Source organism: Microcebus murinus, chromosome 10, assembly GCF_040939455.1.
Source record: "Microcebus murinus isolate Inina chromosome 10, M.murinus_Inina_mat1.0, whole genome shotgun sequence".
NCBI classification, from domain to species: Eukaryota; Metazoa; Chordata; class Mammalia; order Primates; family Cheirogaleidae; genus Microcebus; species Microcebus murinus.
Window position 1 is genome coordinate 64570097 of NC_134113.1, and position 72089 is coordinate 64642185.

Sequence of the window (72089 nt, forward strand, 5' to 3'; positions counted from 1 at the left end):
CCTCACATGCTGTCATGACTGGGAACTCATTTTAAAGCTTCTCTGGAGTCCCTTTAGACAAGGGGGGATTGTTCCGTCAGTGGGAGTTTAGGAATTTATTTTAGTTTAATAAATAAGCCACCTGATAAGCCATACTATTGTCATATCTTGTTTCTTATTCTCTAGAGGGGCTACTTTTAATTTGTTTTTAATGTCCCCAAGTCTCTTATTTTTCCTTCAGATTTTCAATACTTCAAACTCTGCCCTGTTATGGATAATATGCACAAGTTTTTCTTTTAGCTTCTTTATTTTCCTTTCTTTTTGATATTGGGAAGTAAATATCTGCTTGTAATTTTTAACTATGTCTTATTTTGTTCCATTTTTTTTCAATTTCTTCAGGATTCTAAGTACTATAACATATATAGGCATTTTATAGACTCTGTTTCATAATTACCTTATCTGAGGTTCTTGAAAATCTTACCTCTCTACTTTTAGTGTCTGATGGTATTCATTTACAATATCTACAATATCTAAAATCCCAGTTTCTTATTTACTAAGACTATCACATCTCTTTGGACAACAGCTCTTTCTTCTTTGATTTTCACTCCATACTTTATTTTGATTTCCAAAGCGCTTTATTTTATTCAACTAAATTTATTAAAAATAAAATTTTATGCTGTATCCACATATTATCATGTTTCAGTGGGGATACGTTTTGCTTTAAATAGTTTTTTATAACTTCTAAGAATAATTATCCAAATTATTTTTTCTTAAATTATAAAAAAAAATTCTTGGTATATTTTCACATCGAAAGATATAATTCTATAAATTTTCTTTGAAAACTATATTGGTTTTCATTTTTAGTATATTTTGTCACTAGTTTTCAAGTCACTCATTCTACATTTTTAAAAAATTTCTTCTTAAAATATTGTAAGAAATACCATCTATATGTCTTTATGGGACTGAAATTTTTGCATTTTTATGAATCTGTAAAAATGGGATTTCTGAATTAAAAAGGAATGGATATTTTAAGTTTAAAACACTAAATAATTAAATGTATATTATTTTGTTTTTTCTTGGTTTCAGTTTTATGATTGTTTTTGATAACTACTTCCTTTCAGAAAGAGTGTACCAATACATTCATAAACATAGATATAGAAAAATATACTATGGATGGCAGAGCTTACTGAATCATCTATGCTGTTCTAGAAGAAAAGAAAAGAAAAGAAAAGAAAAGAAAAGAAAAGAAAAGAAAAGAAAAACAGGGCAAAATCAATTCCAGCAATTTTAAATAGAACAGAGATTTGTAAAACTTTGTATTTGTCAATGAATTTAGAGGTATGACCCCAAAACATGACAAACAAAAGAAAGAATAGATAAATTATATTTCAATGATTAAAAAAAAAATTCTGTGAATCAATAGACACTATCACAAAACTGAATAAGCAATCTATAGAATGGGAGAGATGTTTGAATATTATATACATGATGAAGGTCTAGTGTCCATACTACATGAAGAATACTTACAAATTAATACAAAAAACATGAACACCCAATTTAAAAATGTTCAAAGAACCTGAGTAGGTATTTCTTCAAGGAATATATGCAAATACCAATGACCACATGAAAAGATTCTCAACATTATTAGTTATTAGGAAAATGTAAATGAAAATCCAGAATGAGATACAAACTCATATTTAATAAGATGGTTACAATGACAATATTTTTTAAAAATTGATAACAATTGTTTACAATGAATTGGAGAAATTGTAACTATCACATGTTGCTGTTGGGAAAATATAATGCTGTATTCACTGTGGAAACAGTTTGGTGGTTCCTTAGGAAGATAAACATAGATTAACATGTAACTCAGAAATTCCACTCCATGCAAATTTTCTTGACTCTGATCTATAGATACAATTTTACTCAAATTACCAACAGATTTTTTGTAGAAATTCTCAAACTGATTCTAAAATTAATATGGCAAACTAAAGGACATAGAATAAACTAAACAACTTTTAAAAGGAAAAGCAAAGATAGAGGACTAGTATACCTAAATTCAAGATTTATTATAAAGCTACAATATTTAAGACAGTGTGATGTTGATACTAATATAGATATAGATAAATGGAACATAATCATATCATATATATATGGCCAACTGATTTTAAGGAAAGGTATAGAGAGAATTCAATGAAGAATAGTCTTTAAAAATAGATTGCTAAAAATATAGATCTATATGATAATTACATATGAAAAAGGAAAGACATTTAACCTATGCTTGATAACGTATATAAAATATAACTCAAAATCAATTTTGGACCTAAATGACAAATCTAAAATTATAAGAGAAAAATAAAAGCATACATCCATATAAAGACTTTATATCAATGTTCATAGCCAAAAACTGATAACATCCCATGTTCATCAATAGGTGCATAGATAAGTAGACCATCAGCACATATGCAATAGAATGCTGTTCACTAGCAAGAATGAAATATGGATTTCATGTAGTTTACAAACTACAACATGGATTAGTTGTAAAATAATTCTGTTAATTGAAAGAAACAAGACAAGAGAGTACATACTGTATGATTCTATTTAAATAAATTATTATAAAATGTAAAATAATCTATATTGATGGAAAGTAAATCAAAGTTGCCTGGGAATGGTGTGGTGTAAGATTGTGGGGACATAAGGACAGAGGGATTACAAAGGTTCATGAGGAAACTTTGGGATGATAGATGTATTCATTATCTTGTGGTGATATTTTCATGAGTAAGTATATATGTCAATACTTATTATGTTTTATACTTTAAATATGTGTAATTTATGTAGATTATACCTCAATAAAGGTATTACAACTAGAACACATTTGATGTTTGGAGCATAACACTTTGAACTTTGCATTTTTATATGTAAAGAGAAATAATAAATTTATCTTTACAGGAAGGAGAATGACACATGAAACATGCCTGAATATTGCTTACCAAATTTGATACAGTAAGGAAAATTCTGCTTTAACATATACTACTTCTAAATAATCAATTTGTCAGTAATAATAAAGGTAACAGATGTGGTTTTATAGGGTAGAGATTTATCAATTTAGATAGAGATAGGTGATGATGAATGGATGGATAGATACTAGGTAAATGGTACATAGCCAGTATCTTAGTTCATTTAGTGTTGCTATAACAGAATTCTCTCACCTTGGTAATTATAAAGAAAAGAAGTTTATTTGGCTCATGATTCTGTTAGCTGGAAAGTTTAAGATTGAGGAGCTGGGTCTGGTGAGAGCCTCATCATGCTGTTACCACTGATGGTGGAAAGTGGAAGGAGAGCAGGCATGTTCAAGGAGATCTCATAGCAAGAGAAGAAACAAAAGAGAGAAACTGAAGAAAACAGACTCTTTTTAACAACCAGCCCTGAAAAGAACAAATCCATTCTCTCAAGAGTGAGAACTTACTCAACCCCTTAGGGAGGGCTTTAATCTATTCATGAGGGATCTACCCTCATTAATCAAGCACCTCTCACTATGTTCCATCTCCTAACACTGCTACATTGAGGATCAGATATCCACATGAGTTTTGGGGGGGACAAATCACCTCCAAACCATAATAAGATAGATAGATGTAGAAATGGGAAAATAAATTATAGATAGATAAATAAATAAATCAGTAGATGTATTTGTTAGATTGACCTTGAAGTTTACATTTTTGGGGTGTTTATATAATCCAGGTTAAACCAAAATGCTTTTTCAAATTCCTTTGCTATGCCAACAGGAATAACCACCATATGCACGGATTGGATTTTTAAACACAGGGGAGTCTCATTTGCAACTGATAACCCACAAGAGAAATGAAAATGTGATTAAGCTAACCATGTACAACACTTCTGTTTTTATCTTTCTACACATTAACTTTCCTGCAAAAAAGAATATTTTTAAATGATGCTATTACTTTAATAGCTTCCATTTGCATTCTGAATTTTCACTGTGCCAGGTACCCGATTCCATTTATATGATGAAATTTGTGGGCCTCATGGCTATTTTAATGTGGTGCCTTTTATACTGTAATTGAGAGAAGTCTCCAATGAATAAAATAAATGGTTTCAGAGGGTTCTTAAGCCCTCAACAGACATCAGCTAAAATGTTAAGAGTGCCTCCAAATCCCATTGGTGCTATATTTTCTAACCATGAAAGAAATGTCATTATTGTAAATTCCCAGCTTTTGTCTGAAAATCTTGTACTAGATCCCTTGAGCGCCAGTTCAGTTAATTAATTCAAACAATTTCCTCTCTAATCTCTAAAACATTTTCATATTTAAGACAATAAATGAGGTACTTAAGAGGTTCATTCATTGTTGGTCATTAATATGCCAGAGAATTAGAAAAATTACTCCTACTCTTCAGTGACATGAATAATGTCTTTTTTTTTTTCTTCCAATAGTTCTGACCTGGACAAGGTTAAAAGCATGGCTTCCCTGAAACTGAATTTAAGAAAATCTTATTTTCCACTTGCTTTGGTTTTAACACATATATCCGAATACTCTTCCTTTTCTTTGAGCAGTAATTTAATATGTAGCTTGATAGGTTATGCCAATTTAAAGATTAAATTAGTTAATAATAACTTTGAAATTAGTGATTAGTTTAGAAGAAGAATAATTGCATTTTCCTTGAACCAGTACATAAGGTTAATGCAGTTGGGAGTGTGATGGCTCCAATAACTTTGACACTAATTGGCGATTGTGTTACATGTTAAGATAAGAAGTCAGCATGAACAAATTCTCATGAGGTTTGCAGGAAGACAAAGCTATTTGTTCGCAAACCTGCTTTTCTCCATTTGAAAGTTTGGTTTAATTTCATAAAAGGTTGGTCTGTGACCTTCAGAATAAAATTTCATAGTATTTCATGCCTTTGACTCTGGGTTATCAAATTTATACAAAGCACAGAAAACGACTTTTTCTATAAAGCAAAATCAGATGTGTATTTGTCAATATAAGTCTAGTTGTTGAATTTCCTAAAACTGACTATGTCTAGAGGGCAAAAAGTATGAGATGAAAAGAAAATCATGCTTATAATTGTTCATAATGCTTTGTGTTTTTATAGTCCTTACTCCAAAGTCTTCACATTTTGAACATGTGCACACACACCTCCCTGTAAGTGTGATTCTGCTGTGTTGAAGAAGAATCTGGAGATTTAGAAGCAGGATAACAGAATTATGCATAGTACATTGTCCACAAGACAATAGAGACAGAAAAGGAAAAAGAGTCAATTCCCATAAATTATAGTGCAGGAACATACCTATTATTGGATCAATCTTGTCTCTAACTATCAATCAAAAGCAGCAGTTTCAGCTTTATAGAAAGTTACTTTTTTATTTTTCTCATTTGTAATTTTTTAAAGGTTTAGTCATTTACAGTGCTAAAAGTTCAATGGTTTCCTTATCAAATGTTAAAATTTATATTTCTTTATCTGAAATATTTACTCTCCAGTATTATTGTCTTTCTAATGATCATTTTCATAATGAAGAACATGTTTATGTAAAACAGTAGTATAGTAGGTATTACAAAATATGTTGTTTAATCTGTTCTTAATTAGATTATTAGATTGCTTTACTTAGCAATATTATAAGTCACAATTTTCCTTAAGTTGTTTAAGATTAAAGTATGTATGCTTGATCTTGCTTATTCTCACCTATATGTTTTTATGACTTTCAGGGCTCAAACAAATATGATGATCTTGTTGATATTTTCTATTATCAAACAGGTTTTTCCATTCAATAATTATATGTTTTTACTTCATTTTACCACTAAAAATGAAGGCAAGTGCTAATATAATTTTAAAATAAAAAACAAGAAAATTGTCTTCCTAATAACTGAAAATAAATTGAATTCAGTCACGTGTCACTTGATGATCCTGTGAAATTCATTGTTAGGCAATTTTGTCATTGTCTGAACATCATAGAAGTGTCCTTACACAAACCTATTAATAGATGGCATAGCCTTCTACACACATATGCTATATGGTGTAGCCTATTGTTTCTAGGCTACAAATCTGTACAGCATGTTACTGTACAGAATACTGTAGGCTGTAGGCAATTGAAGCACAATGGTGAGTATTTGCATATCTAAATATATTTAAATGTAGAAAAGGCACAGTAAAAAATATGGAATAAAGAAAAATGGCTTACAGATATTGGGCAGCTCCATTATAATCTTATGGGACTACTGTCCTATATGCAGTCTGAAACATCTTTATGTGGCACATGACTGTACTTATAAGTTTAAACATGTAAGAAAGACATTGAGAGAGGTTATTTACAGTAAAAAGTAGAATAACTTAGAAAATAAAATATCTAATTATTTTCTGGTCAAGCTTCTGTCTAAATATTCATAAGTAAATATTTCCCCAAAGGTTATTTAAATATGTATGGCCCTAAGAATTCTGCATTTAGATAGATGTGCACTGGAATCACAATGTCAGGAAAGCTTAAAATGTTTTGTGTTGATTTAGAGAAGATAGAACACATTCAAATGATAAGGTGCCCATTTGCAGCAGTATTACTCAATCCAAGCAACCCATAACTTTTCATCTTATTTCTGCTTCTTCCTCCTCAGTTCATGGGTCGTTATATTCTAAAAATGGCAATGAAGAAGAAACATGGAATGTTCTAAGAGACTAACAACTTTTAAATAATATAAGAACTAAATAACAAAGATATATACAGAATCAAGATGACAGTATTTTCTAATGATTTTATTAATAAAAAAGATAATCAGAATTTAATATATTTTTCAATAGTAAATTAATAGTTTATTAAACTAATTTATTTCTTTAAATATTAAATTTTTATATTAGTAATTTTATATGTAATTCTCATTACTTTTAAATTTTAAGTTAATTCTTAATATCACTTGTCAAAAATATGTAAATATGTAAGAAGAAACATTAACTATCTCTCTATTACCTTCCTTAACACTCTAATCACCAATTTGTAGCTGGCTTTAACAGCTGCATAATATAGAGAACCAACCAATAGGATATACATGGAGCAATAGACATTTACTTTTAAAAATTGGCTCCTCACGCCTGTAATCCTAGCTCTTGGGAGGCCGAGGCGGGCGGATTGCTCAAGGTCAGGAGTTCAAAACCAGCCTGAGCAAGAGCGAGACCCCGTCTCTACTATAAATAGAAAGAAATTAATTGGCCAACTGATATATATATATAAAATTAGCCGGGCATGGTGGCGCATGCCTGTAGTCCCAGCTACTCGGGAGGCTGAGGCAGAAGGATCACTCAAGCCCAGGAGTTTGAGGTTGCTGTGAGCTAGGCTGACGCCACGGCACTCACTCTAGCCTGGACAACAAAGTGAGACTCTGTCGCAAAAAAAAAAAAAAAAATTGGCTCCTATGATTGATGGGGTCAAGCAAGTGCGAATCTATGAGGTCATGTAGGCCAGCAGAATGGAAAATTAGATATGAGTTGATGTTGTTGCCTTGAGTTCCAAACCTGTAGGGCAGGCCAGCAGGCTGAAACTCCTGCAGGATTTTGATGTTACAGTCTTGAAACAGGATTTCTTCTTCTCTGGGAAACCTCAGTTTTTGCTATCAAGGCCTTTAACTTATTGAATGAAGCCCACCTACATTATGGAGGGTAATCTGCTTTACTTACAGTAAACTGATCATAAGTGTTAATCACATGTACAAAATACCTTCACAGTAACATCTAGAATAGTGTTTGACCAAACAAAGCACATTAGACTAGCCAAGTTGACAGATTAAATTAACCATTATTGTATATACATAGATAAATATATACACACACAAATATGTGTTTATATATATATAAAATTATGTTTATATAAATGTTTATATATAAATGTTTATATATATTTATATATAAATGCTTATATATAAAACACATACATATATATGTTTATATATAATGTTTATATATATAAAACATGTATATGTTTATATATACATGTTTTATGTTTATACATGTTTATGTTTATATATATAAATGTTTATATATAAAACACATACATATATACACTATATATATGTTTGTTTATACATATATAAAACACACACACATATATGTATATATATATATACTCTTGAGAGAAAGGAGAATTTATACTCTGTTGGTGGGACTGCAAATCAGTACAACCTCTATGGATAATACAATGGAGATTCCTCAAAGAACTAAAAGTAGACCTCCCATTCAATCCAGAAATTCCACTGCTATTTACCCAGAGAAAAAGAGGTCATTTTATCAAAAAGACACCTGCATTCAAATGTTTATTATGGCATAATTCACAATTGCAAAGATGTGGAATCAACCCAAGTGCTCATCAATTCATGAGTAGATTAATGAAATGTGGTATATTTATAACATGGAGTACTACTCAGCCATAAAAATGATGAATTAATATCTTTTGAAACAATCTGGATGGAAATGGAAACAATTCTCCTAAGTTAAGTATTCCAAGAATGAAAAAAAAAAAAAGAAAGAAAACAGCACATGTACTCACTATTAAATTGGAACTAACCAATGAGCACACAAGTGCACAGAGGGAAGTAAAACTCAGTGGAAAGCAACCAGGGGCAGAAAGGATAAGGAAAGGGGAATAAACCAACCTAATGGGTACTATAAATACTATTTGGATGATGGGCACACCTATAACCAGGAATCAGGCATGACAAAATTGATTCATGTAACCTAAAACATTTGTACCCCCTTAATTTTTTGAATTAAAAAAAAGCTCTTAATTTATTCATTCTGACAGCTGTAAATAGTCCATTGATTGAATCTGCTAGTTTATTTGTCATCAATTCTTGAACATTTAGATTATTTTTTGCTTTTTGCTGCTGTGAAGAGTGCTTCTGTGGATATTGTTTTACATGTATTGTTTAGTAGCTGTTATATTTTCTTGGCTAACTAGCACACTTCTAAAAATGAAGAGTAAGCAGTTGGAGCTTATCCTACATGTCAAGCCCTATTGTGAAACTATTCTAATTAAAACAGTATAGTAAGGCACAGAGATAAATAAATCGATCCACAGAATAGAATAGAAAGCCCATGCATGTGTGGTTCTCTAAGGGCATGTCAACTAAATTGGGAATATAAAGACATATCAATAACTGGTAGCGGAAAAAATATTTTCCATTTGAAGAAAGATGAATTTATATTCTACTTTTTTACCTTAAGAAGAAACATACTAATGAAAATTAAAAATAGGTTACAACTGGAAATGGATTCTTATGATATACCTTTGGAAAAATATTATTATTAATATAGGTAAAAATACATTTTTCAAGTTAGTAAAAATAGCACAGACTACCTAAAAGTTCCAGAGAAAAGAGACATGATTAAGCATTTTACAGAAAAGGAAATATATGAAGGAATGATCAACATCATGTGATTTGTGAATTTTAAATTAAAATAACAAAACCATACACATATAAGTTCTATAATCATTAAATTATTCATTTTTATAATGTGGTATGCATTTATCACATCAATTTGTAGAAATTCACTACATATTACTGATGCTGTTCTTTACCTGATATAAGTCTTATATGTATTTTTTCAGTGTGTTATTGATGCTTTCCTTTTTATTGTATCTTATGCCATAGAATATTTTAAAATTTATATTTAAATTTTATATTTTAGGTGGCCCATATGATAGAGATTTTTTATATTTTATGTAGCCAACATGTCTATATTTTTCTCTCATTCATTGCTACAAAATAACCTGGATTATTCATTACAATAAAGAAAAGTAACTCAAAACCACCATGAAAGTATCATATTAAATGGTAAAATTTTAAAAATATATTTAATACAATCTGGCAAAAGTATGCAGAATGACAACTTTTGCTAATATTACTCAATGCTGACTTTATGTTCTAGCTAGTGAAGATATATGCAGAGTCGTAGGCAAAGCTAAGTTAACTTCTTATTGAATTTTTAGAAAATATCACTTGACAGATGTAATTATTATTGTAAGGCACTATTTTAATTATAGCTGTGTTTTGTCATTTTGGCTTTATTGTACAAAAATACTGTGACTCACTGTGATGAATCAGCTGGAAATTCCAAATGTATTGTGGATATCAGCTAGGCTGATTCTTTTAGCTAGAAGTAAAAATGTCCTTAAACTTTCATTACAGTGATATTGAAACATGCATTGCCCTCCACAGGATTTCTGAAAATTCCCAAGAGGCATATGTTCTTATAATCATAATGGTTCATAAATCCTGATTCTACTAAATTGGTCCAATTTAGCAATCATATGCCATTACATTTGGGCTATTTGCATTCTCTACCACATTTGCCCAACTATAAAATTTTGCCCTTTGATTTTTATGCACACACACACAAGCATATATATACTCATGCATACACACAACCATGCTTAAATGAATTGTGTATACAGTGTGTTCTAGTGAATGTTAGGAGACCAAAAAAAAAAAAAAAAACAAGATGCAGAGGTTTATAATCTCAATTTGAAACACCATGCCCTCTGTTCATTACCGTCTGTCTTCCAGATCATTTCCTCTAATAGTCTAACTCAAACAATCTTTGAAACAAATCTGGACCTTCTTCAATCATGATACCATATCATATCATGGTTGCACTGTCTATAACCTACTTGATATATTTACATCCTCCTCACCTGTCTTACATCACAAGGAAAATCATCATAATCACCCCCTCATATAAAGCCCTCAAATACTTTCTTACTTCATTGTACTCACTGGATGAAATAAATCAAAATCTTTGTTGAAACTAAAATCAACCCTCTCCTCCCATGTACTTACACAGCTGAACATAGATGAGAAAAACACATGGACTGCTTTCATATGAAATTCAAGGTAAATAACTCCAATTGGGCCTCTAAGTTGTTGGTGATTAAATTGCACTGAACTTGGGCATCTGTATTTACACTTTCCTAGTTGGGTATTTGGTTATGTCTCCTTTTTCATTAAAATCCCACACTTCGTTTGTCATTATCTCATAAAACTGATGACATTACTTCTTATTTCTCTGAGAAACTCTCCCATCACTACATCAGTCTAGTTTTGTTCCTTTTACTCTTTTTGAAGTATCCATTTTCATATTATAACAAACCACTTTACCTATACAATACATTTCAATATTTCTCATTTATTCAAAGTGTTTGCTACGGAAAACTTTCACTACCTCCTGCATTATTATTATTTATGACTTCACTGGATTATTTCTATATATATAAAAGCATGCTATTATTTTTCTATCTTAAAAATTTGTAAGCCAGTTATGACCACTATAGAATGGCTAGATTCATACTTATATTCTTACTGTCATTAATTGTAAAAAGATCAGAATAGTATAGAAACAATTGCTTACAGAAATTGAACACAATTAACCACTGTACACTCAATGGAGCAAAGGAACAAAAGGAGCAATTTCCTATATTAATCCAAGCTTCCTCCAAGGCAGCATTTTCCAAACAATCATGGAGCAGAAAATAAAAGTATGAGTAGGATGTTTGAATTATAATTTTCTTTCTGGGTAGAGGAAACAGAGATTGGAGAGCAGAGCTGCTTTGATCATTTGAACCCTCTCTGAGGTGAAGATCTATAGAGGAGAATTTGCAGAAAAGTAGCCCTTTAAATCTGTGCAAGAATTCCCAACAGTTCCTTGGCTAGCCCTGTGCTATGTATGCACAGTGTGAAATTCTAAGAGGCTTAGCAGAGAACAGCCAACAGTAAGTTTGGATTACCTACCAGAGATTTCAGATGTTATACAAGACACAAGAAATATTAAGGTTCACGTGCACCTAAAATAGATAAAACCCCTTCAAGTGCACATAGGGCATTTATGAAACTAGGTTGTATAGTGGCCATAAACATAGTTTTGACAATTCTCAAATAATTGAATTTATGCAGGATGTATTCTCTGACTGCTGTGGAGTTTAATTATGGCTCAATAATAGAAAATGTACTCGAATATATTTGAGAATTAAGAAAAAATTCCATATAATTTATATTTTTAAGAATACATCATAATAGAGATTAAAAATATTTAACAATAATGAAAATACAATGTGCCAAAATTCATGAGATGCAGTTGAAATGATGCTATGAGGGATTCCACAGTTTTAAATTATAGAGGAAAGAAAAATTGTTTTAAACTAACGATCTAAGCTTCCAACTCAAGGATCTAGAAAAATGTAAGGAATTAACCCCAAAATTCGAAGTTAGAAAATAATTATAACAACAATGACAAATCAATGAACAAACAATAAAAATTACAGAGGAATTTAATAAAATCAAATTTGTTCTTTGAAAATTTTATGAAAATTGACAAATAAGTCTTCAATAACATTAAGAATGATTGTTCATCAAAAGGTACAATCAAGGAAGTTAAAATAAAGGCAAACTACAGAGTAGAAAAAGATATTAGCAGTGTATACCAGGAGTTCTGACATCCAAGGATGGGAGAAATTGGATGCCCCAGCTAAAAAGAGAATGTAAATTAATTCTCCTTCTGCCTATTTGTTCTGTTTGGGCTCTCAATGGAAGGGATGATACCTGTGCACATTGGTGAGGATGAATTTTATTTCTTCAGTATATTGATTCAAATGTTACTCTCTTTCAGAAACACTCTCCCAAATCCACATTGAAATAATGTTTTACCAACTATCTGAGTATTCCTTAAGCAAGTCAAGTTGACCCATAAAATAAGCCATTACAATCTCCATGAAAAGATGTACAAGATTGTACATGGTAGTTTTACCTATAACAATTGCAACTGAAAGCAAACGAAACATTTATCAGTAGCAGAATGGGTGAGTAATTTGCGGTATAGTTACAAAATGTGATAATATACATTGTGATGCTATACAGTGAAAATGAATGATTAATTTCACAACAACATGTCTGAGTCTTTCCACATGGGTTTGAGTGAAAAAAGTAAAAAAAAAAAAAAAAGAAAAAGAAATCTAAAGAATATTTATTGTATCACTCCATTTTTGTAAAATTCAAAAGCAAGCAATGCTAACTTGTGGTCATAGAAGTCTTCCGATCAGTTGCTCTTGGCCAGAGTAATGACAGTGAGAGTGTACAAAGGAGGCTCTGTCTGTGTGTGCTTAATAATGTTCTTTTTCTGAGCAGTGGCTACATGGATGTATACATGTAAAAATGAATCGATCTGTACAATTAAGATTTGTGGCCTTACTCTATGTGAGTTATATCTCAATTGATTTGTTTTTCTTCAAACGACTGCTTCTGTAGCTAATGTCCCAATCTCTTCTCTTCAAAGCAAAATTCCAGGAAACAGTTATAATATTTGTTTCTAATTTCTCTATTCCCATTTCTATTAAATCTATCTCAATCAAGATCTCATGTCTGCTGCTTCAGCAAACTTTCTTATCAAGTTTAGCAATGACCATCACATTACTAAATTCAATGTCAATTCTGAATCTTATTATTTTAGCATTATTTCATATAGTTTCTTAATGGCTTCATTTGTATTTCTTCCCATATCATTGAATGGACTACTCCTCTGTTTTCGTACCAGTTCTTCACCTCCCCAATTTAATGTTTGAGTACTCCACAGCTTAGATGCTGGTATGCTTTCTCAGTAAAGTAACTTGGTCATCAAATATTATGGCTTGATAGCTGGTGATTTTATATCTATAGCTTTGACCTCTCCCTGGAAATCTATGTTCATATATCCAATTGCATACTCAACATTTTTTAGATGTCATATAAAACTTTATGCTTCCCAAATTGAACTAACATCCAATCTGCTTCTTTCTTAGCATTCTTCATCTCAGTTTACATAAAATTCATCATTCCAGTAGTCCAAGCCAAAATTTCTGAAACATCTTTGAGTTCTTTCTTTTTCTTATTTTCTGGATCTAAAGCATGATGGCTCTCTTTCAAAATTAGACAGTATATGACTGCCTTTTACAACCTCTATTTCCATCACTGTGGTTCAAGTTACTATCATATTTTACCTGAATTATTGCAAAATTCTTCTAACTCATCTTTTTACTTCTACCCTTTTTAAATCATAGTCTATTCTCAGCATGACACTAAGAGAGGTCCTCTTAAAATATGACTTACATTACTACACTCTTCCGCTCAAAACTTCTCAATAAATTTCTATCTCACTCATAATAAGAGGCAAGTCCTTACAATATACCAGCCCTATGTAATCCCGTCTACTCATTAATTCTTTGATATCATCTCTTACTACCACTCTTCTTGTTGTTCTCTCAGCTATAGCCACACAGTCCTTATAACATTTTTACTCTAGGCACTTAAACAACTCATAGCCTTTGCAATTATTCTTTCTTTCTCTGGAATACGTTTTTCCTTGACCACATCCACATAGAGTACTCCTTCATTTCTTTGTGCCAGATTCTCAGTGTGCCTTTGCTTAACACCAAACTTATAATTTTAAACTTTTTTTGTATATAAGCAATTATTATCCCTCTTCTCAGCTTTGATATTATTCCTTACACATACCATTATCTAAAATGCTACATATTTTACTTACATATTTATTAGCTTCCTATTGTACTAGAATGAAAGCTCTATAGTATAAAATTTTTATTCTGTTTTCCAGAAATATCTTCAGAATCCAAATCAGTACCTGACATCTACTAAGGCTTGATTAAGCATTTTAAATAAATATTTGAATGAATTTAAAATAAAATGCTAGATATACCTGTTCTTAATTTTTGAATCACTGTGCTTTGTTTCTGCACATCACATTATAGATTCCTACGAGTTTCCTCAGACTTGTCCTCATGCCTTCCCTCCTGAGGTGTTTGTTAGAACTTTGACTTCTTCCAAATCTAGCACACAGAAAAATTCAATTCTTTAACTCGTATCCAGGCCCACACTTTGTTATCTAAACCCAGGGATATTCTCAAGGGAAAAAAATGCTTTTGTCAATGACATCTACTTTTCTGAAAAGGCCATTGCCTAGTTGTTATATAACCATGGATTAATTCTGTTTCTACATATACATATATATCCCACCTATCCATGCCATCTGCTGGCATATGCACAGATTTTCTCAAGAATATTTGTTTGTTTTGTTTTAAACTAACATAATTGTGGAAACTTATGAGGAAAATCTTTTTACGTTTTGGGATGGAAAATACAATCAGGACAATATTTAAATGTATAATATTTGTTGCATAGACTGTGTAAAAGAGGAAATATTCTGTAGTTAGAAGATCAGTTAGGATACTAATTCACTTTTATAGGTTTATCTAGATTATCAATTAGGTAATAGAAAAAAAAAGGAAAGAATTGGTAGTTGCTATTAAGGAATAGGTGAATTCAAATGATGACTGGTTTCATAGAGGAAAATATAGTAAAAAAAATTTAAGAATTGTCAAGATGGGAGCAACAGGAAAGAATTAAACCATTCTTGTTATTTTGAGATCTTTCCTTCTCCAGAGATGTATTTGAACATTTAAACCTCTTAAGTCATATCCATACAGATAACATGCTTATGTTCGATGCCATATCAAAGTTATCTTTTCAGGCATATTCAGGGTACATTTTCATAAAACATCAAGTTAAGCTCTGTCAGTTACATCTGTTCCTGAGAGATTTCATCAGTCATTTTGTGTTAAATCACATGACTGTACATGAAATAATTGATAGCATACAGATAGAACATATCCAAATACATAGATTTCATTAGAAAACTGTAAAATGATCTCTGAGCATTTCATATAAGGTCTCAAATATTTAGTATTAATAGTTAGCATTGTTTTATTACACATACCAGGTTAAACTCACAGAGTTAAATTTTAAAATCTTAGCACATTAAAGGGTGAAAGTAAAAGGAGGATTTTTCTTTCTATAAAAAATAAAGCCTTATGGAATTTTCTTATTAATATAACAAAGTACCAATGTAGGATAGGATAGGATATTCAATTTTTAAAAAATTTAATGATAATATTTCAAGTGACTATAAACATATTATAAGGTTCAGAGCATTGTAACCAAAATCTGTTTAAAGAAGCCAACATCATTACAATAAAGAAGTCATATTGAATGGGACTTTGCTGAGAATATTCCTATAAAATTATTTTATTATTCCTTCAAATAAAATTCATGGAGACTGTCTCTCTAATTCCTTAACTATTTTCTCAATCCCCTGCTTTCCTTGTCTGATAAGATGCACATTGCCAGCGAGAAATACATTCAATCTTACTTAAGAATACACTTGAGTACATATTCAAATGCTCAACAACATGCTTGAATATACCCAGATTTATTTAGGAAAAAGAGGACTTAGTTTAAGAATATCAAATACATTTAAAAATTATATTTAATTTTACAGCTGCTGGACATACATATAATAAAATGTCTTTCAGTCTACTTTTTTTTCTTCTGAGGCTGCTCCATCACATCACCTTCTCTGCATACCACTCACCTTCTTCTAAGAGGTATAAATCTTTGGTTCTTCAAAAGTTTCTCTTTCACAACATTTTGGATTGTCATGAAGTAAACTCTTGTCTCAGAACTATATGACTATAGACCCAGTGTTCATCAAAGTTTGAAAGATTTAGATTCTGTCCTTTAATTTAATTTCCTAGAAAAAAATCTAATTGATAAAACTTTGTTCAAGAGGTCACCCCTAGGATAATTAACTCTAGGCATTTAATAAAACTCTATGTGGCATAGAGAGTTCCAGAGAAAGTTTTCTAAGAAATAGATAAGGTAGTACAAAAAGTGATGGTCATTTTTAATACTCAGCCCCCCAAAATGTTCGATCTTGGAACAGATCAAACAAGTCCTCTGGCTTAATTTTTCTATGCTTAGAATTTTTATCCATTTTATATATGCATCAGTTTAATTTATCAGATCATTCTTAATTTTGTGACTCTTTTCCTGAATGTTTATTAGAGTAGAATTGATTTTTAGATTCATTATTTTTATTCACTATCAACAATTATTGAGCATTATTTTAATTAGCAAATTAGTTACATATTAGATTTGTAACTATGATTTACTATTCTGATAATCACAGTTATATTTTGCCTCATAACTTCTCTCAAATATTCCTGTGGGAAAGTGTATTTTAGTGAGGTATTTTACTATAAATCAAATTTAAAAACTATTTTTTATTAACTGATTTTATTTTATGTCTAAATTTTTTCAGTCATTAATTTGAAAAGAGCAGTCAGATACCTGTTTTGTGTTTTTTTAAAAGATAGTCAGTCAGGTGTGGCCACAAGAGGAGATATAGGACAGGCTAAGGCAAAATCAAAGTTTATTATAATCACAGGCCTGTTAAAGAAATAATTACTCAGTGATACTTGTTAAAGCGTAGTAAGGAAGATTTTATTCAATGTAATCATGATAGGTATAGGCACTATGGCAATTGGATTTTACAGCAGGAGAGAGATATTGGGCAAATAGCATCGACAGTTGGAAATTTATAGACAAGGAGCAAGGAATGATCAGTAGATGAAAAATTACCATGAATAAACATCAGGGTAAGGAGGGTCAAAGTGACATGGCAGGATTCTTGCTGAAGACAGGCCAGCATGGTCAGATAGCATGGGTATAATAAGAAGAACTTGATCAGATATTGAGGGTGACCAGATTTTGAGGGTGGAGACTTCTTTTAACCTGACTTAGCAGGGTTCTTCACTAAATTGCATTTTATAAGGAAGTGCACAAATGAGACAAGAAGTTTCAGAAGCCTCACAAAAATTTGGTCATGCAGAGAATCTTTGTCAGGCCCAATACACGAGGCACAGCACACCACAGAGGATCACATGGGAAAACACAAGGCTGTAGTAGGCAGAAGACAAAAACAAAGGGTAAAACATTAGGTTACTGCTTTTATTAGGGCTTTTGTGGGAAAGGCAAGTCAGAGCAGGATGAAGAGTTTGGGATTGGATGGTTTGTATAATTTCTGCAGTGGAATATTTTCTTCTGGTGTGTATGGGCCAGATAGAGGAGGTGTCACTGTGGTTTGGTTATTTTGCATAACAAAGGCATGCTCTTGGCTGGGCCAATCTCTAAGAATATGATAACTTCAGTGGAGGCAGTCTCTCTCTAGCTGGATATCTTTCTAAGATATCAAAACATAGTATACAGAAAACAAAAAAATATGAAATACAGAACTCCAAATAAAATGTTAATATGTGATATAAATTGTGACTGGCACATCAGTTGCCAGTTATTTACAGTATTTTCATTTTAAAATCTATCAATTACCTTTCAGTTATATTTATTTTCATCATGCATTTGTCAATCATTCACATATTAATATATGAACTTGAGGTATCACTGGGTGACTCTAGGAATTTTAGTCTTATTTAGGAACATATAATGAGTTGAGAATGAGCCTATTAAAAGAGACCATGGAATTTGCATTATTGTTACAGCCCAAACAGGTTCATTTCCAGCTGCTCATAAGGAAGCCAGTACACTGAGACAGTGGGTGTTACAGTGGAGAAAGAGTTTAATATCACAGAGCAACAAGTGAGGAGATGAGAGGAATTTCTTAAATCCATCTCCATGAGAATTTGGGAGAAAGGATTTTTAAATATGGTTTCGTGGGCAAAGGGCTAAGCAATTGGATCTGCTGATTGGCTGGGTTTGGGGTGGAACAATAAGGGTGTATAAATTGTCATCTTGGGCTGACTCAGTTCCTGGGTGGAGCTGACAAGACCAGTTTAGTCAGTTCTTTGATATCAGCCATTGATGTAGGTCAGTCAACTGCTCCTCCAGAATGCAGAGCCTGGAAAATATCTCAAAAACTAGTCTTCGGTTTCACAAGGGTGATGTTATCTATGGGAGCATTGAAGAAAGCTAAGAAACTTTATGACCAATAGCAAAGTGACTCCTAAGTAGTTAGCAATTATACAAAAGCAAGCTAGGGAACAATGGCTTGTTTCATATTTTATATATGTGTATATATATACACACATATATGTGTGTATATGCATATATATATGTACATGTACACACAATTCCTATACCTTTGCAGAGGTATAGGCATGGTACTCTACTACAGTTTCTACCTGTGGCCCTTTATTAATTTTATAAGGGGTAGTTTCATTATAAGATGCCAGGCCCTGGTAAGAGTTATAAATATCTAGCCAGAAAAAGGAAGAACAAGAGATTTTAATAATAAAATTTTATCATTAAAGTACCCATAAAAAACCTAATATCTGAACATTACAACATAGACAGCCCTGATGGCAGAGCTAATAGCATTCTCAGTGTAGTACCATGTCCTTTTCCTTTGATTTTTCTTCTTCCCTTTGCCCAACAATAGAGGAGCCAGAAACTGCAGCTATTGAGTGAAGAAAAGAGGCAATGAGATTAAACCCACTACACTCCTCTTTTTCTCACTGCCCAACAACACTGAATCTGATCAGATAGTCAAAGCAAAGTCACATTGCAGTAAATGGGAAGGTATATTTTTTATTTGAATAATAATGGATAAGGCCTCCCTTTCATTTACGTATTCTCTCCTACTATGAATCACTGCAGAAGGAAACTGCAGATGATGTAAACAAATGGAAAAACATATCATGCTCATGGATTGGTAAAATCAACATTGTTGAAATGTCCATAATCCCCAAAGTGATTTATAGATTCAATCTCCATCAAAATATCAATATTATATTTCACAGATCTAGAAAAAAAATAATTCTATTCTTTGTTTGGAACTACAAAAGTGCCCAAATAGCCAAAGTAATCTTAAGCAAAAGGAACATATCTGGAAGTATCACATCACCAGACTTTAAACCATGCTACAAGGCTATAGTAACCAAAAGAGCTTGGTATTGGCACAAAAATAGAGACATAGAGCAATGGAACAGAACAAAAATCCAAACATAAAACCATCCACATACCATAATCTGATCTTTGACAGAACAGACAACATTATACACTGGGGGAAAGAATCCCCATTTAATAAATTGTGTTGGGACAACTGGATAGCCACTTGCAGAAGAATGAAACAGGATCCATATCTCTTACTATTCACAAAAATTAATTAAAGATCAATAAAGGACTTAAAGATAAGGCATGAAACCACAAGAACTCTAGAAGAAAATGCTGGAAACACTCCTTTAGATATTAGTATAGGCAAAGAATTTATGAAGAAAACACCAATGGCAATCACAGCAAACAGAAAAAAAAAATGGGACTTGATTAAATTAAAAAGCTTCTACACAGCAAGGAAATAAACACAGCAAATAGACAACCTACAGAATGAGAAAAAATACTCACAAGGTATACATTTGTTAAATGGCTAATAACCAAAATCTATAAAGAACTCAAGCAAATCAGCAAGAAAAAAAATCCCCTGGTGGAAACATTCCTTCCTTTGGAAGTAAAACCTATATGCAAGCAGAACATAGAGTTTTAGGAAGAGAAAGCAAAAATTTTGCCAGTGGGTTATTAGAAATAATAACCCAAAAATAACTAACTGAAGTGACTAGTGACACTCCCATTTCTACCCCTTAATTCCTGGATATGGAAGAAATAGGACTTATTGTGCACTAAATTTGTGTCCCCCCAAAATTCATGTGTTGAAATGTTAACCCCAAATGTGATGTATTAGGATGTGGGGTCTTTGGAAATAATTTGGTGATGAGGGTAAAAGCCTTCATAAATGGGATTAGTGTCCTTATAAAAGAGACCCCAGAAAGTCCACTAGATCTTTTTACCCACTTTGTCCAGAGACCTAACGAGCAATCCATCTTGTTATATCCCAATATAATTTGTGGTATTTTGGATATCTCCATTGTTAGATCATGATGTAGAACATCAATGGTCTCTTTACTACTGGAAATAGAGTCATTAGCATCTTTAATCTTAATCAAATTATATACTTACTTCCAGAAACCCCAGAACCAATTCAGAAAATTCCTTAAAGTTTTGTTCCTCTAGAACTGGTATTGGTGCCAAAACCTCCATGGTTCTCCAGAGAAACAGAACTAATAGGAGATATATATCTCTCATAAACACACACACACACACACACACACACACACACACACACACACACACACAGTTCTGAAGGCATTAATCTGTTTATAAAGGCAGAAACCTCATAACCTAAATACTTCCTAAAAGGACTCGCCTGAATTTCTACCTATAGTTTATATCTCTGTCTCTCTATCTATCTCTATCTCTATCTCCATCTCCAGTTTACTTTTGAACAATATGGATTTGAACTGTACAGGTCCATTTATACCACTTATCCATGAATTTTCTTCCACCTCTGCTACCCCTGAGACAGTAAGAGCAACCCTTTCTTTCTCCTCCTTCTCACCTAGTCAACATGAAGACGATGAGGACCAAGACTGTTATGATGATCCATTTCCACATAATGAATAGTAAACATATTTCCTTTTCTCTATGATTTTCATAATATTTTCTTCTCTCTAGCTTACTTTATTATAAAAACACACTATATAATGCAAGAGATCTATTTTATACATGTGTTAATCGACTATGTTATCACAAGAGCAATGATGTAGTTCCAGTCCAAAACTGGCGAGCTTAAGACCCAAGAAAAGCCAATTTTTCAAATGAATCTGAAGGCAGGGAAAAATACAATGTTTTAGTTCAGACAGTTAGAAAGTAGAAGTCCAGAAACACCCTAACAGACACACCCAGAATAATGTTTGACCAAATGTCTGGGTATCCTGGGGTGCAATCAAGTTGACACATAAAAATAATCATTATAATAAACCTAATCCAGGGGTCACAGTCTCATAAGCTTTCATAAATATGGCTGATAATTAATTTGTGCCAGTATATAACAGTGATTCAGACTAAATCTCAATTTTCAAGGAGTTTACATACTAGTTGGGGAGTGAACAGTAAATTAATAAATCTAGCTAATGTTTAATAAACTTACTAAACCCAATTGGGCTTTTTGTAGCTTTTCCAGCCAAATATCTGAAATGGTAGTAATCCACCTTCATAGCTGCAATAGAGTTAGTCATTAGATGCTGCTGCTGCTTAGGGACTCATTGCTTGACAGTCTGTCCTTGGCAACTCTCATAGAAATCATATAAATGTCATCCTGTAGGGTTTCAGGACAAAAAATGATCTAACCTAAGTCAGTAAGTACCTCCTACCATGGTTGCTTCCTGAGCTTATGTCCAACATCATTTCCAAATTCTCCAGCCATTTAGAATATGAAGAATTATACCACTATAAAAACCTAACCATCAACATGCAGTGGTTGGGTTGTTTCTACACAGACTTTGGTATCAATTTAAAACCAAGATAATTTTATATTCTTTCTAATAGAATTTCATGACAAATAACAGTAATACTGTTTCTGTTCAGATCCTTAGGGGCAAATGGAGGAAAAAGAAGTGGACATAGCTCATCTCATACCAAAAATGTCAGGTCAGAGTAGTAGAGTTTATATATTCAAACAAATACTTTTATCAAAAAAAAATCCCTTAATACTGAGAAGGGAAGTTAAACATGACAGTAAATTTAATTAAGATTAAGATTAGAGGAAACAAGTTAAAACAAATTTCCCATAAACCAGTCTAACCTAAAATTTTAATTGGCAGATATATGTTCTGCATAGTCATTAAGGTTATTTCTGACTTCTTATTTACAGACTTCATTTTTTTGCATAAAATGCAATAGAATATGAAATATTTCATTTTAAGGATTTTATCACCAAAATTATATTTATAAATTGGATAGAAGTCAGAGAATAAAAATATATTAAATTATTTTAACTATTAAATTTATTTTTGTCAATGAAAAATTAGAGAAGAATTTGGTTTATTTCCTTCATTATTACTACATTGAAAAATGCATCTAATATTCATATTATATTGAGTTATATTGGGAGACAGTGGTATTAAAATCTGATATATTTTTAAAGTCTGACTTTGTTTAATATGCTTAAAAGCATTTATCTTGGTTGCTTCGAGTCAGTTTTTTTTCCCCAAGTTCTGAAAGCCATTGACTAAAATGCCTAGTTTAATTAAAGTCTCTTTTTGTTTTTGTTTTAGTTGTTTCTAATATGCTATATCTAACTTAGATATTCACCATGGGAAGATTTCATTTTATTTCAGCCAAGCATCATAAATCATTTCCATTAAAACTGACACTAGAAATATTATTAGTGTAAGAAAGACAGTAATTTTACATAAGCATAAAGCATTAGTCATATGGAGAAACACTTGCATTATAATGTTCCAATATAAAAAAGACCTGGTGAGATTCAGTGTTTCTGAAAATATTAAAGTTTATAGTTAGAGAAGATGACACTTTTGTGTTTTTAAAAACAATACGTTCCAACTATTCAGGTGATGGCCACACCTATAGCTCTGACTCAAGCCATTTATTAAACAGATGTGTATCCTCTCAATATTTTGAAATATTTTGAAAAAAAATGTGTTCCATATGTTCTGATTGCATTTAAAAGTGGCTGTTTTGAAAACTATACTACAAGACAAATTGAATTTCTAGCTTCTTGATTTATCAGCTGACAAGCACAGCTGTAGGGACTGAATATTCTCTGACTCCATTGTTAACTAACGGCAGTGTGAGCACCATGGTAGAGACCTTAATATACACCTATATATATATATATGTTAGTGTTCTTGTGCTCGCTTGATGAGCACCGAGAGGATTATCCTTACTTGTTTTCAGTTACATAGGATCAAATCAATGCTTCTGGCCAATGAAATGTACATTAAAAAAATAAAGTGTGTTCTTTTAGGACAAAGTGTTTAACTGCTAATACAAGAACCTCCAGCAGCCACAAAGTTCACATATCACTGATAATGAAGTCTCAGTATGACAAAGTTTCCTTATGCTAGATATTTGAGTCACTATGTATAGGAAAGACCTCATTGCTCCACAGTGGACATGTTGTGTGAATGAGAAGTAAACTTTGTTGGCTTAAGCCACTGAGTTTTGGGGAATAATTTGTTACTGTGGCATTATCCTGTTTAAACTAAAACACGTGTGCTTGCATATTTTAGCACCATTTACCAATTAATAAACATCATTTAATAAACAGCAATAGAAATAATACCTCTCCAATTGACCATTAAATGTGATTCTATCTACTTTGTGAAAATCTAAATATTCCATGTGGATGTCTATTTTTCTTTAGCTCCATATCTTATATTTTCTAAAACTAGTCCCATGACAATTACTAAGAAGATAGCTCATTAGTGTTATAAATTTATTTGTTGGTTTGAGTTTTTTTGTTTGCTTGTTTTTTATAGCAGATAGAGAAGGAAGGTCGTTGCTTCTTTATATGTAAATAGTTTTAGTGCCTTATTAAGTTGCAAATATACATTGTAGTTAGTTCCAGAGCTATAACTTTTAAAATATTTTTTAAATGGCTATTCTTTTCAGTTGAGTCACTGTGACATAGTTCATATGGATAGATTTACCATGAACAGTCTGGTCATCTAGAACATCCATACACTGAATCTCACCTGTCCCACCTGTCTTCAATGAGTAGAACTACTTTTTTTTGGTTAGAGCTTCCCTTCTTTTTAGGAGTTTTTATTTTTCCTGAGCTTTATGCACTCTACCTCCCATTCTTGTTCTTTTCTCTACATGTAACTTATTCTCCAAAGTTAGCCACCTGTTTCTCTTTTTCCTTTTAATACTGCTTTATGCTATTATCTAATATTAATATATTTGGTAAGATATAAAATTTTGATATTTACAAAGTAATACTTCTTATTTGAGAATAAATTATGCCAGATAATAGTTTTCTAGAGAATTTTAGATAAGCCAAATTAGAAGCAAATCTAATCATTAATAAAGAATATAATGCAATTACTTCATCTCTTTTTGTGATCCTTGTATATTTTTCAATAGTTTGCTTCATCAACAGAAAATGTTTCCATTTCTTGAATTTCAGAACTCTATGATTACTCAAGTTAAAAAAGACAACTGCTTGAAATATTTATTATTTAAGTAAACATAAAAGGAAGGATAATGCTATGTATTCATAATGATTTAATAAGACTTCACTGATAACATTTATTTAAATTTCTCCAGGGAATCCAGGCACCAGTGGCTTATGCTTGAAATCCTGGCACTCTGGGAGGCCAAGGTGAGAGGTTCACTTGAGGTCAGGAGTTTGAGACCAGCCTGAGCAAGAGCGAGACCCGGTCTCTACAAAAAATAGAAAAATTAGCCAGGCATGGTGATATGTGCCTATAGTCCCAGCTAATAGGGAGACTGAGGCAGGATGATTGCTTGAGCCCTGGAGTTTCAGGTTTCATTGAGCTATGATGATCCCATTGCACTCTAGCATGGGTGACAGAGCAAGATCCTGTCTCAAAAAGAAAGAGAGAAAGAAAGAAAGAAAGAAAGAAAGAAAGAAAGAAAGAAAGAAAGAAAGAAAGAAAGAAAGAAAGAAAGAAAGAAAGAAAGAAAGAAAATTATCCAGGAAGCCTTTAAATTTGATACTTCATATAAAACAAAGCAATATATGTGTAACCCAAGCTTTATGCTTGAATCAAAGCAATATATATTTGAAAACTGTGTTAAAGATTTTTATAGTGTGATATGCTTACACAGCACAGTTTCTATCCTTAGAAAAGGAACTAAAATGGTAATAAAAGGGAGTAGATGGCAGTTAAGAAATTCTTGTTGGAAACACAGAATTATAGCTTAAATGTAGTAACATATATCAAATAAAATCGATTAATTGTTTCAATCCTCTCTGTCATACTTTATTTAAGAAAAGTACTTTAATTCAGAATAAGAGGTCCAATTAGTATAACTCAAGGAAGATTGTCAAATTTTATTAAGTCAAGTTAAAATAAAATTGTGCTTGAATCTGAATGTATGTGCTAGTTGAAAATGATCTAGTGATGCAACATCAAAGAGTTTTAGAGCTTTGGGAGAAAACTGAGAGATCATCTGGATAAACTTTGCTGAAGCATTGAGGAAATTGAAGTTCAGAAAACCAAAGTGACTTACACATGCCACACAACTATTGACTAACTTTTAGTTAGCCTTTCTTAAGTTTGGTACTAATTGTTTTGTTTATTTGTTTCTTTTTCTTTTTTACTTATTAGTCACCCTCAGATATTTTTTTTTTCTCCTCCTAAGATTGGAATACTATTCAGGAAATTGGTATTTTAGTTCTAAGACAAAATTAACATGTGTGCATGCAATTATTTTTATTTTAAATTGTAATGTAATTATTATTACTCTATGTATAATTATTTACTAGTGAAACACACAATTTGTTGTTTCTCATTTTTACTAGAAGCAAACACAAGGAACTTTCAATTCCCAGAAAGTTGGTGTCTGGATCGTGTGGTCAAACCACCTACTTATTGCAGGTTTCAGGAAGGCCTCTCTGACAAAGATTGCTTTCACATTGCCTTTTTTAAAACACACATTCTAGAGGTAGTTGGGCAACAGGGTATATGTACTCTAGCTATTTTTTTTTTTTTTTTTTGTATTTAGGAAATGATTTCCTACAGCTGCCTAGATATTCTGCTTTACACTGAAACTCAGGCAGTTGACATGAGCTGGTTAATATTATAATTGAGAATATAATTTTCAATATTATTCCAAATATTGTTCTACTTTATCTATTTCATATTTTGCATTGTGAACTTTTATATTTGACTTAATCCAAATAGGTAGTTTTTAGTTAAAAATAGTTTGAAAATCACTGATGTCAAGCACTTATTTAGTTTTTACATGCAAATTTAAGGGGAAACTGATCACGCGAACAAAACTTGGTGGGTAACTACAATTTTTGATTTTTTAAAAAAATATTCAAGGTCAGGAGAGTATGGGAAATATGGTGGGTGATTTTAGGGAGAATAGAAGTGACCTATTATATATGGAAACATTTAATATCCTGGAAATTATGTTTAACAATCTGGCTTTATAAGAACTTACTTGTCAGCCTGTTTCTCATAGTTTTGAATACACTAAATAAGGCCTGTAGAAATTTCCAATGGCCAACATTAATTCAGAACCACTTCCACCAGTGCCAGGAATGCATATAAGGTGAATATTTTACTGAAAGAAGAATTAAAACAACTTGAGTCTATTATCCTGTGGATGTGAATAAAAGAAAGTTCTGAGAAGTGAACATTAAGAGACAAAAGGAAAAAAAGAGGGAAGGATATAGGGCTGGGTTTTAGGAAGTTAGAAATGAGGGCTGCAGTGTGAAAGCTGATAGATCCATTGTATCTGTGAGCAACCCAGTGGCACCTGTCCATGTCAAGTTTCTTCAGCTGGCATGATTACCCAGTGGGAATAAAGAGGGAGTTAATGTGTCAGTAAATTATCTCTGGCCTATTTATTCCCACTCAGTGGTGTGTGGAGGTTGCAGCAGCATCTAGTACCAAGGATTATCACCATCTAATCATTAAATTGAAAAAGGAAAATATAAAATATATTAAATAAAAACATTGTTTTGTAATAGATGTTTGGAAAGGGTTGTGGCTACACAGCATAAGGTATAATCTTCTGCCTGGGGAACTAAGTAAAACCTCATAAATAGTAACCCTGTTAATCTTTCCCTCATTTCTGGCCCACATCTAAACTATCCCCAAGCCCAGTTGATTTTCCTTTCTTAAGTATTTATTCACTTTGTCACTCACCTCTAACCATATTGCTGGTACTACTGATCAAATTCCCACTGCTCCAGTTGCTTATCAACTCTTGCCTTCAAACTTATCTCACTGCCTATAATCTTTCTTTTCAACCTTTCCTCATATTGTCTCTGGAGTTAATGTATCTTAACATGCAAAATTACTCATTAATATCCAAGTCCTTAACATAAAGAAAGTGATTCTCAAGTCTTAGTGTCCATGGAATTTATCTAAGAGTCTTGTAGTCTGACTCGGAATAAGAACTCAAAACTGTGTTGTATGAACAAAATCACATTTAAGTTTGGTCTTAAAGGATAAACAGGCATGCTCTGATTAGAAAAGGTAGGGAAGGACATTCTAGGCATAAAGTATATTCTGCAAAAGGACAACTATTTGAAAAGAATCAGAATTTTAGTAGGTCTATAATATATTTCTACCTCAAAATTCTAAGGTATATATTAACCATGATTAGCAATATCTACTAAAGTATAATGTATGTATGTATATATTCATACATATATATAAAACAAGAAATTTAAAGAAATAGATTTAAACTATGTAACTCATGAAAGAATACTAACTATACTTAGAAACACCTTGCAAGTTGTCATATTTTTCAAGATTTTTTATTTTCTGAACTATATTTTATCTTATTTTAAATGGATAACTTCAAAGTGATATTAACTGGGACATCTTTGATATGGCTGTCATCTGACTGGTTTTCCCTGTGCAAACATCTATAAAAGTGGGTCAGTTATAAGTTATGTAAGAACCATTTTCAAATTTTGAAAAACAGCACAAGATTGTGATTTCTCATAGAAGGGAAAAAAAAAGGCAAATGTTGGGAGGCAATCTGCCATGGGTACCTCATGTTTTCATGTTTCTGCGCATATCGGCAGAGGTACTGACAATTTTTTTTTCTTCAATCCTTTTCAAGTACATTTGTATAACAAACAGCCTGGAAAGAGAGAGAGGGTTGGGCAGTTTTGGTTACAAACCTCATGTAAAAGATGGAGGTTTGCAAGGCTCTGAATTCTTTAGCTGTAATACAAACTAATTACATGTTTAGGGTATACATTGGGCTGCCTATGGGACTTGGGGGACAAGGAAAACTCACATGAACACAAAGTTCATGATGTCTAGTACCATAAGTAATAAATTCTTTTGTCTCTGCCCTAAGTGCTAGTGCCTTCTACTTGCAACCATTAAATTTTGGAAGGTTAATAAGTCACCTTGAAAGTAGCATAAATCTCAGACCCATCACAGTTGTTGACAGTGAGACAATTAGTCTGGGTTTCTGTCAAAGTCCTATCTGGATTGTGGAACAAGGAAGGCAAACTCAGAGCATGGTGGTTTTATCATGAGAGAGTGAAGTATTAGAATTTTGGGCTTTTGAATCAGCTGGGATTTGTGGAACAGAGTAACATGGAGAGCAGAGATACCTTGAAAAAAAGATTCAGACATCTCATAGTTATTTCCTTGAATGTCCCACATTTACTAATCTGTTAGTGCACAGGGCAAGGCTCCAATAGGCCAAACAAAGAACACCTTACCATAAAAACATCTGCCATAAAAAGAGCAACCATTGGAAAACTATAAAATGAACAACTACTAGAGGTCACCTGGAGTTGTGATGCATTTGAATTTCAACTAATGAGAGTAGAGAGATTTTTTTGAACACCCCAAGTATCTATATATACCCCAGAAAGATGATACCTTAGGAGAAGTGTTAATCTAGTCCTAGAGAAAAGACTACTCTAGACCCATTCTAACAAAGTTTAAAAACAAGCCTACAGAGAATAAGCTAATTTGACAATAAATTAAATTAATATTTTAATTAAACAAATAAAATCTTGAAACATAAATACCATAGCATCCATAATGTAAATAAAAATTATTAGATAATGGAAGCAGCAAAAAATGTAGCTCCTAATCAGGATAAAAATCAATACATATAAGTAGACTTGAAATGTCAATGATTTTAGAGTTATAAGGACTAAAACACCTGTTAAAATTTACTTAAGGATTTGAAGGAAAAGTTGAAGATAATGAGGGAACTAGTAGGAATATGAATAAATAAATGGAAGATATAATAAAGAATCAATGGTAAATTCTAGAGATGAAAAATATAATCATTTACATGACAAATTCCCTGGATATGCCTAATATCAGATTAGATAAATCAAATGAAAAGGTAAGTAAGCTTGAAGATTAGGCAATAGAAGTTATACAAATGAATATCAGGACTAAAGATGTTGAAAAAATTAAAAAACAACATGATCCATTACACAGTATCAAGGAGTCCAATGTTCACGTAATTGAAGTGTCAGAATAAGTAAATAAGAGATTGGAGCATAAGAAATATGAAGAATTAATGCTTAAAATTATTTTTATGAAAAGTATAAGCCCAAACATCCAAGCAGCTCAATGATTTCTGAGCAGAATAAGGAATAAAACAACTCCAAAGCACACTATAATCAAATTTCTGATACTCGATGATATAAAGAAAATCTTAAAGGCAGCCTATAATAAAAGAACATATTACATTTATTACAGGAAATAATAAGAATAACCTCTGTGTTCTCATAAGAAACCAAACTAATAATTCATAAAAATACTTAGATATAATTATGTTGTTTTATGAGCATGTATTAATGTAACTTTTAAAAAGTGCTTACACATAATTTGAGAAAAGATGGCAAGTCTCTTTCTCCCTTCACATAATGCATTTTAGGGGGTGCAGTCAGCTTCTGCTCCTAAACTATTTGTATTTAAATCATTATTTTGTTTTAAAGTTGTGATAGTTAATTTTAGGTGTCAATTTGACTGAGTTACAGAATATCCAGATAGCTGGTAAAGTAATTATTTCTGTGAGGGCGTTTCTGGAAGAGATTGACATTTGAATCAGTGGACTGAGTAAGGAATACATAGGAATGTTTTAATTTATACAGAATTTCAAATAAAAGCAAACCATATACATTGACTTATATGAAATCATGAGATAACATAAATGATATGCCATAAATCAAGCCAAGGGAACAATTACCACAAAGTAATAAAAGTAGTTTCTTCTGAGGTTTGAAAGAGAGATTTTACTGAAGGAGGGTACATGCAGGACTTGAAAGGAATAGAGAGCTTCTCTCATTTAAGCGGGAAACAGATTGAGTGCATGTTGTTTTCCTACAGGAAAGCATTTTGACAGGCAGTGGAGTGTGGTATTTGAGAACATGGTCAGTATTTAAATAGACTTACTTAAGCACTAGTTCTACTATTTATTGGCTTGTAACTTTCGGTAAATTACTTAAACCCTTTGGGCCTCAGTTTCCTCATTGGACTGTCAATTGGTAATACTTCATGAAATGACTGGGTGAATGAAATGATGACAAATAGATGTTATAATATGACCCACTGAAATAACTCCTTGAGGATAAACTAATAGTATTGGTAATTTTTTTTTTTAAATTTTAGTAAGTTGTAATTGCAAGTGTCTCTTTCAGAGACTACATTTTAACTAATATGAAACGTTTTTCCTAGTTTTAATTTAAAACTTTTTCAAATTACACATAATTTGGTAAATTGACAAAGTATTTCCCCATTATAGGAGTGCAACTAATCAACAGTATCATTAATTATCTTTAGTATGTACTGTATAGAATTTTAAGCATGTTATCATAAAAATTTACCTCACAATAGTCTAAGAGATATAGCAATGACAATAATCACTAATAATTTTAATGTATTAAAAGACATTTCATAAAGTGATTTGGTAAATAATCATCCTACGTATGTGTGTGTATACATTTGCATGTCTCTGTGTGTATCCAGTATGCACTTGTTTGGATATGTGTACATATGAAATAACATGGCTCTGTGATATCTGATAAATTATATGATTATATTATGCTGCAGACATATTTTTAAAACACCTGTTTTACTTAATATTGCCTTTAAAAAATCTATCCTCAGAGATGAATATATTTTCATTGCTAGATGGTATACTATTTTTTATTTAATGATTCTCTACCAAAACATACTTAATGTCTGTAATTTTATTTACAATTCCAAACAATGCTAAAATGAACATCATTATGAATACCTATTTGCAAACTTGTATGAAGTTTTATGTAGAATAAAATTAGTTCCACCTCTCAAAAGAAAATAATATCCTTGTAAAAAACATGAGATATTTATTTTCTTTTTTCCTTAAAAATTAGCTATGAACACATTTAGGTAGGGAAGCCTTTATGTTAGCTTGGAGGAGTTTTTCTGAATGGCAATCACAAGTAATTGGTAGATTTACCAATTTCATCATAAGATGAATGCTTTCTCTACTAAATTATGGCTAATTTTACTAAAATATGTTACTTTTTAGATGGCATATTATCTTCAAATGATATTACGTAAGTAATTCAGTTTCACTTCCATCCTATTTTATTCACAATGGTAAAATTAAATCTATTTTCATTATAAAGAAAAGAGCATAGAACTTTCTTTTATATTAGTGAAATTATAGTTATTTATACCAAAAAGTAAACATGCATAGTTTTCTGAGAAACAAACCTTATTATTACCTCCCAGCAGTAAACACCTATAAACCAAGATGTGCCTGCTACTCTTAAAAAAAAGGTAGATATGAACATGTTACATACATGACATCTTGACATATATTCTTAGGTTATGAATAGGTCAATAACTATTCCATAAATTATAATTAAAATATATTTTAAGTAGTTGGGGAGAATATATAGTCATTCAATATGACAAATATTGGTCTTATTTTTAGCCAAAACCAGAATTTGAACCCACTCAAAATAAAAATCTAAGATTTTGGAAATCAGCTGTATATATGTAAATTTTCTTACCTATACTTTCTAAAAGATCAAAAGAATAGAAAGTAGTGGGTTAGAATAGAAACTCCAACAATAATTCATTTATTGGTTTGGACTCTATTCTATAGGATGATAAAAAATATCGCCAAAGAGGTGTATTTTTTATTTAAGCATTATAGTTTCCATAAGTATTAGAATGAAATTAAGCTTCTGGATATGATGAAGTAACAAATAACTGCATTTACCCTCCCACTATGCCCTATGGAAAAAAAATGGACTAACTATATAGACAAAGTTTTCTACATTGGACAACAGGAGGCACAAGATTACTATTCCAGAGAAAAGGGAAATAAATGTAGTTTCCTTTCCTTTCAGTGAGAGAGAGAACCCAGGCCAAGCTCTTACTGAACTGAGGAGACAGAGATCAGAGCTTGGGGAGCCTTAGGAAGGAAGCTGAAGTTTGCAGGCAGAATGTTGAAGAGGATGAAGCCCCAACAGGCAGGATGCCTTGGGTCTTTGATTTGATGCTGAACTACATGTGGGTCTGCTGAGACTTTATAAGACTAGACAAAGAGCATGTGGTAAGGAGTTATAAGACAAACAGTTTCCAGAGCTCATCATGACCTGGAAGTGCTTTGGTTTCTGATCATATGATCAGAGAGAATGTCAATTGCCACCAAATTGAACTATAAATTCAATGCAATCTTAATGAAATTTCTAGTAGTTTTATTATCTAGTAGTTTTACTGCAGAAATTAGTAAACTAATTCTAAAACTTACATGAAATTACAAGGGACCTACAATAGCTAAAATGATTTTCAAAAGACAAAGTTAGAGGATATTTGCCAGATTTCTAAGCTTACTATAATGCTACAATAAAGAAGAAAGTGCATTGGAATAAAGATATACACACAGATTGGTGCAACAGAATACAAAAGTCCAGAAGTAGAGTTGCATAAATATGTTTAGTTGCTTTTTAAAAACACACATAAAACTCTGAAAGTTTTCATGGACCTACATATAAAATAGAATTGAAGGTATAAAATATGTTGAAAATAATAAGAGAAAATCTTCATGATCTTGGAGTAGAAAAAAGATTTCTAGTGAGGAGGATCAAGATGGCGGACGAGAAACACCGCCAGAAAGAGTGTCTCTGCAGAAAAGACAGATTCTAGCAGAAATCAGAAAAAAGAAGCAAGAAGGCGAGCATACAGCAGACGAGGGCTGGAAGGAGGGGTATCTGAGACCCCGGGAGACTCCACGGGAGGAGGCTGCGGAGGAGAACTGGAAGCTGAGACCGCCGGAGCAGCCCGGAGACCAGCGGCAAGGGTAGGTGGATAAATCACCTTTCCCCTCCCCTGCATTTGGGATTGCTGGTGGGCTTCCCAGCGGGTGGAGAGACCTGCGAACACCAGCCCAGAAACGGCCGCCGCCAGCTAGCGGTGAGCCTGTAGCTGACACGCACCAGACTCCCAAATCCCTCGGGGCACCTCCTTGTGCACAGACCCGAGCCACGCAGCAGGCGCCATATTGCCTCCCCCTCCCCTCCGCAAATTAGTTCAACCTCTGTGGAAAGCAATATGGAGATACCTTAAAGCGATACAAGTGAATCTACCATTTGATCCAGCAATCCCATTGCAGGGCATCTATCCAAACGATCCAATGACACTCTACAAAAAAGACACCTGCACTCAAATGTTTATAGCAGCACAATTCATTATTTCAAGGCTGTGGAAACAGCCCAAGTGCCCATCAATCCAAGAATGGATTAATAAAATGTGGTTTATGTATACCATGGAATACTATTCAGCTCTAAGAAACAATGGTGATATAGCACATCTTATATTTTCCTGGTTAGAGCTGGAACCCATACTATTAAGTGAAGTTTCCCAAGAATGGAAAAACAAGCACCACATATACTCACCAGCAAATTGGTATTAACTGAACAGCACCTAAGTGGTCACATAGGTACTACAGTAATAGGGTATTGGGTAGGGGGGAGGGGGGAGGGTATATACATATATAATGAGTGAGATGTGCACCATCTGGGAGATGGTCATGCTGGAGACTCAGACTTGTAGGGGGAAGGAGGGAAATGGGCATTTATTGAAACCTTAAAATCTGTACCCCCATAATATGCCGAAATAAAAAAAAAAGATTTCTTAGACAAGATACAAACAAAACCATAGTTTAAGAAAAATAATTAACATATTAAACTTAATCAAATACCTCTATGATTCAAAGACACATGTGAAAATGAAAAGGCTATCATCAGACTGAAACATAATACTCAAAATACATATATCTGGCAGAAGACTTGTATTCAAAGTATATTAAAGGCTTCTACAACACAGTCACAATAGAAAAATCCCAATTACACATGTGCAAAATGTTTGAAAACATATTTCAGAAAAGATGATGTATAGCTCACCAGTAATTAAATTATGATGTGTTCAATGTAGTTGGCCATTAGGGAAATGCAAATTAAAACTATAACTAGATACATATTCACTATAATAGCTGAATTCAAGTAATTGACAATACCAAATTTTAGCGAGGATGTGGGTGTAAAATGCTGCGATCACCTTGGAAAACAGTTTGCTAGTGTTTTTTAAAGTACAACACCACAAAGTAGATACCATAATACAATTACAGTATGATCTAGCAATAACACATTTTTGCATTTGGTCAAGACAAATGAAATCACATGTACCCCATAAATATATACAATTATTATGTACTCATTATAATTAAAACTAATTTTTCTTAAAGTAACAGTAAAAATTTTTTCTTGGACATTTTTTAAAATGTAAAAGTATGATATCTATTGTTCTATTGATATATACATGCTTTCCTTTTTTATTTAAATTTGGAAAATATTATAAAGTCAAGGTCTAAATAAATTTTTTTCTAAAAATTTTGTGATGTGAAGGATTACCATGAAATTAATAGTGACTCATGTCATATTACTCTTGAAAGTTAAAATATTAGGTATTAATATGGAATAGCTCAATAATAGAAACAATTCATATAAGTTAAAATAATGTTTGCTAAAAAGGATTATAATCATAAACACTAGTTCTTTTCTTTCATCTTCTATTGACTTATTATATAATACAAATTCAATCGCATTATACTGGTATCTATTATTTTCTTAGTACAGAAGCTAAGCCATAATATGAAGTTTTAAACATTAAATTATGGAATTATGTATTAAATATCAGTTAAAATTAACATGAATGTTAGTGAAATTTAATAAAATATATAAAAACATTGTTTCCTTTTCTCTATGTGGAATTTAAGAATTATCTGACTCAAACCAATGAAATAATATATGTATTATAAATATTACAAAGAAAATTGTAATGCAATAAGACCAGCAAATTCCCAAAGTTTCTAAAATATTTACAGCTAAGTTATTTTCTAAGTCTGTAGTAATATTACAATTACCCTGGAAGAAAATGTAGATTTTACCAGTAGAAGCACAATAATAGCAGTAAAAACACTGAACTTTTTTTCCCCAGCCCCTTTTTCAATCCATTATTTGTAAAGCAGCTTGACACTGTTAGCTTTAGTTCCCAGGAAATACTAATTTTTGTCTCTTCTTATTACACAGGCTTATTCATTACATGGATTAATGTGATGCTGGATTTTAGGTATTTTGAGGTCCCAAGAGGATATGACTACATTGTCGCTCAAAATGTTCTCAGCATTCACAAATATTATTAAGCATTGTAGAAACAACATGTTCATGCACAATTTGGTCCTTGCTACCCATGAACCTAGCTTTCTACATGATGCAAATGCACTGGCAGTGTTGGTTTTAAAATTATTCCTAGATCTCAGGGTTTATGTTGATTAGCCTACTAGGAGAGTTTTTGTTTCTGGGAAGAATTACACAGCCGGAAAAATTCCAATAAAAATTTAGTAAAAAAGAAACTTCTTTGGAGCTTATATTTAACTCTACGATATTATTTTGGCACGAGTAGAACTGACAGGAAGGAAGAGAGAGGATATTTAAACTACCAATCATATTACTTCATTTTCTTTTATTCTTTAACTCATGTTAAACACTAAACAGATTTACATTCTAGTTTTTATTTTCAAAATAAATAGAGATAGAGCAAGAATTTAAATGCAGGCCATTTGAATCTAGGGATTAGAGTTGTCAGGGCTCAGAATACGATACTCCAAAATATGGCACTTTGGCATACTGAGTGTTTTTGCTTAAGGAAATTGGGAAATCAGTTGAGGTAGAAAGATCACCCTGTGACTTTCTTCTGCCTTTCTGTATAAGAGCTAGCCATAAGAGAATGCTCTGATTTACCCCTCACCACAACAGTTGGTCATAAGAATCTCCTGGGGTAGATATCCTACCTATACCCAGAAGAAAGGAACAAACAGAGAAGCCAAGAGGAATCTAAACAGACAGGCCTTGCTAAATTCCCCTCAGTTTATTATCATTAGATCATAACTCCTTTTGCCCGATTATACTTCTACACAGCTGTCTGTTCTTCATCAAATCTAATCATAAAAATACAGGTTTTCTATCTTGAGGTATTTATTCCTAAAAGTTCCCATGTCATGTAAAACTTTTGGTTAAATAAATTTGTTATGCTTTTCTCTCATTAATCTGTCTTTTGTTATAGAGGTGTCAGCCAGGAATCTTGTGATGGGTGAGGAAAAGATATTACTTTTTCTCCCTTTGCAGTGTCTTGACAATTTTACAATATCATTTCCTCATGAACCCAGGATTTAATTGAGCCAGCTTTGGGAAAGAGCCTAGCCAGAGGAATTGGTTTAGGCAAGGATAATGGAAGATGTACACATAACGTTTTAAATAGTTTTCAAATGGCACCCAAATAGCAGCAAACCCAGGCAGAAGTAGTAGAGTGGTGGATAATATAGGTAGGTAATAAGTTAAAGAGTCTGTTGGTAAATTACATATTTTTCAGGAACTTTATAGGCAGAAAGACCCAGATACAGAGATAATTAGATTCTTCAAATAGAAGCATCATTTGAAAACACTAGGATAAGATGAGGGATGCAAGGACAGAAAATTAAGAAAGCAGTTCCTACAGTGTGAAGATTTTTTAAAATGTCTTAATTACTTGGTGTCCTGGGCATCATGAAAAACCCAAAACATAACCTCTTCTTATGTGTAACCCCCAGTCCAGCCTGGTAAAAAACTTATGCATGAAGAAGATTTAAAAATTATTGATGATTGATCTATCTAACATAAAAGATCTTAGGAAAGGGGAGATTGAATTCTTCTTTTAAGACCCTGATATATTGGATATAATTTATTTTGAGGTAAAGAACATAGCTTATCAAACCATTGAGAAGATAAGATGTGAGCAAAACCTGTCTGATAGCACCTGCTCATTTTTTAATACTTCCTCAATATTGCTTCCATTCCCATATGTCTAATGATCTTTTGCTTTCTGCGATGAGCTCAACACCACAGTGTGTTTTGGTTAGGACAGAAAAATGCTTGTATATATTTTAGTATTTTAAATAACAAGGAGAGCAAATGTCATGTGATACTGACACTATAAAAATATGGCTTAATGCTTATTGTCATATTACAACTTAATTTTCTTATTAATGTATATTAAGTGCTTATTAGGTGCTCATAGAAGAGAATGAATTTGAAAACTAAAAATGATGAATGAGTTCTTCCTCATGAGAATGGAAGCGAGATTGTTCAACATGCTACTAGGCTAGTGGAAAATTAAAATATTTCCTAGACTAGGAAAGTTAAGTATTTCAGCAAAGACTGGTAATAATCTGCAGACATCAAGTTACTTCAGGTATTGTCAACTGACATTTTACCATCTCTTGCCAAAATTTGAACTAACTCCTGTAAAGATAACATTCAGGAACACATTCTTACTGATTATACAGACTAAAGTACTTGACAACTGTGGTTAATGATGAATAGCGTCAGCAATATTTATTGAGTATCTGATCGTTTCTAAACCTTGATTTTATATAAAGATTTTTAAATATTTTAAACAGAGAATTACATGGCAAAACCTGGATTTTATTTTTTACAAAAATTTATTTTTAGGATCATTTTATATTTGCATAAAATTGTGACGATAGTTCAGATAGTTTACATCTACCCTACTCCCGGTTTCCCCTATTATTAACCTTATACATTACCATGGTATATATATTTTTTAATATATGAACCAATCCTGATACATTATTACTAATAAACACCCATACTTTCTTTATATTTGGTTAGTATATTATCTAATGTCCTTTTTCTGTCCCAGGACTTCACCCAGTAATCCGTGTTACATCAAGTTTTTATGTCTCATAGGTTCCTTTACGCTGTGACAGTTTACACACAAATATTTCTTGTTTTCCACGACTTTGATAGTTTGGATAATTAATAGTCAGGAATTTTGTAGGATGATTTATGACTTTTGATGATGACCTTGATCATTTGCCTTGATCATTTGCCTGAGGTAATGTTTTTCAGGTTTCTCCACTTTAAAGTTACCCACAAACCTACCATCTTTCTATATGTAACTCATAGTGTATCCTGGTAAAAGACTGAGGCATAAAAGGATTACTGGTGGTTGGGCTATCTAACCACAATACTTTATATGGAAGTTGCTAAGGCACAGTCCATACTTAAGAAGTAGTAAGTTCTGCTATATCTCCTTTAGGGTGGTCTATCTATATAAATTATTTGCAATTTCTCTACACTTAATGATCTGTCTCTTCTCCCTTATTTATTAAATTTTTCAATCACTAATTTGCAATTTATAAGGAAAACTTTTCCTGTCTTTATGAAAGTTCCTTAACTTCACATCATTTGAAGTATCATTTTCCCTTTCTTTGAAGAACTTTAAATATTTTTTGCAAGGAAGGTCCACTGCTGATGAATTGCCTCTGTTTTGTTTGCCTGAGAAAAATATTTCTCCTTTACTTTTGATAAATAACTTTGCTAGCTATGTAATAACAAATTGGCAATTCAATGCATTAAATATTTTACTCCAATCTTTTCTTCCTTGTATAGTTTCTGACTAGAAGGTCAATGTAATTCTAGTCTTTGTTCCTCTGGAGATTGGGTTATTATTTTTCCAATTGGCTTCTTTGAAAACTTTCTCTTTGTCTTTGGTTTTCTATAGTTTTTATGTATCTAAGTGCATATGCGTGTGTGTGTGAACACCTTGCTTGGTGTTCTCTGAGCTTTCTGGATCTATAGTTTTGTGTCTGCCATTAATTTTGCAAAGTTTTTAGCCATTGTTATTTCAAATATTTTTTCTGCTCTGTTCTTTTTCTATTTCTGGTATGACAATTACATCTATTAAAATTGTCCCAGATTTCTTGGATATTGTCTCCTCCCATTTTTAATTTTTTTTATCTTTGCATTTCAGAATAACAGTAGAATAATTTTTGAATGAATCTCAAAAATTACAAGTTGGCAGAAATAATTCATAGTGTGTTATTAAGAAGACGTAAAGTAATACATTTAAATATACAGTGAGGTGAGTTGCTATAATGATAATTGGGATAAAACAACAATAAAACAAATTTATTATTAAGACTGACTGCAAAAATATATGCTTATGAAAGATAATGACACTTCTGTTTTTAGATAAAATATGTTGGCAAAGGACCAAATCATGCAGGGCTTTTTAGACTGTGGGTTTGAGGAGACCCAATATGAATGTTACTGAATATATTTCTGTAAACCACAGTGGTGTGGTTTTGTAAAAAGACTAAAGTTATCTTGTAAGAAGTCAATTGAGGAAAGAAAGATAGAGGCATAGAAACTTTGATCTACCATGAAAGTTAGTTTTCAAATAAGAGGGACAACGATCAGTATAACATGATGTCTCTCTCTCAAATAAAACTTTGGGAGAGTTTAGGGCACTCTGAATATCCTGGTTTCCAAAACACCTCTGAAACAGTTCCCATTTATTCTCCCTTGCTCAAGAAAGCAGCCTCTGCCTGAAAAAACCAAACAGAAACAAAAACATTATCTTGTAGAGAAAATAACACTTCTTTTCAGCCCTCTCTTCATTGGAGACCACTGAATAATTTCCAATTTCATAACAGGATATCCATCCTACAGAGGCAGCCCCTGCACTGACAACACCTGATAACATAATTTGTGGAACAAGAAGATGCATGTTACTAAATAGTAAGATGCAGAAATACCAGACAATGGTCATTAAGCCCACCAAAACACAATAACCGACAACCTCAGTAAGGTTTTCCAGAAGCTGAAATATAAAGTAAAAATGTATTTATATTAAACTGCATGATTGCTAAGATCTCTTGCAGAACATTGATTGAAAATGGATATTGGTTTAGTTAATTTGTTTGACCAAAATTATATTTCAGAAAAGCTTATTTGAGCATGATCTTAACACTATAAACAAAAGGAAGTATTTTCAGGCATATTAATTTTTGTAATTGTCCAAATGCATGTTTAAGAAAACAACCAGCAAGTTATAACTTTTTCAATTAATTTATTTCAATGACTTTTTCCCATATCTATAATTTAATCTAATGAACAAAACCCCTTCTATTCTCCATGCTTAATCATTCATGCATATGAACATGGAAAATTCATTTTGATTTTTTGGTGATAAAAGGAATTGCATGCAACATTCAAAACAGATTGAATTGAACTATTGTCTTCCACACAGATAGATATATTGGTGCAAAGTTGGAGGTATTTCTTTTTGTAGTATAGAGCAATATAATTTTATAGTTCATTGCTGAGCATTCTATTAAATCATAAAATAATAATTCAATTAAATCATCAATGAGTATATTGTGATAATTTAAATTATGTTTAAAAGTCTCATTACTATAATTAGTCTTAGATAACAAACATGATTGGGCCCTAGTAAGATAAGATTTAATTGGCTCATTTCCATAATTGGAGCTATGCTATTTAACTATCACTTTTCTCTTTTAAAAACATTATTGCTTCATTTTCACAGAATAAGCTTTTTGAATTAGATATGAGATGTAGAATTTTGGTGGAACTTAAGCACTGGTCTCTATTTATTCCTGAGATTAAACCCAATGGACCCCCTCCTTAATTTTAATTACCGATCCAGCATGTAATACACATTTTGCCTCTGGCATTTCTAGACAATTCAGCTCTGTCTCTGGGATGTTAGTCTTTAAAAACAAAAAGAAGATAACAAAGATATTTCTCCTCACAAAGACATTAATACAATAAAATCAAGTTATAACTGAATAAAAATATGACATTTTCAAATTTAATTTCTAAAATGCAATGTTGGTTCTGCTAAACTCTGGTAATTTGGGATTTGTATGTGTGGTATTCTGACTACAGGAGTTGAGACAAGACAAAGCTGCCTGGCCAAATTCAGTGTCACTGGAGGTCTCAGTGGATATGAGATGTTGAGTCAGTTTACTAACAAGAGTAGTAAGGGATCCAGGAAATAGCTTACTGAGAGTGCAAGTGTCTCATATGTAAACATTAAAAATGACTTTTTGGAAGTGAACAAAGATGTATGAGAGCATCCATACTTTTTAACTATGACTCAGTAACTCCAGCAATAGATTTGTACTAGGGAATATGAGGTGTACCTATATATGCCAAAGTGGTAAGTTTGGGAACAAAACATACCTATGTCCTTCCTACTTTCTAAGTGAACAGATCATATGTTTTCTTTAATGCTACCTCTGAGAACCAAGTGAAAATATCAGACAATTTCCCCTTCCTAACATGATTCTGATATGCCCACTCAAAGCCCCATCTTTATAAATACTTCAGAGCTTAACAGAATAGTAATATTTATTAACCTCTTACTATGTCAGGAATTGTTTTAAGCATTTCACTTGTATTGTCAAATTTAATCCTAAAAATAAGCCTAAATGATGGTTAATGACTCACTTATAGAGATTACTCATGACTAAGCTAGGACCCCATATTTAGAATCTTCTCACTCCCTGTATTTTATTATATTCATGGCACTTAATTATTATAATTTGTTTTATTTCCTTTGCTTTTATATTCTACATACAATGCAGTGTCAATTCTAGTCATCATGTATCCCCACCTTATAATACTTTGCTGTTTTCACAGTACATATTTAAAATATTTATTGGGCTATACAATAAATCGAAGTCAAAGTTAGAAGTTAGAAAATAAGTACATTCTTCAAATACTTAAAGTTTAAAATTAGTTGGTATAAATGAATTCTGTGGTTACCCTTTAAAATTCATGCAATTTGAGTAATGTTAAAGAATAAAAAAGAGAAAATACATGACTATGTAAAGTGCTTCAATTTCAACACAATATCTAAACAACAAAGAATTGATGATTTTCTAGCTGCCTTCTTTTGCCAGATGTTCAAAAAATACATGGTATATGCAAATGAATTAACATACTGGTCATTTCCTCTAGTAGAGTTCCACAGAGCTTATTTCTCCCTGTACAGTGAAACCAGCATGTCCTAAAGCTAAAATGTTGTCTGATTTTGTCTCAAATAGTGGCTCACATCCCTGAAGTCTGTTATGCCAATCAACCCGTATGAACATGGGTTTCCGCTCTGGAGTGTGCCACCTTGAGTACTGTACCAGCTGACTGTGCTTTGTGTAAATGTTTATTATCTCTACCCCATCCTGCTTTCTCTTTCTGCTTCCCATTCTTGATCAGTTATATTCCCTGTGGTGGCAGGGGGACAAAGCACTTGCTTTGATGAGTTTTTATGTCTCTGGTTTCTGTTTTCAACTTCTACCATTTCCGGCTGTTTCTTAATATTTTTCCTGTGTGTATGAAAAAAGACAAAACCCTGAGAGGTACATGAAATAATTCAAAGGATATTCTTCTGAATTTAAAAAGGGAGATGTTCAGAGAAACTTCTACAGGGAAGTATGTTAAATAGTCTTTCATGTTTACAAGTTTGTATTTGTAGTTTTAGATAAATGAACTTGGACTCAAGGCTCAACAGTAAATATACATTGACCCAATGATCAATCAAATAATTCTTCCATTGTTATAGAAATATGTAAATTATAACTGTAATTTTATTATTAAATATTTGTCATTATACACAACATCATATGTGATTTTTATAAGAATTGTAATTAACCTTTATTTCAGCTGTTTGGGGAGGTACCATATACTTATCAACTCACAGATATTACCTATTTGAAGATCAAGCAGAGTGAAATTAGAATTTTAAATTCAACATACTTAACATGGATATGGTAAAGAATTAAGTTTTCTTAAAAATAAATTATTCAATTTTAAATTACATAAGTAATATACACTAAGCCTAAAATCTGTTTGTGATAAAAAATCTATTTTAAATAATTAAAAGGGATACTAAGTTATTTATATGATTGATGGCTAATCAAATTGTTTATATCTAAAAGCCATATGAAATTAGTATTATTTCTTAGAGGTCCTGAATTAATTTTTGTATTTTTGAGGTTTTAACTCTCAATTTTCTAATGGACTTAAATTTTTGTATTTTTGAGGTTTTAACTCTCAATTTTCTAATGGACTAGTTGGATTTTTATTTTTATTTTTTTTACATTTTTAAAATTTATTTTATCATATTATGGAGGTACAAATATTGTTAGGGTTACAAATATTGCCCCTGCTCTCCCTCCCCCGATGTGTCCAATCCCCCAGTGGTGTGCATCACACACATTATGGAAGCATACACCCCTTTCCTCCTCCCCCCACCGCCTGCCCACCACTCGATAAAAAGTTTTGTTTTGATTTTTTTTTTTGACATTTTGGTTACATTGTATATCTTTGCCGCTCCCTAAGAAGGGTTAGAGTTATGCCTTTCCCCTCCAAAATACTCGCCACCTCCCTAAGATTGGGTCCCCTCCCCGAATCCCTGGTGAGCATTGCCATCATTTGAAAACCATAGTTTTAATCAGTCAGTACCAATTTGATGGCGAGTAGATGTAGAGCCCATTTTCCATGTCTTGTGTCACCTTACTTTGGATAATGGGCTTAAGCTTAATCCAGCATAGCCCAAACATACAAAGAAGAACTCATACCTATACTACAGAAACTATTCCACACCATTGAGAAGGATGGTATCCTTCCTAACTCATTCTATGAAGCCAATATCACCTTGATACCAAAGCCAGGAAAGGACACAACAAAAAAGAAAATTACAGACCAATATCCCTCAAAAATACAGATGTAAAAATCCTAAATAAAATTTTAATGAATAGAATCTAGCAGCACATCAAAAAAATAATTCACCATGACCAGGTAGGCTTTATTCCAGAGATGCAAGGATGGTTCAACATACGCAAGTTTATAAATGCATTCACTTCATAAATAAAATCAAGAACAAAGACCATATGACTCTGTCAATAGATGCAGAAAAAGCATTTGACAAAGTCCAACACACCTTTATGATAAAAACTCTTAACAAAATAGGCATAGATGGCTCATACCTTGAACTTATTAAATCCATCTATGACAAACCCACTGCTAATATCGTTCAAAATGGAGAAAAATTGAAATCTTTTCCCCTTTGATCCAGAACTAGACAAGGGTGCCCGCTATCTCCTCTCCTATTCAACATAGTACTTGAAGTCCTAGCGATAGCAATCAGGCAGGAGAGGGGTATTAAGGGCATTCAAGTGGGGACAGATGAAATCAAACTCTTGCTCTTTGCCGATGATATGATATTATACCTAGAAAACCCCATGGACTCTTCCAAGAGACTCCTAGACTTGATAACCAAATTTGGTAAAGTTTCAGGTTATAAAATCAATATACACAAGTCAGAAGCATTCATATATGCCAAGAACCATCAAGCAGAAACTCAAATCAAAAACGCAATACCCTTTACTATAGCCCCAAAGAAAATTAAATATCTCGGAGTATACCTAACGAAAGATACAAAAGATTTATACAAAAAGAACTGTGAAACACTAAAAAAAGAAATTGCAGAAGATTTAAAGAGATGGAAAAATCTACCTTGTTCATGGATTGGTAGAATCAATATAGTTAAAATGTCAATATTACTTAAAGTTATCTACAGAATCAATGCAATCCCCATCAAAATACCATCAGCATTCTTTACAGATCTAGAAAAAATAATTCTTCACTTCATATGGAACCAGAAAAAACCTCGTATAGCCAAAGCAATCTTAAATAAAAAGTACAAACTGGGAGGCATCAGTCTTCCTGACTTCAAGCTGTACTATAAAGCAATAATAGTTAAATCAGTCTGGTATTGGCACAAGAACAGAAGCATAGATATCTGGAATAGATCTGAGATATCAGAGATGAAACCATCAGTATACGGTAATCTAATCTTTGATAAAGCTGACAAACATATACATTGGGGAAAAGAATCTCTCTTCAATAAATGATGCTGGGAAAACTTGTTAGCTACATGCAGAAGAGCAAATCAGGATCCCTACCTCTCACCTCTCACAAAAATTCAATCAAGATGGATAACAGACTTAAACTTAAGGCATGAAACCTTAAGAATCCTAGAAGAAGATGTTGAGAAAACCCTATCAGACATTGGCCTAGGCAAAGAATTTTTGAGGAAGACCCCCAAGGCAACCACTGCAGCATCAAAAATAAACAAATGGGATCTGATCAAATTAAAAAGTTTCTGCACAGCCAAGGAAACCATCAGTAGAGCAAATAGACAACCCACAGAGTGGGCGAAAATATTTGGTCTCTATACTTCTGATAAAGGTCTAATAACAAGAATCTATCTAGAACTTAAAATAATTAACAAGAAAAAAGTAAACAATCCCATCAAGAAATGGGCAACAGAAATGAAAAGAAACTTCTCCAAAGAAGACAGAATAATGGCATGCAAACATATAAAGAAATGCTCAACTTTTCTAATTATTAGAAAAATGCAAATCAAAACCACAATGAGATACCACCTAACCACAGTAAGAATGGCCTATATCAAGAAAACCCAAAACAACAAATGCTGGCGAGGATGCGGAGAGACAGGAAAACTCCTATACTGGTGGTGGGACTGCAAATTAGTGCAACCTTTGTGGAAAAGAATTTGGAGATACCTCAAACAGCTACAAATAGAAATAGCATTCGACCCTGCAATAGCATTGTTGGGCATCTACCCAAAAGAGCATAAGACATTCTATTATAAAGACATCTGCACCTGAATGTTTATAGCAGCACAATTCACTATTGCACGGTCATGGAAACAACCCAAGAGCCCATCAATTCATAAGTGGATAATTCAAATGTGATATATCCTCACAATGGAATATTACTAGTTGGATTTTTAAATGAGTTAATTTCAGCATATGATCCTAAATATTCATACAATCATCAAAATATGTGAGCATATCTTAAATTATAATTTTAAAATATGTATAATATATGCAATGATGACAAATATATAGCACATATTATGTATTTACTGTTATAAGCAATATACTCATATTAACTCTCTTAGTCCTTTGTGATTAATACCTCTTCCTAAGAATTCAAATAAAAGTGATGGATTTTTAATTTCTCATATTCAAAATGTTATTCTAGCAAACAGGAAAATCAGGACCTCTCTCTCACCCTATACACAAAATCAACTCAGAATGGATTAAAGACTTAAGCATAAAACATGCCACTGTAAAATTCCTCAAAGAAAACATACTAGAAAAGCTTCTTAACAATGGTCTTGGTTATGATTTTTGGAATTGGCACCAAAAGCATAGGCAATGAAACCAAAAATAAACAAGCAGAATTATATATAAGCTTCTGCACAGCAAAAGAAATAACAGTAAAAAGACAGTCTACAGAATTGTAAAAAAAAAAAATGTGTTTGCAAACCATATATCCAGTGAGGAGTTAGTAACAAAAATATAGGAAAAATTCCTAAAACTCAGTAGTAAAAACAAATTAAAAATAAAAAGAAACACTGATTTAAAGATGAGTAAAGAACCCAAATGGACATTTCTCCTCAGAAGACATGAAAATGGCCAACAGGTATATAAAAAGATGCTCAACATCATTCATCATCAAGGAAGAGCAGTTAAAACCACAATGAGATATCAATCACCTCACACCTGTTAGATGGCTATTATCAAAAAGACAAGAGTTAAGTGCTGGCAAGGATGTGGAGAAAAGGGAACTTTTGTGCACTGTTGTTGGGAATGTGTAATTGTGAAACCACTAAAAAAAAATGTTTGGAGGTTCCTCAAATAATCAAACATAGAACTACCCATTTGATCCAAAAGAAACGAAATCAGAATCTCAAAGAGGTATCTGTACTCTTATATTCATTGCAGCATTAGTCACCATTGACAAGATATGGAAATTACTCAAATGTTCCATATACATAAATGGAACATTACTCAACCTTAAAAAGAAGGGAATTCCACCTTCTGCAACAACATGGATGAATCCAGAGGACAATAATGCCCTGTGGTAAAATAAGAGGTTCATTGAAATAAGCCAGTACAAAAAGACAATATTTCAGGAGTCTTGAAATGGTGGTTGCCAAAAAGAGGAAGTGGGGATTGTTGCTCAATTGGTATATAGATTAAGTTATGCAAGATAAATAAATTCTAGAGATCTGTTGTACAACATAATACCTATAGTTAACAATATGGCACTGTGTACTTTTAAATATAAATTATGTTAAGAGGATGGATCTTATGTTAAATATACTTAAAAGAAAAAAGAACACCAGAAAAGTTTTAGCAGCAACAGACATGTTTAGTATCATGAAAATGGTGATGGTATCATGGATGTACACATATGTCCAAAGTCATCAAAATGTATAAATTAAATATGTGAAATTTTGTATGTCAATTATGCTTTAATCAAAATAAAAAATAAAAATAGAGAACATTTTTAATAAAACTTTCAAATTATTATTGCTTACTTTGAAGATAAATTCTTATACAAGTCTATCTCAAAATTATCAAATTTACAGAATAGCAGATTTTATCAAGTTATCATTTAATTAACAATCTTGTCAAATATGCATATTACAAATTGCTTTATTACTTTACTCCATTGACCTACGAGAATCAGATTGGTCAATTAATAAAATTGACAATTAGAGAAGAAGCAATGACCTTGGCAGGACATACTGCCTAGTGTTACACAATTTGACATCACAGGCAAAATGGGATGTTCCATTCTATATTGACCCAATTTTGACAATTATTTCTTTAAGTAAAATGCTTACAGAAATAGCATAAAGAAGAAATCTATATATTAAATTTGGATATAAATTCAAGTAACATTGTGATCATATGTCTAGCTGTTTAAAAAATAGTTAAAGATTAGGTGTTAGTAGACACATTCCTGATAAATATTTAATAATTTAATAAGAAATTTCTTGATAATTTTCATGGGCTCTTTAATTATACAAGTTTCTATCACTACTCACATTAACTAAAATCCAGGCCATGATTTTTTCAGACTACCCAGAGTTAATCTCCTCTCTTTATCAGTTATTTTAATAAAGGCATATCTTATTTTATTGCACTTCACTTTATTGTGTGTCCCAGATATAAGTAGCAAGAGCTGATATATAATAGAAGCTGCAGCAAGTTTTTCAGAAGATATAGCTAAGATAATTGATAAAGGTGGCTATACTAAACAGATTTTCAATGCAGATGAACTAGCTATCTACTGGAAGAAGATGCCATCTAAGAGCTTTATAACTAGAGAGAGGAATAGTCAATACCTGGCTTCAAATCTTGAAAAGACAGGCTGACCCTCTTGTTAAGGGATTATGCAGCCGGTGACTTGACGTTGAAGCTAATACTCATATACTATTCCAAAAAGCCTAGGGCCCTCAAGAATTATGCTAAACCTACTCGCCTGTGCTGTATAAATAGAAAAACAAAACTTGGACAATAGCATATCTGTTTACATCATGGTTTATCAAATATTTTGAACCTACTGTTAAGATCTACTGCTCAGAAAAAAAAATATTTCTTTCAAAATATTACTGCTCATTGACAATGCATCTTTTCACTCAAAGCTCTTGTGCAGAGGTACAAGGAGATTAATGTTGTTTTAATGCTGGTTAATATAACAGCCATTCTGCAGACCATAAATCAAAGAGTAATTTATACTTTCAAGTATTATTATGTAAGAAAGACATTTTGTAAGGCTATGGCTGCCATAGGCAGTGATTCTTCTGATATATCTGGGCAAAGTAAATTGAAAATCTTCTGGAAACAATTCATCATTCTAGATACCATTAACAAAATTCATGATTCATGGGAGGAGGCCAAAATATCAACATTAACAGGAATTTGGAAGAAGTTGATTCCCTCCCTCATTCCAACCCTTTGTGAGGTTCAAGACTTTAGTGGAGGGAGTAAGTGATAAATGCTATGTAGTATTCACAAGCTACGGGGAAATCTCTCACAAAAAGGAAGAATCAACTAATGTGGCCAATATCACTGTTGTCTTAATTTAAGAAATTGCCACAGCCACCCCAACTTTCAGCAACATCAGCTTGATCAGACAGCAGCCATCAACACTGAGTGAAGACTAATATAAATATTATGACTCCCTGAAGACAAAGCTGATTTTTAGCATCTTTAACAATAAAGTCTTTTTAAATTAAGGTATATACATTTTTAGACATAATGCTACTGCACACTTAATAAACTATATAGGTATAGTATAAATGTAACTTTTATATTCATTGGGAAACCAAAACTTTGTGAAACACACTTTGTTGAAACAGTCACTCTATTGCAGTGGTCATGAACCAGACCTAAAATATCTCCAAGGTATTCCTACATGCTTTCATTGTAAATTCCATTATAAGAATAAATGTGGTACCCAACAAGACATAAGGAAGTCACATCGATAGAAGTTACATTGCTGTAATTATTCCAGGGATGCTAATAGACACATCACTGACTTTTTAAAAAAAATTTATGAGACCCATAAAGGGCAGCCTTTGTTTAATAGCAACTTTTGATGTTACTACTTTGCTTCTAATAATTTTTCTTCAATTTATGAAATCATAAGTGCATGATCTCTTTTCATAAATATTTATCAGTAATATTCTAATTTGCTCTTATTTTTCCTGCTTTAAATGACCAAGGTTCTAATACAATATCCTTGAATAATGAACAAAAAGTTTGTGTCTGCATAATTAATGTTTCTAAGAATGGTAGAAAGATTTTCTATGTAATGGAAGATAAGCTATAGGTTAAAATTAAAATTTTAAAAATTAATAACACAAATTATAATGGGCTTTTTTATTCTTGTATTGTAGGTAAATTCATATATATAATTTTGTGGTGGGAAAACATGTAAGGCTGATGTTTTGAATTTTCAATTAATTGAATAATAAGGTGATTTAAATATCTTTGATTCTTTTGATTTTCTAACTCTGCTTTCATTTATTTTCATATATCAAAGAATAATATTTGTGATATTTTAGCTACATACTTGCTTTTTGCATAACATATTATCCTGTATGTAACTCTTTTAATTGTCCTATTCTTTTGGTTATATCTCTTTTTCATTCAAACATTATGTGCTTTATAATAATTTTTCTGTTCCCTTTCTGTTTTAGAGGCATCCCTGTCTTCATTTATCATAAGGCGAATACTCAGAACATCAGTACATAAAGAAAAATAATACATTTTAAAATCAATGTAAACTCTTTAGGTAATTAACTTAATAAAACCATCTAAAACTTTTAGTGTCCCTTCTTTAAAATAAATATTGTGTCTATTTAAAGTATAACATAAAAAAAAAAAAAAAAAAAAAAAAAAAAAAAAGAAAAAAAAAAAAATTTTGTAGCTGTATACGTGTTTAAAAAAAAAAAAAAAGATAAAGTATAACATAATATTATGCAATTCATATAGGTAAAATGGTTACTGTAGCAAAGTTAATTGATATATAAATCATATCACATACTCATTTTCATGGCAATAGTAACTAAAATCATCTTAAATATAATATTACCTTTAGTCTTCATGATCTACATCAGACCCCTGGACTTTTTCATCTCACATATTGCTACTTTTTATACTTTGAACTAAATCTCTTCATTTCTTCCCCCCATCTCCTCTAACCACTGTTGTATTCTCTATTTTTGTATATTTTACTTTTATTTTTGATTCCACAAATAAGTGAAATTATGCAATATTTTTCTTTCTGTTCCAGGGTTATCTCACTTAGTATAATGTCCTCCACGTTTATACATGGCATGGTAAAAGTCAGGATCTTCTTCTATTTTAAAGCTGATAATATATATATATATCTCACTGTTTTTTTTTTTTTTTTTTATCTATCTATCCATTAATAAGCACTTAGGCTGTTTCCACATCTTGGCCTTTGTCAATAGTGCTTCAATAAACTTGAGAGTGCAGATATCTTAATGAGGTGATGATTTCATTTTCTTTGCATATAAACCCCAAAAAGGGATTGCTGAGTCCTGTGGTAGTTCTATTTTTGTTTTCAGAGCTTTTCGTATGGTTTTCCATAAGATGCACCAATCTATACACCATCGATTCCCTGAACAGGCCAATCTCAACAGCTGAAATAGAAACAGCAATTAAAAATCTCCCTAAAAAGAAAAGTCCCGGTCCAGATGGTTTCACACCCGAATTTTACCACACTTACAAAGAAGAACTAGTACCTATCTTGCAGAAACTATTCCGCAACATCGAGAAGAACGGAAACCTCCCCGACACCTTTTATGAAGCGAATATTACTCTGATACCAAAACCAGGAAAGGATGCAACAAAAAAAGAAAACTACAGACCAATATCCCTAATGAATATAGATGCAAAAATTTTCAACAAAATCTTAGCTAACCGAATCCAGACACTTATCAAAAAAATAATCCACCATGACCAAGTGGGCTTCATCCCAGGGATGCAGGGATGGTTCAACATACATAAATCTATAAATGCAATTCACCACATAAACAGAAGCAAAAACAAAGACCACATGATCCTTTCAATAGATGCAGAAAAAGCTTTTGACAAAATTCAACACCCTTTCATGATACGAACACTTAAGAAAATAGGCATAGAAGGGACATACCTAAAAATGATACAAGCCATATATGACAGACCCATAGCCAACATCATACTGAATGGGGAAAAATTGAAATCATTCCCGCTTAGAACTGGAACCAGACAAGAATGCCCACTATCTCCACTTCTGTTCAACATAGTGCTGGAAGTCTTGGCTACAGCAATCAGACAGGAAAATGGAATCAAAGGTATCCAAATAGGGGCAGAAGAGATCAAACTTTCACTGTTTGCTGATGATATGATATTGTATCTAGAAAACCCCAAAGATTCAACCAAGAAACTCCTGGAACTGATCAATGAATTTAGTAAAGTCTCAGGATACAAAATCAATACACAGAAATCAGAGGCATTCATATACGCCAACAACAATCTAATTGAGAACCAAATCAAAGACTCAATTCCCTTCACAATAGCAACAAAGAAATTAAAGTACCTAGGAATATACTTAACCAAGGAGGTAAAAGACCTCTACAGGGAGAACTATGAAACACTGAGGAAGGAAATAGCAGAGGATGTAAACAGATGGAAATCCATACCATGGATCGGTAGACTCAATATCATCAAAATGTCTATACTACCCAAACTGACCTACAGATTCAATGCAATACCTATTAAAATCCCATCAGCATTCTTCACAGATATAGAAAAAATAATTTTACGTTTCGTATGGAACTAAGGAGACCCCGAATATCAAGAGCAATTCTAGGCAACAAAAACAAAATGGGAGGCATTAATATGCCAGATATCAAACTATACTACAAAGCTGTAGTAATTAAAACAATATGGTATTGGCACAAAAATAGGAATATTGACCAGTGGAACAGATCTGAGAATCCTGATATAAAACCATCCTCATATAGCCATTTAATCTTTGACAAAGCAGCAAAAACATACGCTGGGGAAAAGAATCCCTTTTCAATAAATGGTGCTGGGAAAACTGGATAGCCACCTGTAGAAGGCTAAAACAGGACCCACACCTTTCACCTCTCACAAAAACCAACTCATGCTGGATAACAGACTTAAACCTAAGGTATGAAACTATTAGAACTCTAGAGGAAAAAGTTGAAACACTCTCCTAGACATCGGCCTGGGCAAAGAGTTTATGAAGAAGTCCCCAAAGACAATCACAGCAGCAACAAAAATAAATAAATGGGACATGATCAAACTACAAAGCTTCTGCACAGCCAAAGAAATAGTCATGAAAGTAAACAGACAACCTACAGAATGGGAGAAAATTTTTGCATCCTATGCATCCAATAAGGGACTGATAACTAGAATATACTTAGAACTCACAAAAATCAGGAAGAAAAAATCAAATAACCCTATTAAAAAGTGGGCAAAGGACTTGAAAAGAAACTTTTCTAAAGAAGACAGAAGAATGGCCAACAAACATATGAAAAAATGCTCAACATCTCTAATCATCAGGGAAATGCAAATCAAAACCATAATGAGATATCACTTAACCCCAGTGAGAATGGCCTTTATGAAAAAAGCTCCAAACAATAAATGCTGGCGTGGTTGCGGAGAGAGAGGAACACTCCTACGCTGTTGGTGGGACTGCAAACTAGTTCAACCTCTGTGGAAAGCAATATGGAGATATCTTAAAGCGATACAAGTAATTCTACCATTTGATCCAGCAATCCCATTGCTGGGCATCTACCCAAATGATCCAATGACACTCTACAAAAAAGACACCTGCACTCAAATGTTTATAGCAGCACAATTCATAATTGCAAGGCTGTGGAAACAGCCCAAGTGCCCATCAATCCAAGAATGGATTAATAAAATGTGGTATATGTATACCATGGAGTACTATTCAGCTCTAAGAAACAATGGTGACAGCACATCTTATATTTTCCTGATTAGAGCTGGAACCCATACTATTAAGTGAAGTTTCCCAAGAATGGAAAAACAAGCACCACATATACTCACCAGCAAATTGGTATTAACTGAACAGCACCTAAGTGGTCACATAGGTACTACAGTAATAGGATATTGGGCAGGTGGGAGGGGGAGGGGGGCGGGTACATACATACATAATGAGTGAGATGTGCACCATCTGGGGGATGGTCATGATGGAGACTCAGACTTTTGGGGGGTGGGGGGGAAATGGGCATTTATTGAAACCTTAAAATTTGTACCCCCATAATATGCCGAAATAAAAAAAAATGCATAAGATTTCCCTTTTCTCCATATATTAGCCAACATTTGTTATTTTTTGATTTTTTAATAAACAAGCATGGAGTTATAACTGACAGTGGTTTTGATTTGTATTTCTCTTATAATTACTAATATCAAGTACTTTCTCATATACTTGCTGGTCATTTGCATGTCTTCTTTGGAGTAATGCCTATTTATGTCCTTTGCTTATTTTTTAATTAGGTTGTTTTTCTACAATTGAATGAGTCCCTTATATATTTTGCTTGTAATCCCTTATCAAATACATGGTTTGCAAATATTTTTTCATTCCATATGTTGCCTTTTCTCTTTGTTGATTGTTTCTTTTGCACTGCAGGCACTGTTTGGTTTGATGTCATCCCACTAATCTATTTGTGCTTTTGTTGCTTGAACTTTTGGTATCATAGTCAAAAAAATCATTGCCAAGGCCAATGTCAAGATTTTCTTTGTTTTCTTCTAGGAGTTTATAGTTTCAAGTCTTACATTTAAATCTTTAATCAATTTTGAGTGAATTTTTGTGTATGGCTTAAGATAAGGGCCCGGTTTGCTTTTCTTTTTTCTTTTTGGCATGTGAATATCCAGTTTTCCAATGCCGTTTATTGAGACCATCATTTCCTCATTGTGCCTTCTTGCTGCCCTTCTCAAAAATTACTTGATTGTATATATTTGGATTTATTTCTGGGATCTCGATTGTGTTTCATTGGTTTATGTGTCTGTTTTTTTTTTTTTTCAGCATATTATAGGGGTACAAATTTTAAGGTTTCAAATAATGCCCTTGCCCCCTCTCCACCCACAAGTCTGAGCTTCAAGTGTAACTATCCTCCACACGGTGTACATCTAACTCATTATGTATGTATATACCCGCTCCCCTTCTCCCCACTCTCACTTGACCAATACCCTATTAATGTAATTCCTATGTGTCCACTTAGGTGCTGCTCAGTTAATACCAATTGTTGGTGAGTGTGGTGCTTGTTTTTCCATTCTTGGGATACTTCACTTAGTAGTATGGGTTCCAGCTCTACCCAGGAAAATACAAGATGTGCTATATCACCATTGTTTCGTATAGCTAAATAGTACTCTATGGTATACATATACCACATTTTATTAATCCAATCATGAATTGATGGGAACTTGGGTTGTTTCCACATCTTTGCAATTGTGAATTGTGCTGCTATAAACATTGGAGTGCAGGTGTCTTTTTTATGTCAGCACCATATTCTTTTCATTACTATAGCTTATAACATAATTTTCAAGCAGGAAGTGTGATGTCTCTAACTTTGTTTTTCTTTATCAGAATTGCTTTGGATATTCAAGGATCTTTTATGATTCATTACTTTTAAGATTTTTTATTTTACTTTTGTGAAAAATTCCATTGAGACTTTTAGAGGGATTACATTGAAAATGTGTATTGCTTTGGATAATATGAATGTTTTAATAACATTGATTCTTCCAATATATGAGCATGAGATATCTTTCCATTTATTTGTGTCTTCCTAAATTTCTTTTATCAATGTTTTATAGTTTTCAGTGTATAGGTCTTTTATCTCCTTGGTTAAATATATTCTGAAGTATTTTTTGATGTTATCATAAAAGTAATTATTTTCTTGATGTCCTTTTGGATAGGTTGTTATTTTTTTATATAAATGCTACAAATTTGTTGATTTTTGTATCCTTCAACTTTACTAAATTTGTTTATTCATTTTAACTGGGTTTTTTTGGTGGAGTCATAGGGAGTTTCTAAATATAGGATTATGTCATTGTCTAACAGAGATCATTTTACTTCTCTCTTTCTGATTTGGATGACTTTTTGGTTTTTGGCTTTTTTTTTTTTTTGTCTGCACTTGCATTTGGTAGTATTTCCAGTACTATCTTGAATACAAGTGGCCAGTGTAGTCATCCTTGCCTTGTACTGGATCTTAAAGGAAAGGCTTTCAGTTTTTCCCATTGATTATAATAGTAGTCATGGGTTTTTCATAAATGGTCTTTATTATGTTGAGGAACTTTTCTACTATACCTAACTGCTGAGAGTTTTTATCAACAAAGGGTGTTGACATTTGTCAAATGTTTTTTCTAGACAATTAAGATGATCATTTTATTTTGTTATCACTTTTATTCTGTTAAAGTGATATATCACATTGATTGATATGTGTATGTTTCATGAACTTTGCATTCCAGGAATAAATCCCACTTAGTCATTATATAAAATCTTTTTTATGTGTTGTTGCATTTGCTATTCTAATACTTTATTCAGGATTTTTGCATTAATATTCATCATACATATTGACCTATAGTCTTCTTTTTTTGCAGTGTCTTTGCCTAGCTTAGGCATCAAGGTGATGCTAGGCCTTGTAAAAGGTATTTGGAAGTATTCCCTATAACTCTATTTTTTTTGAAAAATAACGAGAATATTTAAGAAATTTTGGTACTAATTCTTCTTTGAATGTTTGGTAGAATTCAACTGTTAAGCCATCTGGCCCTGAGCTTTTCGTTTGGGGGAAGGTTTTAAATACTAACTCAATCTCTTCATTTGTTACTGGCCTGTTCTGACTTCTATTTCCTCCTAATTCAATTTTGGTGGTTTAAAAAATATCTTGAAACAAACAACAGTGAAAACACAACATGCCAAAACCTATGCAGTGCGGAAAAAGCAGTTCTAAGAAGGAAGTTTATAGCAATAAATGGCTCCAGCAAAAAAGAAGAAAGACCTAAAATAAATACCTTAACATTACTCCTTAAGAAACTAGATAAAGAGAAATTAAACCCAAAGTTAGCAGAAAGAAGGAAATAATAAAGATCAGAGCAGAAATAAATCATATAAAGAACAGAAAAATCATGGAAAAAACTGAGAGTTGGTTTTGAAAGAGTGAATAAAACTGACAAACCCTTAGCTAAAGTAACAAAAAAATAGAGAATATCTAAATAAATAAAATAAAACATGAAAGTGGAAATTATACCAGATGTCTCAGGAATAAAAAGAATCATAAGGGATTATTATGAATAACTATATTCCAACAAATTGGATAACCTAGAGAAAGAGAATAAATTCTTATGTTCTCATTTTTAATATAAAAAAGGAAAGAAACATTTACATTGAGGAAAGATTTATATTTTATAAGCTTTTATTATATAATTTAATCTTATGAAAATATACTGCTTAATTCATCTTTTGATCAGATGTAATTTAATAAGCCATTATTTGATGACATAACTATATTAGCAAACTTCACAGAGATCTTTTTAATGATGTTTTTGACAAGTGTTTGCCATTTATATTTGATATAAGACACAAATGGTAAGATGCTAGATAGGTAAATAGTAAATTCACAATTAGATGATTTCTTAATAAATGGCTGGCTTTGACTTTATCTGGAAGAGATGAGGAACTAATTTTCACATACTTCAGATTTCAAGATACATTCCAACTGCCATTATTTTTTCTTTTACATTTTTCTCTATGGAAAGTCATCCATTTTAATCACTTGGGAATGACAGTGGTTTTTCTTTTTTCTTCTAGCTTATATTGCATCTTTTACATTCCTGTATCTGTGCAATAAAAAAAAAAATAATAATGCATGAAGTGACATGACCTGGATAGATGTCCACAGCCCAGGTAAAGGCGATGTTTTTCTGTTTCCATTGTACAGAGTTTGTCCTCAATACATTCATAAGACAGAAGACTCATTTCCATCCTTTACCAAATAAAATATCCATTACTCATAAAATAATAGTTTGAAAATAGCAAAAGCTATAGTTTCTGTTTAATATGTTGATCGCTATTTAAGTATTTGAATATGTTCACTTGTTTATTATCACATATAAACATATGAGGTTGAAATTTAAAATATTCTTATTTTGCTTGTGAGAAAACTAAGACACCGATGTATTAGTCTATTTGCCCCTAGTCATGTGATATTTTCAAAATTACAGGCCAGGTTGTCTAGGTCCATGTTTGACTGTCTAAATGCCCAATTATATACTATGCTGTTTTGCCAGAATTAAGCAGAGGCTAAAGTGGCGCAATATGAGAATTTACTATTCAAACTCCAAACTAACCACTCAAGGGCTAGATGTGTGTTTGCAGGGCATAGAGTTTTGTGGAATGCAGAAAGGTTGTTCTTTCAGTTTTCATAAAATAGAACCATCCTGATTTTCCACAGTAAAAGATCAATGAATCTGTTCTGTTTCAGGAGATGTGGTATTAGATGTACATATCTAAAATAAAGCACAATTTGGCCATTTAAAAATATGTTTTACAGAATATGGATATACTCATGCTATAGTGTTCAATGAAAAACAAAATAATATATATAGTATAATAAAATATTATTAAAATAAGTTTCTGCATATAAATTTTAGACATATCTATTCATCTATCTAAAAATAGAGGTTTGGATCATGGAGGGATTAGGTAGGATTTTAAAAGTGATTATCAGTGTTTTCATCTTTCTAATCATTCACATGTAGTGTTAATTTTTAATCAAAAATATATGTATACAATTTGTAGCATATCACTTAAACCAGACTCTACTAGCTATGAAAATTATTAATTTAACCGATTTAAATTTCTTTTCTGATAAGATAATAGTTTGCTCTACTTTTACTTCTGAGAATATTTTTTTCCTTTTAGCAGAAAAATGCCTTCAAAGAATTATTGAATATTTTTTGTATATTGTATTTTTTAAAGAAAACCTCAGTATTTTACTTTCTTCATTAAAAAATAAAAAAGATAAAGCTTAGAATTGAATGAGTCACCCTTTTCTCTTCTGGCTCCCAATTCAAAATATTCATATCTATTAATGGCTAGCAAACCTCAGAAGAATCCCTTTGTAGTTTGGCCTTCTTCCAGAAAATCTGCTTAGTCTGACAGCCATAGTTATTCTGCTTCCTGACATAAGGCTGCTTTCTTTGGACACAATGGGAATCACTGAACTTCTTACTCCCCATCATTTTATGAGACAGCTTCTAGCCCTATTTGAAAAGACTAGTGTGTTTTAGAAATGTTCACTATGTTTCCAGGAGAAATACTGTCATTAAAAGCTATGATCTAGCAATTCCACTACTGGGCATCTACCCAAAAGATCAAAAGTCACTTTATGAAAAGACACCTGCACTCGGATGTTTATAGCAGCACAATTCACAATTGCAAAGTTGTGGAAACAACCCAAGTGCCCATTAATACATGAGTGGATTAATAAAATGTGGTATATGTATACCATGGAGTACTACTCAGCTTTAAGAAACAATGGTGATATAGCCTCTTGTATTTTCCTGGATAGAGCTGGAACCCATTCTGCTAAGTGAAGTATTTCAAGAATGGAAAAACAAGCACCGCATGTACTCACCAACAAATTGATATTAACAAATCAACACCTCAGTGGACATATAGGAATAATATTTATCGGGTGTTGGACAGGTGGGAGGGGGGAGGAGGGATGGGTATATACAAACACAAGGAGTGAGGTGTGCAACGTTTGGGGGATGGTCACGCTTGAAGTTCTGACTCGAGGGGGTAGGGAGTGCATGGGCAATATATGTAACTTTAACATTTGTACTCCCATAATATGTTGAAATAAAAAAAAAGATATTCACTATTTGGTTTGAAGAAAATAAGTTAAAGTACCTTGACATAGGTTTTGCACTACATCAGGTGGCCTCAATTTGAAATTAATTTAGATCAATTTAGTTGGCAGAGTGTAATCAACAGTGAAGATTTCATTTATAATATCTGAGATTCAAATATTCCTTTTGAGGAACTCAAAATGTTTTATATTCTCAGATTTCTCAATATCATTTGAGATTTTTCAATATTATCGTATAGAGGTAAAGAAATTAAGTCAATTGATTTCTGAAATCATTTAAAAATCCTATTATTATTGCAACAAAATTTTACTGAGTACCTGTTGTGTGATAGGTAATTTTCTAAGTGTTCAAAAAAATTGTGGAAAAGCTTGACAAAAATCTCTACCTTAAGTGGATTTTAGATCCTAAAAGGACAGAAAATAAAATTAAAAATTAATGTAATTTTATTATTTTAAGAGTTCACTATGTTTGTTGACTTTCCTCCCCAAAAGTTAATTTATACATTTCTTTTCAGTTTTTGGAATTATTAGCCAAACATATTCAAGTAAATAAGTTCCACAAAAAAATTTGATGGTGAAAACCATGACCCATAGAATTAATGAAACTATAGAGACCCAAACATTCACTCTAATGCCATCAAATGATATTCTTGTATTTTAGGTACTTTATCTATAAAGTTATTTCAAAAAGGGACTTACTTAATTTTTAAAATTATATCTGAAGAAACTATAGACATCTCCATTAACTCCTAGAGCATGATTTTTATTTCACTTATAAAATTTCATGTCATAGTTTACTTCATATCTTAGCTTATATATTTCAATTATTGGCCTCAAAATAAATATGTTTTAAGGTCTTTATGAAGAGAAGGATTCTATAAGATTGAGGTTATTTTTAAACTGGACACACCGAGGATAGCTTCTGGATGTTCTTGTTATATATGGCTTGTGGAATTTTCTATGGTCATGCAAATGAAAATTCTTTTAATATGGTTTGGTATAGCAGAAATTAAGCTGAAATTTAGGACACATGGGATAAACATTTATACTATACTGTCCTTGGCTTTTGCTTTGTTAAATAAGAGTAGGTGATGTGTGAGATCCTTTCACCACTCGAACTCCTCAAGCTACTCTGTTGGTCACAGTAAATCTGGGCATTCTGTATTGGAGCACCCTAATTTTGACTACCTAACCTTTAAATCCCCAAAATGAGCAATTTCAAGCTAAATTCAAAAGTTGGCTTCTTTAAGAAATGTACGAGCAGAAATTAAGACATTTGGAAGGAAGATTTGCTTGGGTAGAATGATTACAAAAAATCCAAACAGTAAAGAACAGAACTGCTAAGGTATTACTCTTCAACTTTGGGCTTAATGGAATGCCATCCAAAGTTTTGAAATCTTATAAAGAGAGTCTGCCTTCTCTTTTTGCAGATATATTTACCAATCAAAGTCTTACCTTGATTCTAGGAGAAAGCTGTGACTTCAGTTCTGTTTCTTATTCCTTTCCAACATTCACTTCCTCATACTTGTTGGACAGCAAGCCTGGTTATTAAAGAATTCAATACATCTCCCTCTAAGATGTATTTAAGAGGAAGGTGTTTTGTGTTTATAATTCAAAATATCTATTGCAAAGTTGTTTTCATGAGGATTTTATTTGTCAACATGGTCTGGTAGTTAGATAAATATAATCAAAAATCATAATAATATGACAAATGATGTAGAGATTCATATCCAGATCCATGAGGCATAGATGAAAACCTTGAATTAAGTCTAGGGATAAAAATATTTGAAGAGGAAATATGTTTTTAGTGTAAAATAATTCTTTCAAAACATGGTCTGTTGCAATGAAATAATATTTTTTGTTTATTGTCAGGAATAAAATGTGAAAGACTTTATATTCCAAAAAGATTACTTGGTGTTTACTATTGAAGAACTTTATGTTTTCTAGGGTAACTATAGACTGTGTAGGTTATGTCCATGCTCATTATCTTTGATATATTTTATTACTCTGTAAATTGTGAAAAACTGAAAATAATGCAAATGAATTACATCTATAGAAAAGCAAATTAGTTGTGTTCAGTGTATTAATCATAGCCCTGTAGACAAATCTGTTTATATCTATGAATATATTCATTTCAGTATTTCTTTTCTGCCTACATGTCTGATATTTTAATTTTCCTTTGACCAGTTATATATCTTATGTATCATCTCATTAATTAAAGAGTTAAGTAACATCTTTTATAGGTGCTTATTTTACATTGTTATGAGTCATGATTTTACCATTTTACTATTTTTCTTCTTTAGCAGTATTTAATTTGTGTTGACAAATTCATATCAGTTATTATAATAAAAATTTGGGGGGTTATCTTTCACCTTTTTAAATTTTCTTTTTACTTGAGGTTCAGAAAGGTACTGATCACTTGGTGACGTGTCACATATATTGCCTTATTATATATAGTTTGCATGGGCACATACAAACACATACATATACTTCATATATCAGGTATGCTTGTCTGCCTTAAGTACATTTTCTAAAATACGTTAATAGCAAAGATGTCTCATGACACTCAGAAAAGATAAAATTGTGATTAGATACCACACTTCCTTTTTATCTACAAAGTCCCAAAAATCAAATCTAAAAATAGGAATCTTAGTTTTGCAGGATACAAAACTCTTGACAAATAGTTATTTTGCTTAAGAAGACTAAAGATAAGATCACATTCCCTTTTGTCTGATAAGGTTTCCTCTAAGAAGTCTACTGTTTGGCTGATGGGTTTTCCTTTGTAAGTTACGTGATGCTCTTGTCTTATAGTTTTGCTTGTAACTTTAAACTGAAACAATTTTAATGACAGAGTTTTAAAAAATAATAGATGATTCTCTGTATATTTTGAGTGGGCAAGCAGTCTTTCATTATTTATATGCATGCTACTGCTAACTGCTTCACTTTTAGTTATGCTGTGACATATATAAGTAAACAATCCCTGGCTTTACGCCTGAAATTGATATACCTATATTTACCAGGAAGGTTCTCAATACTATAGGCACTCTTGCTCACAATAAATATGCAAGGCATCACAGAACAAAAGAACTCAAATTGGCTTTATTAGCTTCATAGTCTATCCACAAACATAAAAGCAAGGCAAATTCCTTGTTAAATTATTGATAACCTGCTTCAGCCTTTACTAATTCTTTTCAATGGAGAAGTAAACATCTATGTAAAAGGGCCATAAAAATGGTTAATTAAGTCAGAACTACTGACCTGGTAGCTACTCTCCCTATGTAAGACTAAATTATGCACAATTTGTAATTTCAAGTTTATTGTATTTTCTTAATTTATGAATAGCTATTAAAATATGTTTTTAACAACTTAGTTATACTAGGTGTCTGCTCTGCTATTTTATTTTGGTGTTTATCTGCATTTGCATGGGAAAACAATATGTGATAACATTTTAATATCCATAATAACCTTATAAAATATTTTTGTAATTAGGCAGCCTTAATTCATTAGTAACAGATAAGCATTTTTGTATGTCTAATCATAAGAATTTATTTCAGCAAAATCATTCCTTATAGTGTAGTTATAATTAAAATTGCATTACTGTTTTTTGCCCTATCCATAAGAATGGTCTCTGAGCTTCAAAAATGTCAAGGAAAACTAAAAAAGTATCACTGCCCTATATTGACACATAGCATGAAGATTGCAATTAATTTCTTTGCTACTTATAGCTTAGGAATGCTATATACATTTGTAAAAATTAATACCTGTGGTTATGTTGTACTTTGTGAAGTGATACTGTAAGAGAATTTAGAGTTAATGATATGGATGGACATGTGGCAAGGTATGAATGTCCTAATATAAAAGCTTAACAATTATATTTTTTCTTCAGTTTCTTGTATCAGTAAAATCATGAGCAAATATTTTCCTTGTACTCCTAGGAGATTTTGAAGATTAAGCCATCCACAATCTCTAAGAAAGTGGTTCTGGATTTTCAGTTGTATGTAATAAGTTTACCTCTTGACTTACTGGAATTGTGAGCAGTTCCTGGGGAAGCTGTCCAAGAAGTGAGGCAGATGATGACCCAGGATTAGCCAGATAAATGGTTTCACCAAAAGACCATCATAAGAAAAATATCAAAACCAGAAGTTATGGTTTCCGTGAAGGAAGAAAGAAATCGTCACTGACAATAAAAGAAGCTGTGGATCAGACTTGTGGGGGGTGAGGGGGGCAAGGGCATTATTTGAAACCTTAAAATTTGTGCCCCCATAATATGCTGAAATAAAAAATGATAATAATAATTTACGTATATTAAAAAAAAGAAGCTATGGAATAGTCATTGAGTGCCTAGCTCCCACAGATGTAAAAACTCTACATAATCTGTGTCCAAGGTTTAAACCAGTACAGTCACCCACTAGTATGTGCAAAGAATATTTACTTATTAACTACCACCTCCAATTTGCTGGCAGAAATAGTTTTAATTATACCATAACACTTTTTTGTTAGCAGTTCTATGTGGAGAACTAATACTTACACAATGACTGGAGATTCCATAAACCATCGTCTCAGCCCCCCCCACCCCACACACACACAAGATAGTTCACAAATATCAGTTGAGTAAGTGGTTAAGCTATTTAGAAAGGTATGCAAATAATTTTGGGATTCCCTGAATTGGAAGATTTGTTGGTTACACGCAGTTATAAATAAAATACATGAAATAGATAAAATATATTTGAATAGGCATATTATTAATGAGTTGTCTCCTGATTCATAAAATATAAAGGAACACTCTGAAAACCAAAGATAATACATATAACACAGGAATAAAGTATGTACAAAAACATTATATTTGCATTTGCTTGGTGTTTAGGGTTGGCTTATTTTGGTCCCAATATGTGAGGGCTGTGTAGGACAGGACCTCTTTTCTTTTCATACCCCATTCCTACTATAACACATAAATAAGGAAAGTCATCCAACTCTTCGTACTTATTTCTTTTCAAGAGAAGAGTAATTAATTAATGAAGATATTACATTAATTAGGCTACACAATTGGGGTACTTTGCTTCTGTTAAAAAGTTGTTAAATAAAGGACACATTGCAGTATGTTTCCAGTTTAGAAACGTAACGTGACTCTTTCATAACAGCTTTATTGAGATAAAATTGTACAAAGAACTTCACATATTTAATGTGTACAATTTGATAAGTTTGGACATAGGCAAACACTCATGATACCATCACCACAATCACAGTGATAGACATATCCAACACCTCCCAAAGTTTCCTTGCATCCCTTTTATTTTTGTTTGTTCAGTGATAAGACGTTAACATGAATTCTATCCTCTGAACAAATTTGAAGTGCACAATATAGTATTGTCAATATAGGTACTTTTGTATGTTGTACAGCAGATCTCTAGAACTTATTCATCATGCATAACTGAAGCTTTATACCCATTGACCAACAACTCCCTATATCCCCAGTCTTACCCTAGGCGACCACTATTGTATTCTCTGGTTCTATGGATTTGGCTATTATAGATACTCCATATACATGGAATCATATGGTATTTGTCCTTCTGTAACTAGCTTATTTCACTTAGCAGACATTTCTCCATGGAAGACTTACAAATCTTTAATATGTATATGGAAAGATGCTCAACAGTATTAATAATCAGGAAAATGCTAATGAAAACTAAAATAAAGTATCACCTCACACCTATTAGGGCGACTAATATAAATATATAATAATAAATATAAATATTTGTAAATATATATATACATATACATGTTGCCAAGGATGTGAACAATTTGGAACCATTATATACTGTTAGTGAGAATGTAAAAAGGTGCAGCTGTTATGGAAAACAGTATGGATGTTCTTCAAAAAATTAGAAATAGAACTACCATGCGATCCAGAAATCTCCATATGTTTAAAAAGATTGAAGTCAGGATCCCATGTTCATTGCAGCATTATTCACAATAGCCAAGATAAGGAGACAACTCAAGTATCCACTGATGGAACAATGGATAAAGAAGAAGTGGTATATACATACAATGGAATATTATTCAGCCTTATTAAAAAAATACAGGAAATTCTGTCATTTGTGACAACTGGGGTAAACCTGGAGGACATTATGCTATGTGATAGTGGCTAGTGGATAATTTAGCCAGTAAGCCAGTGTGTTTTCACCTGTCATTTATAGTTATCATACATTCTGAGTGGCCCATGCCTTCTTCAGATGTATTACCTAATGTCATACCAGTTGGAAGTATTAATATTTTGAGTGTCACCTCCGCATTTATCACAGTTTTTATGTTAAATAATGTGTTGATTTGTATAAAACAATTTATTCAGTTTCTGGTATTTAATGGTTTTTCAAATAACATATAATCTTTTTTGTAAATCTCTAGGAATTTAGTTTTCTCTTGGATATTAACAGTTTAAAGAAAATAATTCTGGGCTCCTATGCTGTAAAACTGCTTGAGTCATGAAACTTTCAGGTAGAAAATTTTGTATAGAGCATACCGTTTACTTGAGAAATGCCTTTGGATTAAAGAAGTCATAGTAGTCATTACAGGCAAGAAAAGAGAAAGGTTCTCAGCTTGATCACCACAAAGGTGGCAGTTAAATGTATATTTATATTTAGCTGGGGATTTCTTCATTCTTGCATATCTACATAACCTTAGTGGTAAGAAAATAACTAGGTATAAGTGGACTTTAACTATATGTAGGAAGACTTTAACTTCTAATAATTCAATACATTTTGAATGTGCTCACTATGATTTTTCAAAGAAGGCACATAGCACATTATATTGTACCAGGAATATTTTTTTTAATTATATTGTATGGCACTTATAGATCTAGGCCTCAATTATAAGAACATGACCCTTATGGAAGAAAACAAACTCCTGTATTTTTCCCCATAAATAGGACATACCTATAAACTATGTTAATCATGTGTATTTTCTTAGAGAAGTTTGCCTTGGTTTTTCAATGCCAAAATGAGGCAATAAAGTATATTATACTGAAAAACATACATATTATGGACCACTAGATAAATGGCAATGTCTCATTCTATATTTATAATGTACTAAAAATAAATCAGAAATATCTTTTTTAAAAAATTAAGAATGCCATGATAATCTTAGCTTTGAGTTTCCTCTTGTTGGATTAAGCCATGTCCTGAGGGGTTCAACTCTCCTACACTTCACAAAATAATCTCATTCTCTCCCTTTAAAGAGCAAAAATTAATCATTCAGAAACCTAATGAGCTGGAAAAACAAAAACCAGTGAAAGAAAGCTGTCTGAGAACTTTAAATAGTTTCCATTTGAAAACTAAATTACTTGATTTACAAATCTCTTTTCTTTTCCATTTGTACTTCTCTGTGTTTTCGGCATCTTCATCAAACCTTCTATCCCTCCAAAACCAAAGTCCACTTTAACTACTATTTTTTACTTTTCTTCATTTTCTATTTCACACCTCTTCTCTCACCACCAAATATTTTTATATTTTACATTTCTGTTCCTGGGGTTGCCTTTCATTCTAAATATTTACTTATAACTTTGCTGCTGAAGCAGTATAATTAAATTTTAAAAATTCATAGAAATATTAAGTTGGGAGTATAAAAGTAAAAGTTAAAAGAGTGTTTCTGTAATAACACACTAGAAAAATATGAACTTTCCCCTTATTAAACTAAGAAATATTTTCAGTTTTGGCAAATACTTAAATGTTATTACCATGCTTATTGTTAATATGATTTTTTAAATTGTTATAATTTTAAAATATTTTCAAATATATTAACATTTTATTACCAGGGAATTTTATTAGAAATGTATATCAGAACATGAAAATTGTAAGAAGTCTTCAGTAAAGTTATTCTAATTTACAAAGAAGATGGTTGGACTTGAGCTAAAATTTACATATTATTTCTCTAACCAATGCTTGAAATTTTGAACATCTAATCTATAATTATATAATAGTAATATAGATTATTATAAGGTAAGTTTGCAGAGGTAAATATAAAAGCAACCAGTGCCCATAAATAAATAATGAAGTCTTATTTAATCAAAAATATTGTTTTGTTCTGTTTTCTTCCTTTTTCTTTAAAAATTCAATAGATTTAGAGGTTATAATTTATTTTTTACATAAGTGAATTGCATAATGCCTAAGTCAAGATTTATAGTATGTATACCCATCACCAAAATAGTGTACATTGTACCCAATAGGTAGATTTTTATGTAATTCTCCTTGTAGAAATATTTCACTTCCTTGGTTAAGTATATTCCTAGGCATTTCTTTTTTTTTCAACTGTTATAAGGGATATTAACTTCTTGATTTAATTCTCAGCTTGACTGTTATCAGTGTATTGAAATGCACAGTGTATTGGGTACAATAGGTAGGATAAAAATAGGTAGATAAAAATCTACCTATTGGGTACAATGGTAGATTGTACCCAATCAACTCCCTTTTGATTGTACCCAATCCTCTCCCTTCTTAGTTTTTATGGTCCAGTATACCATTTCATGACCATATATACCCCTTGTTTACCTCCCACTTATAAGTGAGAACATGTGGTATTTGCTTTTCTGGGTTCTCTATTCTGTTCTATTGATCTGTGTGTCTACCTTCACACCAGTATGATGCTATTTTTGTTACCATAGATTTGTATTTAATAGCATAATCCGATGTCAGGTAATGTGATGTCTCCAGATTTGTTCTTTATGCATGGGATTGTTTTGGATATCAGGGCTCTTTTTTGATTCCATATGAAATTTAGGATTTTTTTTTTCTATACTTGTGAAAAATTCTGTTGATATTTTGATGGGCATTGTTCGAATATGTAAATCACTTTGGACAGTATGGACATTTTAACAATGTTGTTTCTCCCAATCCATGAGGTTGGGATGTTTTTCCATTTGCTTGTGTCATCTAGGATTTCTTTCATTAGTGTTTTGTAATTCTTCTTGTAGAAATATTTCACTTCCTTGGTTAAGTATATTCCTAGGTATTTCATTTTTTTTCAACTGTTATAAGGGATATTAACTTCTTGATTTAATTCTCAGCTTGACTGTTATCAGTGTATTAAAATGCTACTGATTTGTGGACATTGATTTTGGAACCTAAGACTTTACTGAATTTATTTATCAATCTAGGAGTCTTTTGGTGGAGTCTTTAGGGTTTTCTAGGTATAAGATCACAACACTAGCAAATAGGGATGGTTTGACTTTATCTGTCCTGATCTGGAGGCAATTTATTTCTTTCTTTGCCTGATGGCTCTAGCCCGGTCTTCCAGTAATACATCGAATAGAAGTGATGACAGTGAGCATCCCTGTCTTTTCTGGTTCTTAGGGTAATATTTTCAACTTTTCTCTATTCATTATGATGTTGGCTATGGGTTTGCCATATATGGTTTTTATCATTTTGATGTATGTTGCTTCTATGCCTACTTTTTTGAGGTTTTTCATCATAAAGAGGTTTTATTGAATTCTTTCCTCATCTATTGAGATGATCATATAGTTTTTGTTTTTACTTTTGTTCATGTGGTGATTCACATTTATTGAGTTGCGTATATTGAACCATTCTTGCATCTATGGAATGAAACCTACTTGATTATGGTTAATTATCTTTTTCATTGTGCTGTTGGATTCAGTTTGCTAGTATTTTGTTGAGGATTTGTGCATCTGTGTTCATGTGGGATATTGGTCTGTATTTTTCTTTTTTGTTGTTGTTATTACCTTTCTTGGCTTTAGTATTAGAGTAATATTGGCTTTGTAGAATGAATTAGGAGAGATTCTCTCTTTCTCAATTTATGGAACAGTTTGAATAGGATAGGTGTCAATTCTTTGTAAATCTGGAAGAATTCTGTGGTGAATCTATCTGGTCCTAGATTTTTTATTGTTGGGAGATTTTTATTACTGTTTCAATCTCACGAATCATTATTGGTCTTTTAGGATTTCCATTTCTTCCTGTTTCAGGCTAGAGAGGTTATGTGTTTTCAAAAGTGTAGCCATGTCCTCTAAATTTTCTAGTTTGTGTGGATAGAGGTTTTCATAGTAGTCTTAGAGAATGTTTTGTATTTCTGTGTTGTCAGTTGTAATGTCTCCTTTTTAATTTCCAATTGAGCTTATTTGAATCTTTTCTCTTCTATACCTAGTTAATTTAGTGAGTGGTACATCAATTTTATTTATCTTTTCAAAGAACCAACCTTTCATTTTATTGATCCTTTGTTTTGTTTTTTTCATTTCAGTTTCATTTAGTTCTGCTCTGAGCTTTGTTATTTCTTTTCTTCTTCTGGCTTTGGTTTTGGCTTGTTCTGTTTGTAGTTCCTTTAGGAGTGACAAAGTTGTTAACTTGTTTCTTGGAGATGACATAATTTGGGTTGTGTTTTTTATTCATTCCACCAACTTATATCTTTTAAATGAGGCATTTAGGCTGTTTACATTTAATATTAAGATTAATATGTTAGACACTGTAGCAGTCATCTTGATTTCTATTGTAATAAGAGATGTGAGTTTTTACTTTGGGTTGTTTTTATGCTAGTGAGTATCAATGGTTCTGTTCAATGTATAGAGCACCTTTAAGGATTTCTTGTAAGGCAGGTCTATTGGTGACAAGGTCCCTTAGTGTTTGTCTAGGAAAGAATTTATTTCACCTTCATTTAGGAATCTTAGTTTTGCAAGATACAAAATTCTTGACAAACAGTTATTTTGCTTAAGAAGACTAAAGATAAGATCACATTCCCTTTTGTCTGATAAGGTTTCCTCTAAGAAGTCTACTGTTTGTCTGATGGGTTTTCCTTTGTAAGTTACGTGATGCTCTTTTCTTGCAGTTTGCAGAATTTTCTCCTTCACTTTGACTTTGACTAGCCTATGTGCCTTAGAAATGATCTGTTTGCAATGAATATTCCAGGAGTTCTGTGCCCTCCTTGTATTTGATTGTCTAAATCTTTATCAACACCAGGAAAGTTTTCCTCCATTTTTCCCTCAAGTAAGTTGTCCATGCTCTTTGCTTTCTCTTCTTCTATCTTAAGGATACCTGTAATTCTTACATTTGATCACCTTACATAGTCCCATAATTCTTGAAGACTTTGTTCGTTCCTCTTGATTATTTTTGCTTCATTTATGACTAATTGGGTTAGTCTGAAAGGCTTGTCTTCAATCTCTGAAATTATTTATTCTGTTTGGTCTAGTCTGTTGTTAAAACTTTCAGTGATTTTTTTCAAATTCCCTAAATGACTCATTCATTTCTAGAAGTTCCAATTTTTTAAAAAATATCTATCTTTTAAATTAATTATTAATTTTCTTAATTATTTGTTTGGCTTTATTTTGCATTGGTTTCAACTTTCTCATAAATACCATTGAGCTTGCTACAATCCATATTTTGAATTCCATATCTGATATTTCAAAAATGTTCTTTGGTTGGAGCCCATTGCTGGAGATCTAGTTCAATACTTTTGAAATATCAAAACAGCCTGTTTGTTTTCTTTCTTTTTTTTACTTTTCCTGAGTTCTTATGCTGATTTCTTCTCATTTAGAATCTCTTTCCTCAGTGCAAAACAGATAGCTTTTCAGTACACCTGCTCTCCTCTGCTAGCAACTTTGTTGGAGAGGGAGAGGTCTCCAGATGTTGCACTTGAGTCCTGCTTCAGAAAATTGATCGGGCCAGAGAGAGGCAGATGCACTCTGATTCTGTTACACTGTTGCTCTCCTGTGTCCCTGTTTCCCTGTGTTTATCACAGTCTACACAGGTGCTGGGGATTATTCATGTAGAGGACTGGGTTGGTCTATAGCCTGCTGCTGGAAGCTCAGGTGGGGGCAGGGTGGGTCCCTCTTCACACAGGTAGGTGGCTGTGAAGGTTTTCTCTATTGTAGTCCCCT